We start from the raw sequence: 72,089 nt of genomic DNA, 5'->3' as shown, positions 1-72,089 counted from the left end.
TGTCTGTTCAAGGATATGGGTGAACAGGTTCAGCCAGGGGAACTCTATAGTTCCAGACCATCACCAAGGCCTTTACTGAAATCCCCAGGGCCAGGGAGCCACACACCAGTGCACAGTAAGCATGGCTCTGAGTTCCAGTCCTCTTAACAAGACAGACTCCCTTTGTCTTCCAGTGACCTCCCTCAAAACTGCAGAACTTCGGAAATGCAAAGAATCTCAGAGTTCCCATCGTAGCTCAGTGGTGGACAAATCCAACTAGGAACCATGAGGTTGCGGGTTCGATCCCTGGCCTTGCTCAGTGGGTTAAGGATCTGGCGTTGCCATGAGCTGTGGTGTAGGTTGCAGACGCAGCTCGGATCTCGCGTTGCTGTGGCTCTGGCGTAGGCCAGCGGCTACAGCTCTGATTGGACCCGTAGCCTGGGAACCTCCATGTGCTGCGGGAGTGGCCCAAGAAATGGCAAAAAGACAGAAAAAAAAAAGAAATGCAAAGAATCTCAAATGTCACTTGGCTTAACTCCTTTCCCTTTTCCTTAACACCCACACTTCCTCTAGTCTTGGACTTGACTTTACCAACAAAAAAATCCCAGGAAGGAGAAAACCAGAGAGAAGAAATGCCTTGCTTGAGGTTATGCAAATAATTGTTATAGAGCAGAAGATGAACTCCAGTTCACTATGGGCCAAGAAGTATATGCTATTTTATACATAAAATTCCATTTAAAGTTACAACCATTCACTGAAGCAGGCATAACTGTACCCCCTTTTTTGAGCTTTCTTGCATCTATACTTTTATTCTTTTTTTTAGCAATTTTTTACTAAAGTATAGTTGATTTACATTGCTGTTTCAATTTCTGCTGTACAGCAAACTGACCCAGTCATACACATATATACATTCTCTTTCTCCTATTATCTTCCATCTCAGTCTGTTCCAAGAGATTGGATATAGTTCCCTGTGCTGTACAGCAGGACCACATTGCTTACCCATTCTAAATGCAATAGTTTGCATCTACTAACCCCAAACTCCCCATCCATCCCACTCCCTCCCCACCCATTAGCAACCACAAGACTGTTCTCCCTGTTTATGGGTCTGTTTCTGTTCTGTAGATAGGTTCATCTGTGCCACAGTTTAGATTCCACACATAAGTGATAGCATATGGATTTGCCTTTCTCTTTCTGACTTACTTCACGTAGTTTGAGAGTCTCTAGTTGCATTCATGTTGCTGCAAATGGTATTATTTTCATTCTTTTATATGGGGTACCCACTTTATAAATGGAAAAATAATGCCCAAGGAGAAAATAACTCACCAAGGTAAAACTAACAAATGAAATGCTATTTGAACAAAAATCAGCCTGAGCCATAAATCCAAGGCCCTTTTCCAGACCTCTATTGGCTATTAGAGTTGAGCAAGAAGTTACCCTGCTCATAATACTGTGATGTATAAGTAGATATGTTTTTAGTTCCTGCACACTCTCCTTACCTCTGTCTATTCTGGCATCTTCGAGAAACGATTTATCTCTCCTGACCCTTGAGTATGTCTTCCACCCACTCTGGCATCTATCCAACCCAAGATGGTTCCTTCTTAAATCCTGATGTGGCTCTCTGTCCCACTGCACCCATGGACGAAATCTCAATTTGGTTTCCATCATCATGTGTGCTGTGCTTTTTCTGAACTGAGAGAGAGAGAAAGATAGACAGTTTTAAGCTAGCATAATCTTTATCTCCTCAAATCTTCTCCTCCTCCTTCCCCTCCTTCTTCTCCTCCTCCTTACTCTTCTTTCCATCTCTCTTTCATCCCATCCTCTAGGATTCAAATTATACATATGTAAGAATGTTTGATATAGTCCCAGAATTCCTGGATAGTCTGTTCTGTTTTCACTTTTTCTCCGTGCTTCCATCTGAGTACTTTCTATACACCTAGCTTTAAATTCACTAATTCTTTCCTCGGCTGTGTCAAATCTACTGACAAGCCTGACAAATGCATTTTTCATCTCTGTTACTGTGTTTTACATCTGTAGTATTTCCATTTGACTTTTTTATATTTTCCATCCATCTATTTGATCTTACATCCTGTCTGTCTTTTCTATTAGAGCCTTTTACTTTATTTTATTTATTTATTTATTTATTTATTTATTTATTTATTTTTGCCTCACCCACAGCATATGGAGGTTCCCAGGTTAGGGGTCCAATCGGAGCTACAGCTGCTGGCCTAAGCCACAGCCAAAGCAATGCCAGATCTGAGCCGCATCTGCAACCTAAACCACAGTTCACGACAATGCCAGATCCTTAACCTACTGAGCAAGACCAGGGGTCAAACCCACGACCTCATGGTTCCTTGTCAGACTCATTTCTGCTGTGCCATGATGGGAACTCCCTATTAGAGCCTTTTAAATATTATTCATACTTATTTAAAACTCTGCTGGGTAATTTCAACACCTATGTCATATTTGAGTCTGGATCTGATGATTGCTTCTTTTTCTGGAGGTATATTGTTTTTGTTGCCTTTTCATAAGCTTTCTAACTTTCCCTACATCCCTGAGCATAAGCCAGAAGTCTAACATAACTGATATCAAAATCTGAAAAGACCATCCAAGAAAAGAACATTATCAGCATTGCTAGACAAAATGTTGGAAAACAAAACTTAAAATGTGTTTAAAGTGATAATAAAGCATACGTTAACTGGGTTTAATTCCCCGATACAAGTGATTTAACATTAGAAAAATAAATTAAAATAATCTACCACATTGAGACTAAAGGAAAAAATAATGTAATTATCTCAATAGTTGCAAAAAAAAAGTGATAAAATTCAAAACCTTTTGATGATGTAAAGTAAAAACTCAACAAAACAGAGAGGAAAACTTTCTTAACTATTTTTTTAAGATAATAATTTAAAAAAACACACAAACATATATAAAATACCACACTTAAGAGAAAAATGTTAAGCTTACTCCCTTTGTGATTAAAAATAAACCAAATATATCCACCATCATTAATTTTATTCAATAATGTACTGGAGGACCAAGGCAGCACTGTAAAGAAATGAAAAACAGAAAGATTAGAAGAAAAGAAATAAAACTGTTGTTCAGAGACATAATTAGAAGTCAGTTTATCAAGGTTGTTTGAAACAAAATTAACATATAAAAACTTTCACATTTTCGCATACCAGCAATAATTACTTAGAAAATAAAGTTTTTAAAATACCATTTATAAAACATGTGATTACCTAGGAATAAATTTAACAAAAGGATAAAAGATCTCTCTGGAGAAGATTATTATTTTAAAGAGATTTTTAATATAAATATAAGAAGATAAAGTATATTTAAAGACTATAAGACTCAATGTTATAGAGATGTTCATTCTTCCCAAATTGATCTATAGATTCAGTAGAATAATTCTCAAAGGTTTGAGATTTATTCTGTTGAGTAAGTACGAGAACAAAATACAATAATGTGGGGGAGGATGAGAATGTGTGTGTGTGTGTGTGTGTGTGTATTTGAATGTGTTTTGAAACTTGAACACTGATTCTAACATTCATGTGAAAGTATCAAATGTTGACTATTCTTGATCAAGACCTTCATGAATAAGAAGAAAACTGGGGAAACGTGTCCTACTAATTACTACAATTTATCATAAAGCTACAAAGTTTAAAAAGCATGCCATAGGCTCAGAGATGAAAAGATTAATCAAACAAAATAGAGAACTCAGAAGGTGAACAATACTCACCCAGACAACTTATATAAAATTGAGTTAACATTGCAGATCCATGGTAACAGGAAGAAATTTCAAAAACTTGTGCTGGAATACCTAAGTATTCATCTGGAAAATAAAATAAGATTTACCTTTACCTATATGTACGTAAAAATCAAGTCAATTCTGCTCACCCAATATAAACAGCTCTTATGGTCATACTGATCCACCCTAGGACTTATATACAAGGTCATGATATGAATTATACTTCTGGTGAGGATTGTAATTAAAAATTTTTGGAAAACAAAAGAAATACATAAAAATCAATCAGTGTTTAAACCTAAATATCTATATATGAAAGCAAAGAAATAAGATTTTAGAAGGTAATATATTATTGGTGTACAGAAGGACTTAAAAAATTTAAACAAGACACAAACAGCAAATGCCGTAATGAAAAAGATGGATAAACTTGACTATATTAAAATTAAGAACTTCTATTCAACAAAACGTACCATAAAGAAGATAAGCCCCAACTGGGAGAAAATATTTACAATTCAGGTAACTAAAAGAGGACTGCAATACAGCCTATAGAATAATTTCTGCTGAAAAAAAAGCAAGGAAGGGAGGAAAGGAGGAAAGGAAGAAATGAAAAGAAAAATTCTTGAACTTCAAAAGTAGAAATCTGAATAGTCAGCAACTTAGGAAAATATGTTCAATTTCATTAGCCATTAAAGAAATACAGACTGAAAGCACAATGGGCCAACATATTTGCACCAAAAATTATAAAATGACAATACAAAGTATTTCTAAGGATATAAATGCAATGTCAAACTTCATACACTGCGGGTAGAAGTATATATTTGTACAACTATTTTAGAAAAAAAAACGGCAGTACTTAAAAAATTTTTAAATGTGAATTTATTATGACCAAGTAATTCTAGATAGATACACTGGAGAAACCCTTGCCTCAGATGATTTGTACCAATTGTACATAGAAGCACTGCCTAAAGCTGGACACCACCCAAATGTACATCAACAGGAGGATGGAAAACACAAATTGTGGTACATTCATACAGTGGCATGATATAGCACAATAAAACTGAGTAAGCATCAGTGTCCTTTGTCAATAAATTTCACAAACGTAACTGAGGAAAGAAGCAAATAACAAAAAATACACACAGCATGATTCCATTTTTCACTAAATTCAATAAGAAAAGAAATACAATGCAATTTTTTCATTTTTAAAAATTTCATTGAAGTAGAGTTGATTTGCAATATTGTGTTAATTTCTGCTATATAGCAACATGATTAAGTTAAACGTATACACTTGTCCATTCTTTTTCAGATTCTTTTCCCATATAAGTCCAAAGGCTATACTACCCAGGGAAATCTACAGAGTCAATGCAATGCAATTTTATGATGCATATATTAATGATAACACCATAAAATATGCAAAGGAAATAACTAACACAATAAACTAATAGTTATGCCTGAGAAAGGTAGAGAAGGGGTTATGTTAGAAAGGAGCACGAAGGAGATTTTTAGAAAACTATTGTTCTATTTCATAACCTAGGTGAAGAGTTCAAGGGTGTTTGCTTTAATATTATTATTATTAAATGTACATGTTTCACATATTTTCTGAATATATGAAATTTTTTAAAATCAAGGTAAGGTCTTTAGTAGTCCGTAACTACCTACAGAAGTCAGAGAGGTAAAAAGTCTAAAGGGAAGAAACTTAAACTATGATTCATCCATATAGACAGACTATATACCAGTTTAAAAGAATAAGGTAGATCTATCTGAACTCATATGATACATATCCAAGAGGTACACTAAGTTAAAATAACAAATTGTAACAATTCCTCTTATGAAGAAATTTTAAATTCCATAAAAACATACATTCCTGTAAATTTATAGAATAAGTTTAGAAAACACACACACACCAACCTGGTGAGAGTAGTTACCTCTACCAAATGGACTAACATAGCGTAGAGGTAATGTACGTTGGGGAAAAGATGGAGAATTCTAGAGGAAATTTGACCTAACCAATATTACTTACTTCTTTTATAAGAAATAAAAAATTCTGCCCCAAATTTGTTGTTGTTAAAAGTCTAGGACTTCATCTTTCACCAACAAAGCATAAACTGCCATGGGACATGTCTTCCCTCTGCAAATAACTGAAAATCAGACAACGTACATGAAACAATACTATTCAGACAATGGACAGCACATAGCATGGGACAGTGGCCTGTGAAAGAAAGGGAACAAAGGAGATGAACCCTAAAAGTATCCAAGATTACGGCATAAAAGAAAAAAATAAGGACTTCCCCTGTGGCCTACAGCATTGTCTTTGCAACCAACAACTTGGGTTCTGGCCCCAGAACTTGCACATGCCACGGGTACGGCCAAAAACTTTAAAAAAGAAAAAGAAAAAAATGATAAATTGGCTTTGGTGAAATTTAACACTTTTGATCTTCAAAACAGGCTATTAAGAAAAGGAAAACCACAAAATGGGAGGAAATATTTGCAAAATACGTATCTGATGAAGGATTAATATCCAAAACTTATTTTTTAAAAAACTCAGTAATAAGAAGACAAACAACTTGATCTTTTAAATGAGTAAAAGATGTACACAAATATTTCAGTGAAGAAAATACATGGGTGGCAAAAAAGCACATAAAAAGATTCTCCATATCTTTAGTCATTAGGAAAATGCAACTTAAAACCACAATGACACATCACTCTACTTTCCGTGAATGGCTAGAATTTAAAAGACTGACAACACCTAGTGCTGCTCAGACTGTGGAGTAACTGGAACACTCATGCTTTGCTGATGGGGATGCAAAATAGCACATTTTGGAAAACACTTGGCCTGCCTACCATCTAGTAGTTCTACAGCTAGGTATTTACCCAGAGAAATGAAAACATGTTTCTGCACAATGTTTGGTATTCAGAAAACATTCATAGCCACTCAACAACTGGAAAAAAAATCCAAATGTCCATGATTGGTGAATGGATAAGTATGTCATGGTATATCCACACAACAGAATACTACTCGGCAGTAAAAAGGAAAAAAATTAATGAAGCATGCAACAACATGCATGAATCTCTTTTTATTAAATAACAGCTTTATTGAGATAGCATTCACATGCCATACGACTCATCATTTAAAGTGTACAATTCAATTTACATTTAAAAATAGAACTACCATATGATTCAGAAATTCCATTTCTGGGTATCTATCCAGAGAAAATGAAAACACTAACTTGGAAAGATATGTGCACCCCCACCCTCACTGCAGCATTATTCACAATAGCCAAGACCTGGAAACAACCTAAGTGCCCATTGATGAATGAATGGAGAAAGGAGATGTGGTGCATACACACAAAATGGAATATTATTCAGCCATTAAAAATAGTGGAATCTTGCCATTTGTGACAACATGAATGAACCTCAATGGCATTAGCTAAGAGAAATCTTATAGATAGAGAAAGACAGATACCAGATGATATCATTTATTTGGGTAAGGTTAATAAATGAACCTCCCCCCAGCTCATAGATACAAAGAACAGATTGCTGGTTGCCTAAAGGGAGAGGGGGGAGTGGGTCCCCCCCAGTGTGCATGAATCTTAAAAGCAGTCCAGAAACAAACGATAACATAACTAGTCAGGCAGAGAAGGAATGACTTCTCCATTCCGCCACCTTTTGTTCTATTCAGGCCCTCAGCACACTGGATAATACCTACCCACCTTGGGGATGACCATCTGCTTTGCCAAATCCACTGATTCAAATGCTAATCTCACTTACAAACACACTCACATATGCACCCAGAAATGGTGGTTAGCCCACGGCCCAGTCAAGCTGACACATAAAACTATCACGCCTTCCCTAAACCCTCCAACCCTAATCTGGGTTAGAAATCTTCATTAGATCTTCCATTGTACCCTGAGAATCTCAGCATCATTACAACTAAAATCAAGTCAAGCTAGGCTGAGTTACCCCAATTTTCTGACATCCCTCCTCTCAATTTCTATACTCTAGAAGTCCTTGAAGTTTTCATTCTGTTCCAGTTCGGTTCCTTCAGCATCAACACATCCTAAGCCTCTCCAACCCTTGTGAGCTTCAGGGCCTGCCTGGTGTTATGGTCTCAGCTATTCCCTTCCTCCCCCTACTGCTGGGAGAAGGATGAGGGGAGCTTTGGCTCCTAGGAGATAGGAAGTAGGGAAGGGTGGTCCACCACTCAGGCTCATCTGGCTCTTCATTTTTTTTTGTTCTTCTCAAAAGAATTAAAAACAATCTCAGATATACAGATGGCCAACAAACACATGAAAAAATGTTCAACATCGCTGATTATAAGAGAAATGCAAATCAAAACTACCATGAGATATCACCTCACACCAGTCAGAATGGCCATCATTAATAAATCCACAAATAACAAGTGCTGGAGGGGCTGTGGAGAAAAGGGAACCCTCCTGCACTGTTCGTGGGAATGTAGACTGGTACAGCCACTATGGAGAACAGTTTGGAGATATCTTAGAAATCTATACATAGAACCTCCATATGACCCCACAATCCCACTCTTGGGCATCTATCCGGACAAAACTCTACTTAAAAGAGACACGTGCACCCACATGTTCATTGCAGCACTATTCACAATAGCCAAGACATGGAAACAACCCAAATGTCCATCGACAGAGGATTGGATTCAGAAGATGTGGTATATATACACAATGGAATACTACTCAGCCATAAAAAGAATGACATAATGCCATTTGCAGCAACATGGATGGAACTAGAGAATCTCATACTGAGTGAAATGAGCCAGAAAGACAAAGACAAATACCATATAATATCATTTATAACTGGAATCTAATATCCAGCACAAATGAACATCTCCTCAGAAAAGAAAATCATGGACTTGGAGAAGAGACTTGTGGCTGCCTGATGGGAGGGGGAGGGAGTGGGAGGGATCAGGAGCTTGGGCTTATCAGACACAACTTAGAATAGATTTACAAGGAGATCCTGCTGAATAGCATTGAGAACTTTGTCTAGATACTCATGTTGCAACAGAAGAAAGGGTGGGGGAAAAAATGTAATTGTAATGTATACATGTAAGGATAACCTGAACCCCTTGCTGTACAGTGGGAAAATAAAAATAATTATAAAAAAAATAATAAAAAAATAAATAAATAAAATAAAAGAGCAACCAAAAAAAAAAAAAAACCATCTCAGATGCATCTTCCACTCCAGTGGGGCCGATCTCCAGCCAATACTTGCTCATTAAGTCTGAACAAGGCATCCATGCCCAGCCTCACCCTTGGCGAGTGTCTGACATAATTTTATTCCACTATCCTAAAATAACTTTTGCACCTTCCCTACAAAACTCTCTCTCCTAACTTGACACTGCATCAAGCCCCATTATCCTCTCCCAGTTCCTGGAGTCCCCACCTAAACAAAGGGGCGGGAGAAAGAAAATTCTGCCATACACCTAATGCTTAGTACCATGACTTTCTACTTCCTTTAATGTCAGTCCCACACGGCATCTTGAGGGTAAGCACCAAGTCCTGTCCATTACTGTCTTCCCAGTGCCCAGAAGAGTATTTGCCATTCGCTGAATAAATGAAAAAAAAAATGGATGTCTCATAGTTTGCTTGAATTGGAAGAATACTAGAAGATTATATTTTATTCCACACCCGGATCTTTAAGCAAATCCATGAAAAGATGGCTGCAGAAAGGCTTCAGGCATTCACCACTCCCTTCAAATACTACTTGAGGTACCAAGAATACCCTCATGTTTGGGTGCAATGTTGAGTCTTTACTGACGATGGCAAAGGCTTCTGTTTTCACAGGGAGGACTAAATTTGTGGGTTTGACTGTTGAAAGGAGGAAGGTAAATGGGGCAGGAATGATAAATATCAGCTAAAAAGATGGCAGGAGAGAAGAATGGATGGGAGAGAGTCACTAAGGTGAGAAAAAAAAAACGAGTAACCTCCGTTCTTCATGCCCCCAACCCTCACCTCATACCTAGACTTGGAATTCACTTAAGAAGCCGGCTGCTTTCTGCAATTCCTGAGCTCACAGGCTCAGCCTCCTCGGCCCCTCTTTTCCCAGCGCTTCAGTCCTCTGGCAGGCAGACCAACGAAGTTCTACTGCGGTTCTATTTCTGTCGTTCCCTGCAAAGAATACCCTCCAGCCTTCTTCCACACCGCATGAATTAAAAGCACATCAGCGAGAAAATTACTGGAAGGAATAAAATTTCAAGGCCGTTTGGCAGCCGTGTGGTTTCAGTGGTACCCACAGAGATTCACCTCTGGCTCTGGGCTTCAGAGGAGGCCAAGGACGTCCCCACAAACCACCAGCACGAGTGGCCAGAGTGCCCTTCAGAGCAACAGCCTTCACAACACGAGACACTAAACGCGGGGGCGGAGGGGGGGTGGGGGCGTCACCCAAACGCCTGCCCCTCTCCTCCCCATCCCTCTAGCCCACGTCTTTCTTCGCAAAACCTCCAGCTCTCCGTGCACGCGCATCCCAGAGATCTTCTCTCTGGGAAGATGAGAGAAAGGCACCGCTCCCCCTCCTTCTCCATTTTTGAATTGACTCCAGGAGTGCCAGATGTACAGACTTTTCCAGAAGGGTCTTGGAGGGGAGGACAGCGCATTGAGAGCACCGAGACTCCCTGATTATGCAAGGAAGATGAGAGCCCCTCTATTCATCACCTCGAGGTAGACTATTAAATCTCCGGAAGCTTCCACACGGTTTAGTAACAGAGATCCATTACGCTCTCCCTCAGGTTCCATTGCACACCAGCAAACAAACATATGGTGAGTCAGTTCTAATGGAATTCCACGCCACATGCCGCTCTGCGCTGAGCGTCGTGCTGGAGCAAAGCTGGCCCCATGCAGCCTAGGGTGGAGGCTTCTCTGAGTGGTTTCTGCACCCGGCTTTTCCTGCTTTCACCACGTAAGGCGTAAGGATAGGGGGCTGAAGAAATGTGTTGTAATGAATTCGGCGGGGAGTGCAGACACCTTCCCCTGTCCTCATCCCTTAGAGGAGCTTATCAGGTGACCTTGGGCCCATCGCTTGACCCCGCCCCCCGCCAACAAACCTCGTGTTCTTGAAATCGTCGCAGACAACACCAGTTCTATTTCACAGGTGCTGCCGTAAGGAAGCACGTTTTGGAAAGCGTTGCGGATCTGTACAGTTACCATCCCAACGTCCCAATAACTGCTCCTGGATTTCCTGCCTCCAGCCCATGTCTCTAAGCTACATTTGCTGCAGGGGCCACCCACCTTCTCCTAAGGACGGTTAAAAGGAACACCAGGAGACAAGAGTATTAGTGGTAGTGCCATCGAGAATAAAGATTCCCTAAAACGCCTTACAGATTAGTTCTTGCATTACTTTCGCTTCAGAAGGTAGACCTTAAAAAACAAAAGTCCTGTCTTCCCCCTTTGTCCTTCCCTTCCACCTCCCCCTCCCCAAGGAAGAAGTGATTACAGAGAGCCACCCTGATGATTTTGACTGATCAACGGGAGAAATTTAGATAAATTTGGCTCTTCATGAACTGCAGCTGTTGTTTCTTTCAGTGCCTTAATGCAATTTATCATTTGAACATACTGGCTGAGGGAGCCGGGCTTGAGCTTTCTTTTGCCTTCAGTCGTTAATCCTAACAGTATGCATCCAATTTCTATAGTTAGCCTTGAAAAAAAAGTCCCTTTCTTCTCCTGGAAGGTTGTTCATATTGGAAAGTTATGCGTTTAGATTGGTTCCCCCCCCACACACACACACACACAGACGCGGACGTGTGCACGCCACTCTCAAGAAACTTGTATTCAAACCCAAATCCAGCTCCTGTGCCCTAAAATGACAAATGTAAGAAGTCCTCTCAAGGTAGCTCTCAGCTTCCCCACTCCCACCCCAGCCTTTCACAGCCGCCCCCTCCCTCCAACTCCCTTAGTTAGAATAATGTTGAATTTGGCCTCCAGATTCAAACCTTCACAAATGAGGTCTCCCAAACTCAATGAGCTTTCCAGCTCCAGGGCACAAAAAGAAAATTTTGTGGTTCCACCTGCCTTGCCTGTGAGGTGATAAATGCCCTCCAAACAATATTGGCTTATTGAAATTAAACTGTTCTTCATTTATACAGGAGGATGGCTCACAGTGATCTGGATGAAGAAAATGAGGTAGCCTCAGAACGTGTCTCTTGTTAGTGCTGCTAAGAGTAGTGTGATGCTGGGCCTTATGCGGTTTCTCCTTATTCTGAGAACTTTACTTACCGCCTTAATTATCATATTGTTTCTCTTGCAAGAGGAGGAGGAATAGACAGACTGTATTTTCTCTCTTCATACCATGATGGATTCAATGTCAAGAATAATTAAATGCCGCAGGGTGCTAGCCACCAATTGATGCTGACATCTTTCAGGAAAATCCACCCAGAAAAGAAGAAAATAGAAACATCTCAGCAGCTCTGTGCCTTTCCTGACTTCATTATGTAGGCGGGGATCCCAACATCTTAAACTAAAATGGAAAAAAGGATCAGCGCCTCCGCAAGCTAATAATTATCGGGTGCTTGGAATGAGCGTGTTCAGAAGAACAGAAACGAATGTTGTAACATTTTCCAAAGGATAAGAAGTGGGGGAGGGGGTTACTCTGGTGTATTTGGACAAAAGGCAGCCACAAAGAATGGGGATCACTCCAGAGAACTGAGCAACAAGATGGGACCATCCTCGAAGGTCCCCATTCTGGGTTTTTGAGGGAGTGGAGGTAGACAAGGAAGATGTTACTAGCTAGTTTTTAAAATTGATTAAAAGGTTCTACCTCTAGTTCACTCAGATTCACTAACACATACTTGAGGTAGATGGAACTGAGCTAGGCTCGTGGAAGCACTAAAATCTTTTCTGAAAATCGGGAAACCAAGGTCAATCATGGCTCGGACAGTGAAGTTCAAGTTCACTTATATGCTAAAGCGGGTCACCTTGAGGGCATTTTACTCACTCTGGCAGGAAAAACATCATCACAGCACACATCAGTGATTTTAGGCCAGCAGAAAAGTTGGCCCCTCCGGGAATAGCAAAATCTGTCAGACAAATGATAGCCTAGAAAGTGTATTTTCCTCCATAAGCTTCCCTACTCTCAGTGAAGTGCTTATTAATTTCCACGTGTTGAGCACAAGAGCCTCAGTTCTCTCGTGCACAACATGAGTGATAGTTATCACTAAGATCTCTGCAGCAGTGCAACCACACACGTCCCTTTTCTTCTTTCGTTTCTTTTTTTTTGGATTTTCTCTCCCTCCCCCTTCCCCAAGTCTTCTTTAATATTAAGGTTCCCTGGCAGCTCAGTGAGTTAAATATCCAGCACTGTCACTAATCAAGGTCCAACAGGCCCTTTTGGCCTCTGGGCATGTGCTTAAGTCACCAACAATGCTGAGCGCGCCACCAAAAAAAAAAAAAAGTTCGAGAAAAAAAATCTCAAACAGAACTGGACATTTTTTTTATTTTTTATTATTATTATTTTATTTTTTAGTAGTTATTTCCCCAATACAATTTTTTTTCTACTGTACAGCATGGTGACCCAGTTACACACACATGTACACATTCTATTTTCACACATTATCATGCTCCCTCATAAGTGACTAGACATAGTTCCCAGTGCTATTACTGATCTTTTTTTTTTAAACTGTCTCCATAGTTTTGCCTTTTCTGAAATGCCTAGTGGGAATCATACAGCAACTAGAGAAAGAAGAACAAACAAAACCCCATGTCAATAGAAGGAAAGAAATCACAAAGATCAGAGCAGAAATAAATGATTTAGAGACAACGAAAACAGTAGGAAAGATCAATGAAACTGAAAGCTGGCTCCTTGAAATGATCAACAAAATTGACCAACCTCTAGCCAGACTCACCAAGAAAAAAAGGGAGAGGATGCAAGTCTATAAAGCTAGAAATGAATAGAGAAATCACAATTGTCATTACAGGAATACAAAGGGTCATAATAACCACTACAAGCAACCAGATGCCAACACAATGGACAATCCCAAAGAAATGGACATATTTGTAGAAAGGTACAGACCTCCAAGACTGAACAAGGCATCATACAGAATGTAGCCTTTTCAGATTGACTTCTTTCATTTAGGATATGCCTTTCAGGTTCTTCCATGTGTTTTCATCATCGCTTGGTAGCTCATTTATTTTTATTGCTGAATAATGTTCTATTGCCTGGATGTGCCACAGTTTCACCTACTGAAATCTAAGTAGCTAGAGATAATTTCTTGTGCACAGGGAATGCAAAAAGTGTATTTTACTGCCTGATAGAGGCTTTTGCGTATGGGGCTTCAGTTTAAAAGCATTGCCTGTCTCAAGGTTCCAGGGTTCCAGTGACTCTGCACAGGGCGTTCTTTCTCCCACTTCACAAGTGAGGCAGGTGGTCCTCTGACTTGCCATAGGTGTGGCCGGAATGAGATCCTGGTCTTATGGCTCCTTCTATGGTTCCTAAGTCCCAGACTCCTTCTGAGTGATGGTACCTGCTCTACCTTGTCGCTGACAAAGGGCAGGAGTGTTGGGTTAGGATAGTGCCTGGGGGTAGATGGACTCCAGGAGGCAAATCTCTAAAGCCTGGGGATGTTCTACAAGGCATGGGAAGGCTGACCGTGGTGGTAGAAGAGGCTTGAGACCAGGTCCCCAGTTTCTTATGCTCAGGGGGTCCTGGCTGGCTTTACTTTTAAATTTCCTTTTTTTTACCTTTTTTTTTATTAATTAAGCATTTTTTTATTACTCAAATGAATTTATCACATCTGTAGTTGTATAATGATCATAACAATCTGATTTCACAGGATTTCCATCCCACAGCCCAAGCACATCCCCCCACCCCCAAACTGTCTCCTCTGGAGACCATAAGATTTTCAAAGTCTGTGAGTCAGCATCTGTTCTGCAAAGAAGTTCAGTCTGTCCTTTTTTCAGATTCCACATGTCAGTGAAAGCATTTGATGTTGGTGTCTCATTGTATGGCTGAGAACTGGACATTTTAAAAAGTGAACATACCAACGTAATTGGAATTCTGTTAGATTTCTTTGAATATATTGTAGAGCTTAGTATTATTTTTATTGATAGGGGACGTGGGATACTAAAACCTGTAGCACAGGTTCTATCCCTGGCCTAGGAACTTCTGCATGTTGCAGGCATGGCCAAAATAATAATAGCTATTATCATTATTAAGGAACTAGTTTTTGATTCTGTAGTCCTTTGTTCATCTTCCTTAAATACCACATGCTTTGGGGAGACAGTCACTCACCCACAGGTCACAGATGAAGTAAACAGACAAAGCAAAAGCCCTGCCAAGCAAGCAAGCAAGCAGGGCCAGACCAGATGCCATCAACTCTTTCAAGCGAAGCTGGGAGGCAGTGCCCTGAGCTACGAGGGAGCCTGATGGGAACAGAGAGTACAGCCCAGCCCAGTCATCCTGGCTGCAAAATAAATGTCAGATTTCTAAAGAGCAGCCCCACATCTTCTTTCTCTTTTCCACTGAGAAGCCACCAGTGAAACACAAGATGTGTTCTGAAAACCCAGAGCTCTACAGTAACCCAGAAACCTAGCACTTCTCCAGGATGTGTCTCCTGTTGAAAAAAAAAGTTCCTAATGGCTCAGGGTGGAGGGCCAGCAGCATGGTTCTCCTTTAGGTGTTAGAATCTCTCTTCCTCACTCCCAAATGAGTCCAGATTACACTGGAAACTCCAGCCCACAAAACCAAATGTGGCAGCACAGAAGCTGGATCCCAAGAAGGGTCTATTCTGCATCCTCTATCCCAAGCCTCCCTTTTCCACCCCTTCTCTGTACCCTCCTCATCTCTGAATGAGGGTGAGGGGTCAGAACAGAACAGACAGGACCCCCAAATCAGCTCTCATTATCTTATACCATAATCACACTGAAAGAACATTGCTACCACTCCACATCTGAATAAAGAAAAAAAAAATGTCAACAGTTTGGGTATCTCTAACCACTCGAGAAAATACTGTCACCATGGCAATCACCCCAGTGCCTTGCCGGGGAATACCTACTCCATATTAGAGTTCATGGGTCCATGGGTCCGCAGTAAATAAATCAGTAAATATATGTTTGAAAATCTACTACCGTGGGTTAAAATGCTTTAAAGTACAAGTTCAGATTCAGTGCCATAGTTCAAATTCCTGATCTCCAAACAAAATTTGCAAAGGCACCAGCCTCCCTCTCAAACCACTTTCCTTGGACACTCTAGCTAGTCCAGGGCTAGAGAATTGTCAGAGGGAAAGGAGATCTCCTGCTGGTCTCACTGATAGCAAGTGGCCTTGTGCTATTGCTAGAAGGTCCAACAGACCTATTTGGCCTCTGGGCATGTGCTTAAGTCATCAACAATGCTGAGGACTCCAAAAAAAAAAAAAACTTTGAGAAAAAAATTTTAAACAGAATTGACATTTTAAAGAGTGAACAAAGCAATGTAATAAGAATTCTGTTAGAATTCTTTGAATATATTGTAGAGCTTAGTATTATTTTTTTAATAAGGGAAGTGAGACAATAAAAATCTCTCAGTGCTTCGGGCCTCTAAAATTCTTAATCTGACCTGGCGAGGGCGCTTAGAAGGTTCTTCTCTCATTCCCCTCTTATGCCCCTAAAGAAGGCACACATTTGGCCTTGCTGCCTTTAGCGAGAGAATTATTACCCCCATTTTACATGACTAACTACCATACACAATAGAGTAAAATGTCTGAGCCAGGGTCATAAAGAAAAGGCCCGTAGGACACCAGAAATTGCCCCCTCTAGCACTGTTCTCTGCCTCCCTCCCCAGGGTGAGGATAAGTGCTAGCCAGGGTATGAAAATTGGGAGTGCTGCCACCAAGATAGTGAGTGGGACAACCAGGCCTCTGTCCTCCAGCAAAAATCAACAATTAAGCAATTATCCATGATCAAAAAAGCTCCCAGAGAACTCGAGTTCATTTAAGAAAATTCAGAAACATGAGCACAAAAAAGCACCTGTTCTAAGGGGAAGGTTTATAGCAATGAATGGCCATATTTTTTAAAAAAAAATCTCAAATGACCTAACTTATACCTAAAGGAACTTGAAAAGCAAGAAAAGACAAAGCCCATAGTTAGCAGAAGGGAGGAGAAAGCAGAAGTCAGAGCAGAAATAAATGAACAGAATAGAGAAATGATAGAAAACTCAACAAATTTAGGAGTTGTTTTTTAAAAAATAAAATAAAATCGGCAAACCTTTAGAAAAAAAAGACTTCAACATTGGTCTTGACAACGATATTTTGGATGTGACACCAAAAATACAAACAACAAAAGCAAAAATAAAAAGCAGGGGCTACATCAAAATGAAAAGATTCTGCACAAAAAAAAAGAAAGAAAGAAACAATCAACATAATGGAAAGGCAACCTACAGAACAGGAGAAAATATTTGCAAACCATATATCTCATAAGGGATTAATATCCAAAATATAACAGAAACTCACACAATGCAATGATGAAAAAACAATTTGATTTTAAAATGGGCAGAAGACTTGAATAGACATTTCTATGAAGAAGACATACAAATGGTCAACAAGTACATTAAAATGTGCTCAGTATCACTAATTATCAGGAAAATGAATCAAAACCACATTAAGATATCACCTCACAAATGTTAGAAGGGCTATTAGCAAAAAGACAAGAGATATTAAATGTGAGAATGTGGAGAAAGGAAGGGAATCCTGGTGTTCTATTGATGAGAATGTGAATGGGTACAACCACTAAGGAAATTTTCCTCAAAAAATTTAAAATAGAGCTACTGTTTGATCCAGCAATCCCACTTCTCGGGATATATATATATATATATATATATATATATATATATATATCTCCAAAGGAAATGAAATCACTATCTTGAAGAGATATCTGCACACCTATGTTCACTGCAGCATTATTCATAATAGCCAAGACACAGAAATCACCTAAGAGGCCGTCATTGGATGAATGGATAAAGAAATATGAAGGATACATTAGCTAACCTTGTTGTGATAAACATTCCACAATGTACTGAATCATCACATCGTACACCTTAAACTTATAACGCTGTGTGTCAATTACATTTCGGTGAAACTAGGAAGAAAAAAAAATGGGTATGAAAACTAGAATTTTCTCTCTGAAAACCTAGAAGAAAGCACTATCGAAACGTAACATATCCTTTTTCATATTTATCATGGAATTCTCAAGTGAAGAATCAGGCACATTCACCCACCCAATCCCTGGGCCAACACTGAGGGCAGGAGATGGGAGCCTCTAGGGTCGCCTTCCTACATAGCTGTGGTGTGTTCCTCTCTCAAGCATTCATCACAGGGAATCCTAAGGCTGCTTGGGTTTGGTCCCTGCACATGACTTCCTCAGTCTTAGCGATAGCCTCTTTGATTGCCCTGAATAGTTTTCTCAACACCTCTACCAAAAGGTATGTTCAGAGCCATAGCACTTGTGTGAGAACAGAACATTCTAAGATTGTGGTTGACCCAGGCCTTTGATGGGTATACTTTTCCAGTCTATCTTCATTACAATAATTGTTCAACTTGTGGGCACAAGGTAAGCTAGCAACCTCATTGTGTGCACCAGCCCCACTTACTTCTTTGTCTACACAAGAGAGACTTCAAAAATATAAATCTCAGAGATCTCTTGTGGAGCAGTGGGTTAAGGATCTGACATTGTCACTATGTTACTGCTGTGGCATTGGTTCAACCCTTGGCCCAGGAACTTGCACAAGCCACGGGTGTGGTCAAAAAAAAAAAAAAAACTGGGGAATTCCTGTCATGGTTCAGCAGTAATGAACCTGACTAATATCCATGAGGATGAGGGTTCAATCCCTAGCCTTGCTCAATGGGTTAAGTATCTGGTGTTGCCCTGAGCTGTGGTGTAGGTAGAAGGCGTGGCTCAGATCTTACATTGCTGTGGCTGTGGCATAGGCCAGCTGCTGCAGCTCTGATTTGATCCCTAGCCTGGGAACTTAAATGTGCTGCAGGTTCAGACCTAAAAAAAAAAAAGACAGAAGAAAAAGAAAAAAAATTTTGAACTTTGATATAGCGTTCTATATACGTCCACTGTTTCAAAGTTATTTATTGTGATTTTTTATCTTTTCTTCTCTTTTTTCCAATTGAACATACAAGTAATAAGAAGAGATATGTTAAAATCCCTCAATATGTCACTGGCTTAATCTGTTTATCCTTGTAATTCTGTCAAGTTTTGTCCTCATGTTTTGTGGCTATTTAATCTAGTATATTCAAGTTTGTAATTTTTGCTTTACTCTGGTAGATTAAAATTTTTATCATGGAGTTCCCTTTGTGGCACAGTGGAAACGAATCCAACTAGGAACCATGAGGTTGCAGGTTTGATCCCTGGCTTTGCTCAGTGGATTAAGGACCCGGCTTGCCTTGAGCTGTGGTGTAGGTCACAGATATGGCTCGGATCTTCCATTGCTGTGGCTGTGGTATAGGCCAGCAGCTACAGCTCTGATTCGCCCCCTAGCCTGGGAACCTCCATATGCCACAGGTGCAGCCCTAAAAGGCAAAAAAAAAAAAAAAAAGATTTATCATGAGGGAGTTTTCCCTTTATATCTATGTCTACATAGCTAGATAGACATAGATATATCAGAGTTCCCTGGTTGTTCAGTGGATTAAGGACCTGGCATTGTCACTGCCATGGCTCTGGCTATGTATGGCTATGTATACATACATACATATATATACATGCACACATGCATGGAAAAGTAGCCCCAATAACAGACTCTTCCCATCTGCTTATATGTGCCCATTTATCTCTTAGACCAAGAGTTCTCACCTTTGACTATGCCTCAGAAACACCTGAAGAGTTTTCAGATGCACTATGCCTGGGTTCCACCTCTACCAATTCTGATTCCTTTGCTCTGGAGTGAAGCCCAGCATCAGTGCTTCTTAAATGCTCCCCAAGAGATTCAAGGTTGAAATCACTGCTCTTCCTAGATCACCCCCCAACACACACATTTCCCTTTTATTCTTCCAAAAGCCTGAAGATTTACATTCCAAGTAAACTCTTTGGATCTCAGAGTGAGAGAAACTTTAAAGCATATCAGGTCTGTAGGTGTCTCAATTCTGAGATAATTTACAGATGGTTAACATAAGGTGTGACTCCCCTTCTCTTCTGCTTTATTCTCACTAACCCAAGCCTCTTAAGAAGATTTATTTGTGGGAGAAGCTCTGGCTTATGAATCAGGCTTAAACTCAGAGATGAAGTTTTTTTTTCCTTGGGGTTTCTCGTCAGAAGGAAAATGGGAGTGATTTGGGGACCCAGGGACACTTGAAAAGGATCCATAGTCTTAACAGGGGTTAAGATGGCAGAAAAACCAGGCTAACCTGCAGCATCATCTCAACTTTCACCTAAGCCTTCAGAGACAAAAATAAAATAAAGGTTCTTTACTTACAAAAGCCAATGTATGTCAAATATAACATCAGGAATGGGTCTTTGCTATTTGTCTATGGACAGGGACTCTGACCCACCCTTCATTATCTTGAATAAAATTACCTAATGTGGGATATTAGATTCAAGACATGTCCCAAGAAGGAAGTATGAATGTTATTGACACATTTTACATTTACACAAAATAGAAAGAAATGTTAGAGAATGAAATAGTATCAAGATATGAAGAAATGATCCTGTTCTGTATTACTCTGGTTTGAGAACTAAATATTAATAATATCATGTAAAATGTGGGCATGTATAGCATCAATATGAATAACCAAGGATCACAGATTTGCCAAAAGCATAGCATCTGACCCAAGGAGGGGATCAAGCAATATTTGTAGATTGAAAAAGTCTAGATGGATATATAGATAAATAGATGGATTTATGGATGGATGGATGGATGGATGGATGGAGTCTCAGGTGAACAACTTTTAAGTCAGCAGTCGTGAGACTGTTGATAAACACGAGAAGTTCCCTCTGTGGCACCTTATAGATCCCTATGATCACCTTCTATCCATCACTGAAGTTGAACCAGAAGTGTATGCCTCAGCCCAAAGAGATCTTCTCCAGGAGAGTATTTTAATTAAGATTTCTCAGCTTCATGTGACAAATCCCCATGTGCAATGGCTCAAACCACAAACAGCAATTTGTTGAAAAGATACTAGACTATCTCTGGGAATACAATGATTGATATAATTTAGTCTCAGAAATGATTTAGAACAACGACAAGAATCATGTAGAGAACCAGCTTTTTTCCTCTCTGTGCATCAGTTTCTTTTTTTTTTTTTTTTCAGTGTATTTTCTTCATTTTCCTCCGTCATGTTATAGCATTGTTCTTCCCATTTGCCAAAGCATGTAGCAGAAAATTGCCAACGAACCCTGTGTTTCACATAATAGAGATCCTGGTACCAAGAAATAGTCAAATTGACTCAGGCTGAATTCCAAATTCCTGGGAAAGAAACACATCAGTCAGGTTTGAGCCAGCCATCCACTATTGGACCAATCAACTATGGCGAGGGACTGGAGTCATGGCAGGGAATGTACATGCTCTCTCAGCAGCCATGAGGAAGAAAGGGAGAAAAACACCCTAGAAAATAAGAGGTAAGCAGACTATCCAAATTCCTACAAATAGATTGACAACACTGACATTTGCAAGCAACCCAGGACAAACTGTGACATCTGACTCTTCTTTATCCTCTGCACTCTATGTACAGCCTTTTGCCTCACAAACCTCTGTCTTCACCTGTCCAAGGCTTTCAAGCAAACCTAAGCAGCAATCCAAGGTGGCCACTATAAGACCCTACCCAGGTGTACATCCCCACCCAAACTCCAGATTTTTCTTTTCAACATGGAATCTTCAAAATTTAGTAGGAATCTTAATTACCTGATTGCCTTCCCACCCCAGGAAACTTGAAAAAAATCTCAGCAGTCAGGAATAACGGGATGAACAGGAAGTAGAGTCCAGCATGCCAGGAACCAAAAGGTACCTCAGTATTCAAGATCCAGACTACCAGCTCACGCTCTTAGAAGACCATATTCATAGAGTTCTTTTCTCATATTGTCATTAAAATGAGTTAGGCTCTCTCCATGTGTCTCTGTATTCCTTGAGATTTTTCTACCTCTAGTCCTGAAACCACTGCCCATCTCTCCTGCTTAAATCTTAGATTGGTTCACCATGCCCTTTTGATCAGAGATCAACTCACATGCTGACTGGCTTGGAGTTGAGTCCAATTAGCTCTGTGCAGAGGAGCAGGCCACATGCTACAGACTTTTGTTACCCTGGATGTACTCTGGGGACCAGCAGCATCAATGTCCTAGGGAGCCGACTAGAAATTCAGATCCTCAGGTCCCATAGAGAGCTACTGAAATGAAATGTACATTTAACAGGATCCCTATCCCACCCCCACCCCAGTGATTCATAAGCTTATTAACGTTTTTGAAGAGCTGGTATAGAATAGACCCCTTCAAGTTGGGAACTGCCCTGAGTGGCATCACAAACCAGCAGCTGTAGACAGCACTGATAACTCAGTCCCTTATCAAGCTACTAATCCCACTGATAACAGCATTATCCATTCTCTTTTTAGGAATACTTATTTTTATAATAGAAGCTAGAAAATCACAAAATCTGCAAAAGGAAAAGGAAGGCTCTCTTGGTAACATTTCAGCCACCATAATTTTTTTATTAAAGTATAGCTGATTTACAATGTTTGCCACTTTCTGCTACACAAAAAAGTGACCCAGTTGTACCTATATATACATTCTTTTCCTCTATTATCTCCCATCATGTTCTGTCACAAGAGATTGAATATAGTTCCTTGTGCTATATAGCAGGACCTCATTGTGTATCCATTCTAAATGTAATAGTTTGCATCTCCCCAAATTCCCAATCTCTCCCACTCCTTCCCTCTTCCCCTTGGCAATGACAAGTCTGCGAGTCTGTTTCTGTTCTGCAGATAGGTTCATCTGAGCCATGTTTTAGATTCCACATACAAGTAATATGGTATTTGTCTTTCTCTTTCTAACTTAGTTCATTTAGTATGAGAATCTCTGGTTACATCCATGTTGCTGCAAGTGGCATTATTTCATTCTTTTTTATAGCTGAGTAGCATTCCATTGTGTATGTGTACCACATCTTCTTAATCCATTCATCTTTCAATGGACATCTAGGATGTTTCCGTGTCTTTGCTATTGTGAATACAGCCACCATAATGGGTAGCCAGAGAAGAGAGATTATTTATTGGGGGAGAGATTTTAATTAGAAGGAGGTGTTATGTTTTACATTGTCTTTTAACAGAGTCCTTCATCATCTACTAAATCTTGCCTCCACAGAGGCTACTTCTATCTCCATGTAAAAAATAACCCTGCCAAACAAGTGTCTTTACCTCCTGCTGTAATCAAGTCCTTACCCTGAAACATGACTGCTTTGTGATGATTGTTGTACCACTATAAATGTAATAAAATTCATGGAGTAATTTAAAAAAACAAAAAAATTATTAAAAATGCAAATGCAAAAAAAAAATAACTTTTATGTGTTAAAGGACACCATCAAGAAAGCTAAAAGATAATCCATGGAATCGCAGAAGATCCTTCCAAATCATATATGTGATAAAGGAATATATGTAGAATATATGAAGAATTCTTACAACACAACAATAAAAAGATAAATGACCCAAGTAAAAAATGTGCAAAAGACTTGAATAGATATTTCTTCTGAGATTATATTCAAATGACCAATAAGCATGTGAAAAGATGCTCAACTCTCTTAGTCATTATAGGATGCACATCAAAACTAATGTGAAATATCTCTTCACATTCACTAGGAGAACTAAAATAAAAAGGTTAGACAATAACAAGTGTTGGGGAGAATGTACAGAAACTGGATCCACATACATTGATGACAAGACTGTAGAACAGTACGATCACTTTGGGAAACAGTTTGGCAGGTCCTCAAAAATATAGCACAGAGTTACCTAATAATTTAGGAATTCTTCTCTTCGGCATATATCTGAAACAATTGAAAGGATGTGCTATTCAAAAAATTGCACACAGATGCTCATCGCAGCGTAATTCATAATAGTGAAAAGGGGGCTGGATTAGCAATGAATCCTGCTGTTGTAGCACTGGGAACTATGTCTGGCCACCTATGATGGAGCATGATAATGTGAGAAAAAAGAATGTATACTTGTATGTGTAACTGGGTCACTATGCTGTACAGTAGAAAATGGACAGAACACTGTAAACCAGCTATAATGGAAAAAAAATAAAAATCATTATATAAAATTAATTAATTAATTAGTTAATTAAATATATTCATGGATTTTAAAAAAAAAGAAGTGGTAACAACTCAATTGTCCACGAACTAAAGAACAGTTAAAATAAAATGGAATGATATTTGCCACAAATAGAATAAAATAGGCCTCTCACTTTCTGAGATGGTCTGCATTCCGCCTATTGAATGTGTATTTCTCTACATAAACATACTCATAGAAGCTATAACACTAAATCTAGAACATTAAGATAAGTGAAAGAAGCTAGAAACAAAGGGACATGATATGTATAATTCCATATACTTGAAATGTCAGTTTAGGCACATCCATAGAGAAAAAAGAGAGATTAGTGATTTCTAGGGACTGTGGAGAGGAGAGAATGGAAATTAATACTAACGGGTGGGAGGCTTTTTTGGGGGATGATGAAATATTGCTACATTACATAGAGGTGATCATCAAACAACTCTATGAATATACTAAACTCCACTGAATTGCACATTTTAATTGGATGTTGGATGTATATTAAGGTACACGAATCATATCTCAGTAAAAGCTGTTATGAAAATTAATATCAAACAAGGACATTTTCAAAAAAAGAAAGAAAGAAAGAAACATCGCTGCTAACTTTCTACAGAAAGAAGATTCTGAGGTCCTCCATCCAACCTCCTCACTTTATAGATGTGGGAACTAAGGCCAAAGAGAGAAGTTCAGAGCTGAGTAAAGCTTCAGCTGATGCCAGGACCCTGACTTCTCTGTGAGGGTTCTCTTCACTAAGCAGAGCTGCCACTGGACAAAGGCTCCCACATGTGGGTTATTGGGGTGGGAGGTTGGAAGGATACAGCGAGGGTGCTTCTGAGAGAACACATTGTCCGTGAAATTTTAGACAAGGGCCTAGAAGCTAAGGGTCTGCCTCAGACTCAGTCACTCAGAATATGGATATTCCAGAACCTTCCAGAACTTTCTGAAAGGGCTTTTAAAGAAAACGGCAAGTACAAAACATGAAAACAACTGCCCCCAGCTGCTCCTGGGGTCGCTGTATTCTGACTGCAGCTGTGGAGAATTGTTGTTGAATTCCATTCTCAATGTTGCTCTAAAAGCATTTCAAAGAGGTTCAGAGAAAGCCGGGTGCACTTTGGTAAATTGAAAACTATTTGTGACTAACCATCCATCACCATCTCTCAACATTCACCACCAGAAAGAGGTGGGGGGCAAGGGAGCAGAAGGCCAGGGCCAAGTCAGAGGGGAGCTGCTCACATTCCCAGTCGCCCTATCTTTCTGGGAGACCCTAGAATAATATGTGTCCCTTTTCATCCTTACCGAGGGTATATCAGAAGAGAAAGAAAGATGAAGCAGCAGACTCTTCTGTTTGCCATATACCTGCTTCTCAAGAATTGTAAGCATCTGTGAAGTTAAAATAGAAAGTCCTTCCAATAAACATTCTTCCATAAATACTAATTATGGCGATGATGCATTTTCTTTAATACCCACCCACTGAATTGCCTCCAAGCTGGAGACATGTGTTAGGAGTCATTGTTATTCAACTACTTTTTCTCACTATTCGGTCTTATAATGAAGAAATGGTATTGCAATCCTTCCTAAGATTTATAGATAGTGTTTCTTGGGTGAGGGGAGTTGAAAAAGAAAAAAGGAAGATGATAACATTTAGCAAAACAAAGCCAGATTTTATTATTCCATTAATATAAATTTCCAAAGCAGGCAAGACCAAACTGTAGTGGCTAGGGATGCCTGTTAAGGTGAAAAGCCAGGAAGTGATTATCATAAAGCTTAGGATTGTGGTTAATTTGGGGGTGGTGATGGGTAAAAGCACAAGAGAGGGGAGAAAACTCGAAAGTACAGCTCACACTTTTTCTTTTTTTTTTGTCTTTTTGTCTTTTTTGTTGTTGTTGTTGTTGTTGCTATTTCTTGGGCCGCTCCCTCGGCATATGGAGGTTCCCAGGCTAGGGGTTGAATCGGAGCTGTAGCCACCGGACTACGCCAGAGCCACAGCAACTCGGGATCCGAGCCGCGTCTGCAACCTACACCACAGCTCACGGCAACGCCGGATCGTTAACCCACTGAGCAAGAACAGGGATGGAACCTGCAACCTCATGGTTCCTAGTCGGATTGGTTAACCACTGCGCCACGACGGGAACTCCTCACTTTATCTCTTGAACTGAGTGGTGGTTACATGCGGGCTTCCTTGGCTTACTTTCTGATCCATTTTTGAACAATGCAATTTTATTTTATTTGCACACCTTTTCATTTGTGTTTGCTTCATAATTTAAAAAAGTAACAGAAAAAAAAAGGCCAAGATGAAGGGTCTTGGCCCGTAGGCCCTTTACCTGTATGACACCCTCTTTGATTGTGTTTCCCCTCAAGTTCCCTGAGTGACAGGAACAGACAATTCCAAGGGCAAGCTGTGGACAAGATAAGAAGCAGGCAAAGCTTTCCTTGACCCTCTCTTGTCCTCTAGGTTATTAGAGGGTAACTAACTGGTTCATTCTGACACTCATTCACACATATTTTTAGTCTCAAAAAGTGCTTCTCAAATATTTTTCCACACCAAGACCCCTCAAAGGGACACTTACAGGGAGGTAACAGTATAGAAAATTCACAAGTGGTGCTGCATGGTATAACTGAATTACCCATCGGGTCTGGGACCATCCATTCTGCTTCCTTGTTGGGCTCTACAGTGGCCCCAAAGGTACTTTCTTGCGGGGGGCCTCCTGGGCTCTTTCAAACACAGTTTAAAACTCCAGATCTAACGACTAGCCATTGGTTAGCCACAAATAACCTAGAGGCCAAGACAGTGGTCAGGGGTCCTGGGACCTGGGTCAGATAAGTCTTAGAATGAAGGTCAAGTGCAGTTAAGTGTCAGCTGATGAGGGATTCGCAGGGGGGACTGAGGGCAGCTGGAGAGCATCAGGCGCCGGGCACTGGGTGGCATGCTGAACAGGGACTCCGTCATGGGACTGAGTTGTGCAAATGAGCGTGAGAACACATCCAGTCCAGTTGGTTAAAATGAACACAGCTCCCAAAGGTCCCCAAGGAGTCTTGCTAATGGTGGGAGTGGCGGGGACTCCCGAAGGCCCAGAGGGAAAAACTTCAGGTCACGCAGACCTTTTTGTAGCTTTCATATAACAAGTAAGCAATGCCTGCCCCACGTTCCAATGAAATTAAAGAAACAAAATAGCTGTGATTTTTCAGTAGGGCACGTCACCCAGGAGAGGATCAGCTGCTATGGGGCCAAGGCTCCCCTTCCCCCTTCTCCCTCTTCTTAAAACGGAGCAGAGAGACAGAGAAAATTCACCCGTGGTCCTCTACTTCTCCCCCAGTGGAAGAGAAGAGAGTCTTTAAACTGTTTGACTGTGGTCTTTAAACTGCAAGGCTGAAAATCCTTGCTTCAAGCGGGGCTCACTTTGGCTTTTTTTTTTTAAATCAAATAAGACCAAGCAGAAAAAGATAAGCACATCTGCCCCGCTGTCGAGGTCTCTTCGGAGTATGTTCCCATTCTGTCCCCACCCCACCCACCCACCTACCTCGTCTCTAATCAGCCATGAGGGCAGAGTGCTTTTCCCTGGCCCCCTAGTGACCTCTGGTGTCTAGTGTGGGGTGGGCCCTGGGTAGGGTTTGGCAAACACTATGCACTCAACAAATGCTAAGTCAGAGTAGTAATAGTACTACTAGTACTAATAGCAGTAGTATTTGGAAACAGCCACTAAACTGCTCAATTTCCCAGTCTGCTCCTATTAACACTGAGCATGTGGATAGGCATAGCTGACATCCCCAAGAAAACAGTATTGAGAGCAGAAGATTTACTAAATCTATGACTAAATCATTTGGTATTTAAGGAGCCATAAAGCATCCCAGCTGCTACTATAGCTGATGTTACGGACTCTAGTGGCCTGTGTTTGATGTGAAGCCAGTTGAAAGGACAGCGCTCCCCCACTGAAGACAGGATGCCCTGGTTCCCCCCAGGCTCACTACCAGCACCAGGAATGAAAGTCACGTGCCAGGCACCCAACTGTGCATCCTGAGAAGAGAAACTCAGGACAGCAAGTATTGATTGGGGGCACTCCTAGGTCACCCTCCTCTGGACCAGGTACCAGGAATCTCTGGAAAAGTCCTTCGGCTTCCCTAGAACCCAGTTCCTTATTCCTGACAGCTTACTGAGGTTCCTCTTCAGAGCCCTGTCACTGTCTTTAGAGTACGGCTCAACTTCTCACCCCACCCCACCACCTCTTCACCCCTCCACCCCTCCAACCCAGTCCCCACCTCCTCCCACCCCCAACCAATGGCACTTGCACAAACAGCGATGATGGGTCATCCAGAGGTTCCCCGCCCCTCAGTCCTGGTACCATTGTCTCTCTTGACAACAACCGACATCCCCAAACAACTTCTATTTCCATGGTTATATGTATCACCTTTGCCATATCAGAAATTTAAAATAACTATTTTTATATTTATTGTTATTTATTTAAATGTAACAAGAACCTGTTACTTTTTTTTATTAAAGTATAGTTGATTTACAGTGTTGTGTCAATTTCTGCTGTACAGCAAAGTGATCCACCCATGCATATATATATATATACACACACACACACATTCTTTTTCTCATATTATCTCCCATTATGATTTATCACAAGAGAATGGATTAAAATAACTATTTTAAATACTTACTAAGTGGTTTGAAAATAACAATAAACCCATTACATGTAAGCATAAATAACATTTTCATAAAAATAACTATATTTACCAAAACAAATTACTGAGAAGAGTGGTTTGTTTAGAATTTTTTTAATCTTTTTGTCTCGCTTTATAGGATGCAGTTGGAGTCCCCCATCTGCTTCTGCATTCAGTCTGTTGAGATCTGTTGTTTTGCTTGAAGTAGATGAAAAAAATCTGGTCTCACATAGAAATGTGTGATGAGAGAGAAAGGACTTGTATTATAAGAGTCTTTTCAGATAATTAGAGACACTCTTTGACATTACATCAAAACTCAACAGCACTGATTTCATATTACGCTAAAACTCAACAAGCACTAATGAGGAATCAGAAACCATATTAATAAGCTTTTCAGAGTCTGTTGTCTCGAAGTCCATTGGTGTGCCTTGTCCTTTGAATGGAACTTTTCTCTGTGCATAATTTTATAACATCATGCCTTGGTCATTTGGAAAATACTGGTTTATTGAGTTATGCAGATCTTACAATGTACAGTGGAAAACTCCACTACACATTCATGAGAAACCAAGAGCAGAAAAGGGAGATAATATCTCAAAATTATTATGAAAGAATAATTTTGATCATGGGAACCTCCAAGAGTCCCTGGACCACACTCTGAGAATTGCTGTGTTAACCCACCACATAAAGTAATGAGTGTGTTTTTAAATTGTCACCTCTCCCAGGTGAATTACTTAACCCATTTAAGTTAAGTAGTAGTAATGACTTACCTTCCAAACCTATCAAAACAAGAATGGATAGTGAGTGTGGGTTAGAAGGGAGGCCTGGAGCCAATCAAATTCTATATGAACCATTCATCTCTGCCCCTACTAGCATCTTGGAAATTTTTCTTTTTTTTATTTTTATTTTTATTTATTTATTTATTTATTTTGGTCTCCATGGCATATGGAGGTTCCCAGGCTAGGGGTCTAATTGGAGCTGTAGCCTCCAGCCTATGCCACGGCCACAGCAGCACCAGATCAAAGCCACATCTGTGACCTATAGCACGTGGCAATGCCGGATCCTTAACCCATTGAGCAAGGCCAGGGATGGAACCTGCAACCTAATGGTTCCTAATCAGATTCATTTCTGCTGCGTCATGACAGGAACTCCTAGGAAAAAAAATCCAGTCTCACCCTCTTTACAATATTAGACTTAGGCTCAGGTCCAGTATCTAGTCGACTAGACCAGGCCCAGGTGTGGACGAGGCTTCTCAGGTATCATCGTCAGGTACAGTTTCTGTTGCTTTGAAGACTTGTGAGCTAAAGAGAGAAATCAAGTTTTCTGTCTCTAACATTCCCAACATAGTGTGTACCCTACATGCAGTAAAGAAACCTGCCCAGGATAAGAAAATAGACACTCCTGTTCAAAAAGCATGAGAATTCCAGACACATGGCAATCACTGGTCCACAGCGGTTCTGAAATCCGGGCTAGCGCAAGTCAGTAGTTCCTTGATTAGGATGCTCCCTGGGGAATAATTCTTCACAGACCTTGGTTCCACCCATGGACTCTTGATTCTATGTTCCAGGTCACCTTTTTTTTTTCTATAAGAAAAACCTTGCATTTGAACCTGAGTAGTATTCTTAGCCTGCTTCTTGCCAAAACTTGAGTTCCAAAGTCTCTTCTCATTGTGTGCCGTCTCTTTCTGTTTGGGTCCAAAAAAGGAACAGAGACACCAAAATCAGGTTAAAGTGAGTGGTGTGGAACAGCACAATAAGAGAAAAAACCTGGGAGGTCAGACAGAGGCTTGAGAAACAGCTGAGGATAAGAGGAAAGGCTCTGCCTTAGGAAAAATCTGTGGACTGCTGATGGGGTCTAAGATTCTATGCAGAAAGGGGCTGTTTCTCTATTCCTAGAGGGGCCTGGGAGCTTGGCCTGCATTACCTGAAACCCAAGCCTTGCCCTAGTTTCACTATTTATCTTTTAGTCTGAAAAGATATATAAAGACATGTATCTTCTTACTTGGTCATTTTTCTAGTTAAATAATAAATAGTCATAAATTTCAAACTGTCCAAAAATAAGTATTCTTCCCATTACAATATCTTAGATTAACCCCCAAGGCAATACTATTAGCAACCTCTGAGTACATCCTGCCTAAAATAGTTGGTGAGTAAGCACATAGATAGGTAGATAGATAGATAGACAGATAGATAGACAGACAGACAGACAGATTTGTATAGGGATTTTTTGCATCAGTGGGGGCAGGCAGTTCATACTGGTCTGCCCTGTTGCTTTTTACCCATCATCATCTATCTTGCAGATTATTCCATAAGAACATGTGTAAACCTACCTAATATTCTTTCCCCTCTTAGTTTATTTTGGACCCATCTCCCTGCATGGAACTTCACTTGCTTCTTTCTATAATACACTTGCACAGCACCTGATCTTCTCCCTTTAGAGCTCATCATACTCAATCAACAGTTATAGACTGCTGACACTTAATCATGTCCGTCATCATTCTAATACTTTGTAAGTGTTAATTCCATTGACTTTCTTGCAAGGCCCCAAGGGATCAGAAGTAGTAGAGTGTGAGGCCCTCCAAGGGCCGCACAGCTAGAAGTAACAGAGCTGGATTCAAATCCAGGACTTTGGCCCCAGAGTCCACGGCCTTTGTCAATTTTCTCCCCTGCCCCCACCTCAAGCACTGCCTTGACACCACAAGGGCGAAATGTCTGTCTTTCTCACCAGACCTGAGGGTAAGGATCTCGTTGACATTGCTTGCCGTCAAATCCCCTAATCGGTGCTCAGTAAATATTTGTGAATTGAATGTCAGCAATGATACCACGTCCTGGAAACTCTTTTCTATGCTCGCTGGGCTAAGCACATCACACGTGTGAGCTCATGATACAGCAACTCTAGGAAATTGCTACCAGGATTATCCCATAGTAGAGGAAATCAGAGAACCAAGTTTGAACCCAAGTCTCTCTGACTCTAAAGCATTTAGCCTCCAGACCAGCTATTCCCTCCGACCCACTAACCTCCCCCTCTCTGAGAAGCCACCCAGAACCCTGAGCACCCAGAACCAGCTAGGGAGCAAGGCTCCTGCAGCCAACTCACTACAGGTCCTACGGCTCTAGAAAAGATTTAGAAGGTGCCTGGGTTATTGTTATTATTAAAGAAGTGTCTCTCCACACGCAGAGCTGCCTTAGCACCCGGGGCAGTTAAATTTCCATGCGTCGTAAACCACTAAATATCCTCTCAATCGTCATCACGGGGATTTACACGCGACGCTCACACCCCTGAAGAGAAGAGAGGACAGGTTTGCCACTCAGCCAGGCGCGCTACTTGATGTCTTGAATTGGGGAAGAGGGGAAAATCTTAGAAAGACTTTCTTTGGGGTGAAGCTAACTAGCACACATTGACTGTAAATCCAATAGACTAGTTTCCCCATCTAACGTAATTTATCTTGAAACACTACAGGTGGCCTCTATTAGGAGCCGCGCTGGCCCGGGCCCCTCAGCTCCCGCGCTGCGGTCTCACACTGCCCTCTGCAGGCTGACTCCAGTCTTCACATGGCTCCCCTGACCAGCCCCAAGGATGACAGCTTGGGACATCCTGCCTAACACCACCCAGTCCTTCAGGTAGAATCACCATGGACCTTCGGTCTGGAGACCAAAAAGTAGAGTATTATTGACCTTGGTACCCGAACTGGTACCTTGACATCTATGACTCATCTCTCCCGAGCCAGCCGGTTTGGAATGCACCTCGGGGTGGGGCTCCGTGCCTAACATCTTTCTCCAGTAACAGGACTAAACGAGGCAGACAATCTTTCACCCAGATTGGTGTGATTTGTTCACTCCAAACTCCCCCCAGCCCAGCTCTGTTTCACAATACAGCACGCAACCCCTGAAGAGGAAAAGGCAAATGCTCTTTAGGTCAAAAATATATTGTGGAGAGAGAAACAATCTCAGGGAAAGAGAGTATACACACACGCACATATTTATAAGATGAAGAACCTATCCTAAAACCCAAAATAAATACATTCATGAAGATCATAAAAAAACTAGAGCTTTCTTTCTTGGATATATTGTATTTATGTGTAGATTTCTATGTGACTATATTCATGCTCTCCTAGAAAATTCTTCCTAAATTGGTTGGAAAAGAGCTGTCATGTGTTTCAACCTCCTGGGCTCCAAGAAAGACAGCGTACATTCCCTTGGCAAACTTACCACCAGCCTGCCAGATATTCTTAGAAATCTGCTTCCACTTCCACACACACACACACACACACACACACACACACACACACACACACACAAACATACACTGCACATGCACGCACTTAACAAGGCCCTCTCTGTGAAGGAGCTTTTCTGGGAACCCAGCTTGAGTCCACAGACAAACAACTAGTTCCACACCCCTCTATGCCAAGCTCCAGGGCCCTTCCTTAACTGGGCTTTTAACCCCAAGCTCAAGCTTATTGTTTCTGGAGTACTCATTTGGGAGTCCGATGAAGAGAGCTCTTCAGTTGAAGAAAGACAAGAGAGAAGATAATACCCAAGTTTAAATCCTCTAGGGAAGGGGTCTAAGGAGACCTATGAACTAGTCAAAAGTTGGCATCGCTGCCTTGAGGTTCAACTTCTGGCTCCTCAGTGTACTCAAGGCTCTTCAATCTCTGTCCAAGGTCAACTCCTTGAGTCTGCAGCCTCCCGCTATCCAGCCCAGGTCTCCTCAGTGCAGTACACTGCATCTCTGCAATCCCCTCCCCTCTATACCTACGTGCCCCTTCTTCCAGCCCTGCCTGCCTTTCAAGACATAGCCAAGCCCCTTTTCAGTGATGATCTGGACCCACACTTCAGCCAGGTGTGTTCTGCCTGTGGGCGGTCCCTGATCACCTTCTGCCACTCTCACAGAGGTCATACAGCTTAGGGAGCAAAGGCCCATTGTCCCTAGTCTCACTAAGTCCACTGCACATTGAGGCTGGGAACTGCGTACTTTTCTGCTGACCGACTGGCGCCCTGGCTCCCACTGGCTGGGCGAACTGCTTTACGACCACATCAGAGTGGAGGGTCCCCAGAGCAGCAGCAGATCTGCTCTAAGCAGCCATCATCATGGCCAGCGCAATTCCAGGCATTTTCTGGGCACTCAGCACGCTTTAATTAAATGAATGAACTGGCAGAGGGAAAAAAAAAGAGAGAGAGTGACTGCCCGAGGTCACATATGTTAGAAAATATGTCAATCCACTGATAAAACACCATCCAGTCAGCAAACAGAAAAGTACTGAGAAGCCAATTTCAAATGATTTGATAGCTTTGCCCATCGCTCCTTATTGTACAATCATAGTCATAAAAGGCTAGTCAATTGTTTGCCATTTAAACACACACACAGTCACTCCATTGACAGAGACAGATCTGTCTGGAGTTTTAGAAATGTCAGTGCCTCCCCAGGTTACCAAAATTTGGGAAGGTCTAAAGGAAGAGACATTTCAGACTAGGAAAAGATGTTTTTTCAGGGTCAGTTAGATTATTTAGTACAACAGTATCACACGACAGGTTGTGAGAGGGCATGATTTACAACTTATACCAATTAGTGGGGCTTGGTGTCCTTTATTTCTCAGTATGAAAGGCTTCCTCTCATTCCCCAAGGGTCCCCTTTTCATCCCATGATTTATAAATAGATAAGTACGTAAGCACATAAGTAGATAATAGATAGATAGACAGACAGACAGATAGACAGATAAAAGCAAGAAAGGAAAATATGGAGTTCTCGTCGTGGCTCAGTGGTTAACGAATCCAACTAGGAACCATGAGGTTGCAGGTTCGATCTCCGCCCTTGCTCAGTGGGTCAAGGTTCTGGCGTTGCTGTGAGCTGTGGTGGCTGTGGTGTAGGTCACAGATGATGCTCGGATCCCGCGTTGCTGTGGCTCTGGCGTAGGCCGGTGGCTACGGCTCCGATTAGACCCCTAGCCTGGGAATTTCCATATGCCACGGGAAGCGGCCCTTGAAAAAAGGCAAAAAGACAAAAAGACCAAAAAAAAAAAAAAAGAAAGAAAGGAAATGTAAGATCAGCAATAGCCCAGGATATCCATTCGAGTTTTCTAAATACCCTTTGGAGAGTGTCAGTTTCAGTCATAATGTTCTAATCAGTATCATCTCTTCAGCGTTCATCCTCTGTCTTTGGTGGGAAAAACCGCAAGACACAGGTGAGAAGTAAGAGGACTTTGAAGTTTCCTTAGGTTTTTTGTTGTTGTTGTTGTTTTAATTATATCCAAAAGGACCAAACTGCCTAATTTCCCTGAAAAGTTTACTCTCCGTCTCCAGGGGTAGCCCTATTTATTCAGCTAGTGTTGTCAGAGGAACTGTTGTATATCATTGTATCAATCAGTATGTATGGTCACCCAAAGCCTTGAATAATATTCATTGTGTAAGATCACCCAAACTGTGCAGTATTTTGTCTCTGATAAGCTAGTTTTTATCATGTCAATAATTTAAAGGAGAAAAAAAAAGTTTTCCTCAAAGATTCCATTGCTCTAGAATCATAAATGGAATTATGCTACTTTTCAACCCAACCGGTCCACATGTCAGTTAGAAGAGAACAGCTAAAACTTTTGCTGATGCCCAGATTCATTATTCTATTATTAAGCTACATGGATCTGTACATCATCAAGGGAGATTTTTATTTCCAGTTATATTTTAGCAACCAGGTTAGCATGTACAAAAATAAAAATAAGAGGAGGAGGGAGAGGAAAAGGAGAGAAAGAAAGGGGGGAGAGAAATTTATTATGAAAATTCTTACTTGGGGTATCTTTCCAAATGCAAATCCAAGAATATATTGCCAGAGAAAAGACTAAAACTAAAAACTATAAAATCATGAGGAAACCAGGAAACAATTTTTGTCCATCTCCCAACTCTGATTTTTTTCTATGGGTCTGCTGCTGTGTCCCTCTGTCTCTCTGTCTCTGTCTCTATCTCTCTCCTCTACCCCTGACCCTTACTCACTTCTCTGCCCCAAGGTAGCACATGGCTCAGTCTTTTCCGAACATCCATTCGTGGTCCCATCAGACATGGGGTCAGCATGATGGGAGCAGAAGTCACGTGGTCCTCCAGCATAGCGTGTATGTTACAGGCTGAAACATTCTACTCTCTAATGATGAAAATAAGTTGCATCTGATGCATTCATCTAAGGGGCTCTAAGAGGCAGCATCCTAGAAAGAGCATCTTATAAGATGGAATAGATATTTATGTGGGGGGATTTAAGGGGGGCCGTGATGGTGGAGGGATTGTCCTGGGAAAATAATAGGGGCAAGAGAGGTACAAAAGTTAAGAAGCATATGCTATGAAAAGGAGCGAGCTGTCACAGCCTGAGAAATAACTGCCTTATTTGAAAGTCCTTCTGGGAAACAATATGATATTATGTGTTAAAAAAGCCTTAAGTATTCATAGCCTGAAGATTTATCCCAATTAATATTTCTCCTAAAAAAGAAAGAATTTATGGTGTGAAGTTATCCATTGCAGTATTATTTATAACAGTGAAAAATCATGAGCATTCTACATCCCCAAGAATAAGGAAAGAGATATATCGATTGTGATATATCCACATAGAAGATGGTACATCTACAGAAAAAGGTGATTATAAAGCTTAGGTGGTGACTGGAAGAAAAGGCACATGAAAGGATGCTAACCTCCAAAAAGCAAATTACCAAAATGTATGAATGTTATGACTAAACCCATATTAAGATATATTTCTGTGGAATGAAACATAACTGAAAATACTGATACAGGTAAGCCTCTATTTTAGAGACTTTGTGTGTTGTTCTCATAGTATGTATAAAATATATATTAAAAATTTATTTAAGTATAGTTTATTAATTATAGATTTACCATGTTGTGGTCATTTCTACCTTTACAGCAAAGGGATGGTTACACATATACATACATTCTTTTTTATACTTTTTTCCATTATGGTTTATCATAGGATATTGAGTACAGTTCCTTGTGCTGGCGAGTAGTAGGACCTTGTTGTTTATCCTTCCCATATATAATGGTTTGCATCTGCTAATCCCAAACTCCATACTTCCCTCCCCCACCCCCTCTCCCCCTTGACAACCACAAGTCTCTTCTCTATGCCTGTAAGTCCGTTTCTGTTTCATAAATAAGTTCATTTATCTCATACAAAATATATTTAAAAGTTACATGCAGCAAGTCCTACTGGCTTCTCATGTTCAGCCTGGAGTCCTCACCTAGAACGTGTATTTTGCTCAGACATGGAACGTCCAGTAACAAGCTGGAATTCTTGCTCCCCAGGGAAATCCACTGACACCCCAACTCTCTGTCAGCACCACCTCCCCCCCTGCAACCGCCTGCCTTTCTTCTGCTGTGCCTGAGGAGGACTTGGAAGGGTCAGACACCAAAATGGATTTCTGGAAGCTCCAAACCAACCAAGAAAAAAGCCAGACACCCCCAGGGGCAGATGGTTTAGTCTTACAGTTTTTATTTATTTTCTCTGCACACCAGGAGAGGTTAGCTGATCTTCTGGTGGTGGGGGGTAGGGGGGGAGTACCCAACACTAAACTAAACTCTAAAGTCTCTGGTTTAAAGAATCTGTTTGGCAGTGTGGCATTCTCACGGGGTGAAATGTCATATCTTTTGTCCCAGCTTTCCAGGGGATGCTCTATCAGGAGGGTTTTTATCAGCGCAATTAACACAAAGCCCCCCTTCTGTCTTAAAAAATACAGTCCTCGGATACATGGTAAGATGAACTAGCCATTGTTTCTGCACAGCACAAAAATGCCTTTCCCCTGCCCAGCCCCCAACCCATTTATGGGGTTTCGTTAAGGCCCACGGGTGCCTCTGACTTATTTATTTAGGAAACACTGTTATTGTCTTAATGTAAACAGAACTCAAGATCAGTTGACAGTTGGAATGGAGCAGCAGAAAGGTTTTCAAAGGCGCCTCCTTGGAAAGGGGTCCCTGCATTCAGCCCCAGTTCCTGTATCATACCGCCAGCCCTGTTCACAAAATAAACAAATGTTTGTTTTACAACATGGCAGAGGGGGCTCCCATTCAACGCTGGCCAGATATGAAAACAAACTTTCACATATAAGGGCTTTTGATACACATGACTTACTTGGATGACAAGGGGCTCGGCTGGGGAGTGCTTAAAGCTTATTAATATTGCACAAAAGACTTTTGTTTATCATTTCGCCGGACTGCCTGGGAATCACAAGACTCAAGCCGCCACCCGGCTGGTGTCCTAGCATTTCAGCAGCCGTAACGTGTGGAGATTGCGAAAGCACTGCTGGTTTGGAGCCAAAAACAAACTCTCCGCAGACCCAGGTGAAAGAACTCGGAGCTGCTGGCGTCTGAGAACCAGATTTGGAAGTTTTATCAGGAGTGAAGTGACAAGAGCTCCCCCTACAGGTAGAAAAAAATGGATGCCTTGAACCTTCCTCTTTGGAAGGGGGTCAACTTCTTTCCAGAAAACATGGAACCCCTGGCCTGCCTCATCTAGGGATATTTCCCCTTCTGTTCAAAACATCTGGTCCTCCAGCAGTTCTATGGGGACATCCTCTTTTAAGTTGACCAGCTCTACTCCAGGAATGTCCTATGAGATGTTAGCCCTCTGAGCAGCCGTAGGAATGTGTGAGGGTGAAAAGCTCACCCTCAAAAAATCAGTTCTACAGGCACTCATTCGTTTAACTGGAAAGAGATCTGTGTAAATCCGACACAGCCCCTCTTCCCTAGACTCGTGTCTGTCCAATACATGGCCACCAGCCACTTGCGGCTACTGCCCACTTAAAATCTGGCCAGCCCACGAGTACATATGGAATGTGAGTAAACAGACCTACCACGTAACACACAGAAATCTGCACAATACTCTGTAGAGACCTATATGGGAAAATAATATGAAAAGGAGTGTGTGTATATGTAAACTGATTCATTTTGCTGTACATCTGAAACACAATATTGTAAATCAATGACCCTCTAATAAAACAAACAAAAATTAACTAAACTAAAAAAAAAGTGGCCAGCCCAAATCGAGATAGGTTGTAAAAAATGTAAAATATCTTGAAATTTTCTTATACTGACCACATGCTGAAATGATAATACTTGGGATAGATGGAGTTACATACGATCGATTAATTTCACCTGTTTCTTTTCACGTTCTTTAAGGTGGCTGCTAGAAAATTTTAAATTACATATGCATCCTACCCATCACATTCCATTTCCATTGGACTGCGGTATATTATAGAATTACTTTGGGATAAAATACTAATAATAATAAATGTTGGCTTTATAGTAGTGATTTGTGCTAGGTGGGATGTTTTTTTTTTTTTTCCTGAGAGTACAAAGATCCTGAATCTCCAGAAAGGAAGGTGAAGGTGGAAAATGCTGCTGTCGGCTGCCCTGCATGCCCTGCAATTTTCAGTCTGTTATATTTAAAGTCTCAGCAAAATGAAAGTAAAGTCTTCAGTTTGGGTTAAGTTCACGTATGTTGAGAAAAAGTTTTCAAAAGTAAGGACATGTTTTCTCCCTACAAACTCCTTCCTTCTCTTGGCCATACCTTATGTGTATTTAACTCTAGCTTACTCCAAGAGAAAGAAATTCCTTCTTCCACAACAGTTCTACAAAAATGATTTCAAATGACTAGACAGCAATTAGTTGTTTAATCTTCCCCCTAAATGGCAACCTCACCCACTGTATCAATCCTCCATGTAAGCAATATTTGGAATATGTGAGGGAGATGGGGTTATGTGAGAACTATGTGACTCTAAATAGAGTTGGACCAGCAAACACATCAACATTTACACAAACTAATCAAAAGTCACTTATACAGCAGAAATTAACAGAACATGTGGATCAACTATAATAAAAAATAAAACATTTTTTTAAAAAGAAAAAAAAAGTCACTTAGGGTGGGCAAGTCTGTCACCCTCATTTTTGAATTAGATTTCAATGGCACCAGCAGCTGCTTGGTAAACATGCTCAGACCTGGCCCATGGTCACCAAACCCACCCATTCAAGGCAGCACAGCAGAGAAGATTCAGCTTTCCCAGGTCTGCTGCCTTTGATTTGCCTGGGTTTTTTTAGTCTCAGGAATGTGCCAAGATGTCACTGAAAGATTAACCATCTCTGTGATGAGACAGCAGTTTAGAGACTAGGGAACTCCTTCTGAGATCTTGCCCTGAATTTTTGCCTTAAAACTATGTCAAAGGTGAGTACAGCACTGCCAGGCCCATGGAAAATGGTCAAGAGGATGCGCCTATAAAACGGAGACAGAGTGAGCAGAGGAAGTGTCCCCAGGTCCTCTGAGCCCTTCCAGTGCAGTAATACTCAGCCAGAGGTGGATCAGATTAGCAAATTGCCCCTACCATCTTTGAGATTACAGATGAAATTGCCAGGGAAAAGAAACTCAGACAAACAAGTGGCTCAGTTACAAGTCAGAATGAATATGGGCTCCTACTGAATAGCCACACAGAGAAAACTTGGAGTGGTACCGAAGACCCTCACCATCCTCCCACAGACAGAACTGATGGCTCTGGGGAAGGGAGGCAGCAATCCTACCACATGGACTGTGGATCTGGGCTATGGTATTTGGAGCGTGCTGGAGTGGGAGAGGATATTCACTGAAAATATTTCCTGGTATGATTTTCCATCTAACCTTATTATTCTGGCATAGCTGCCAAGCACCTTATAATCCCAGCATTGTGTTCCCAAGCAATTCCTCCGCTCATTAGCAGAAGCTGAGTCCAACTTTGGTCTTGTAGGGGCTTGTGAATCAGCATGGACCAACAGACAGTGTTTCCAGGAGCTGGCTGCAGAGAAACAAGGGCGCTACTTATTGGAGGGAAAGCCTCGTTATCACTGAGGAATGACACTGACTGCTAGTATCAGAGTCTGGAAATAACGGCGATTGAATACATTCCCTTCCGCCTCGTGTAAAGAAGTCCAGAACAAAACCAGACAAGGATTTTATGGCAGGACTAAGGTGTAAGCCTCCCTCTGTGTTTCTCCTCCATCACCTCCTTTGGACGTGGTTTCCATCTTCCATGGTCTAAGATGACTGTTGTAGAGGCTTCAGTGGTCCCATCCACATTCAGGCATGGAGTGGGAAAGATGAGAAGAAGGAATCCAGTTTATATGACAGGAATAGCTTCCTTCTCAAGGAACTTTCCCAGAAGTCCCACCTAACACCATCTTAATCTAACCACTCACTTCTAGCTACAAGGGAGGCTGAGCGCACATCACTCAAATAAAATCCATCTTCTTCTCCCTTCCTTCCTTCCTTTCTTTCTTTCTAATTTTTTTTTTTGAATGATTTTTTTTTTTCTTTTCAGGGCTGCACCTGCTGCTAGGAGTGGAATCAGAGCTGTACCTGCAGGCCTATGCCACAGCCATGTCAACACCAGATCCGAGCCACATCTGGAACCCATGCAGCAGCTTGCGGCAATGCCAGATCCTTAACCCAATGAGCCAGGCCAGGGGTAGAACGCACATCCTCATGGACACTATGTTTGGTTCTTAACCCGTTGAACCACAATAGGAACTCCAAAATCCATTTTCGGCTACCAAAGAACAGGAAGAATAAAATGAGTATCAGGTAGGAGACTACTTGATCCCCAAGTCACTTCAGAAGCAAAAGAGAGCTAGGTGTAGCTTGAAATGTGTATTTCAGCCTGGGGACCCAAATTAACAATATGCATTTCTAACCTCTGGGCCACCGTGTACTCTCATGATTCTGCCTTCTGTTGGTTCCTGGAATTAATTTTCTTGAAATTATTTTCATCTAGTGCCAGTTCTCCCAAAAATTCCTTAATATGAAGGACATTGTTTCAGGGCCCCCATCGCTGTTAACATCTACAGCAGTCAGCATTGCATCTGTGGACTCGATAGAGAAAAAATTAAGCCCTATCCTTAGGTGAAGATTCTCCCAACTTACTCATTGAACAGAGTGTGGATAAAGAGAAAAAAAAAAAAAAAACCATACTGCTCCACAAGTTGCTAGGTACACATATCAAAAGCGATGTGGACAGTTGCACTAACCAAAGAGATGATGTAAACCCTGATTAGTCACAATGACGGAACATGTTGAGTGAAAGTGGCCCTTGGTGTGTGGGGTCCTGGAGAACATGGAGATGCTCAATGCAAAGAAATAGCTAATGAAAATGCCTGGGTGAGGAGTTCCCGTCGTGGCGCAGTGGTTAACGAATCCGACTAGGAACCATGAGGTTGCGGGTTCCGTCCCTGCCCTTGCTCAGTGGGTTAAGGATCCGGCGTTGCCGTGAGCTGTGGTGTAGGTTGCAGACTCGGCTCGGATCGCGCGTTGCTGTGGCTCTGGCGTAGTCCGGTGGCTACAGCTCCGATTCAACCCCTAGCCTGGGAACCTCCATATGCCGAGGGAGTGGCCCAAGAAATAGCAACAACAACAACAACAACAACAAAGACAAAAGACAAAAACAAAACCTTGTGGAAGTTCCTTAAAAAAAAAATTAAAAAAAAAAAGAAAATGCCTGGGTGATAAGAATGAAGGCAATTATTACCGTGATGACAATACATAGAATGATTAATTTCTTTAAACTCTTCACTCTGAGAGTAGAGCCCCATGGAATGGAATCGCTTCCATTTCTATCAATCCCTTTAATTTCTGCTGCACTTAGTTTAGACACAAATCTGCAACCTCATCTGTGCCTCAAAATGCAGACGTAGGAGGGACAGGTATGCCGATCAGTGGTTTCAAATTGGTGGGAGAGAAGCCCAAAAATAGCAAGTGACTTACTCAAGTTGTCACAGTAAAGAGGCAGAAAGCCAGCACTGGAAACCCCCCCCCCCCGGCAATGACACTTCTCTAGCAGAGTATTTATAAACTTTAGACTGCTTATTTCACGATCCCCTGAGGTCATTGCTTGAAGATTTTAGGTCTTTAAAGGCAAGAGCCAGGTCTTACTTATCATGAACTTTGCACACGCTCGGCTAGACACTCAATTAATGTTGATTAAAGATAATGATGTTCTAGCCAGCGTGCAGTGAGTTCAGCAACATCTACTGTGAGCATGAGAAAGGGCTGAAAGTGGGGTGATCCTGATTTTTCTACCAAAAATACAAGGATCTGGCTCTTTTTGGTTTCTGAGTCTTTGTTGGGGTAGAGGAGAGGCGAAGCATGATCAAAATCTGACATCATTTTGTTGGAGTTGCTTTATCTGTAACAGAAGGGGATGGGAACTGGAAAAAGCCTCTGTGGTACCTCTTGTACCACAACTGCATGATTCTAATTGCCACTAGAACACTTCTGAGAAAAGAACCAGGGAAATGCTCAAGAGGTGAGGTACTACAGGTCAGATCTCCTTTGTCCTTTTTATTTGTTTTTTTTTTTTTTCCTTTTTACAACTGCACCTGTGGCACATGGAACTTCCCCGGCTAGGGGTTGAATTAGAACTGCAGCTGAGGCCTACACCACAGCCACAGCAACACCATGTCTGAGCTGCATCTATGACCTACACCACAGCTTGCAGCAACATGGGATCGTTAACCCACTGAGCAAGGCCAAGGACTGAACCCACCTCCTCATGGAGACTACAATGGGTCCTTAACCCATGAGCCACAATGGGAACCCCTCCCTTGTTTCTTTTTAAAGAGCTATAAGCCTCATTTAGAACATCTGTTCTTCCTCCTCTCAGTAAGTTGCACCCCAGTCAATCCCTATTCTCTCAATGTCAGCACAATCCCTAAAAATGGAGACAACAATGCCCCAGTAAGAAGCACTACAAAGATGCTCCAGAGGTTCCCTCTCAGACCCCTACTTCCACTTAAATCTTTCGTTCCTGAGCTCTGCCATGGCTAAAACTGCAGCAAAAATTTCCAAAGTTAGGATCTTCTACATCCAACTCCTATAAATCCTCCCCCCAAATTGGAGCAAACTAGTTCAACAAAACCTCAGATTCAAATCCTCATGCTTAGTCCACGCCATTGAATCATCCACCATTTACCATACGATAAAATCTTGACTTCAATCTTTCCTGCCTCAATAATAGTCAACCCAACCCAACAAAAACCTCACAAAGCATTCCATGCTTTGAGTCATGTTTTGGCTGGTGGCTTACGGTAATCTCCTTTGGGGGGAAAAAAAAAAGAGAGAGTGGGAGCAGTCATCCTGGCGAGTGCGCCACCCTTCATACACCCTCTAAATAAACTACCAAGGAGTTCCTGTCGTGGCTCAGTGGTTAACGAATCCGACTAGGAACCATGAGGTTGCAGGTTCAATCCCTGGCCTTGCTCAGTGGGTGAAGGATCCGGCATTGCCATGAGCTGTGGTGTAAGTTGAAGATGCGGTTCAGATCCTGCGTTGCTGTGGCTGTGGTGTAGGCCGGTGGCTATAGCTCCAATTCGACCCCTAGCCTGGGAACCTCCATTTGCCGCAGGAGTGGCCCAAGAAATGGCAAAAGACAAAAAAATCAATCAATCAATCAATCAATCACCAATATCCAGAATTCCCTTTTACTCCCAAGTTTATATAGCTGTGGATGATCGCTGGAGATGATGGCGATGAAGAGGATGATGTTGATGACAATGGCAATGACGTCAGCTGTAACAGTAAACATATTGTCTGTGCCGTCCTGAGGGCTATGGGTGGCTTTTCTCATTTAATCTTCACAACTGCTGCTATTAGCCCTATGAACCCTATTAGGGTCCCCATTCCACAGATGAGGAAACTGAGATTGAGAGAGGTTGACTAACTTGTCCATCACTCCACAGCTGAAACAGAGTTCAAACCCAGGTCTATATGCATCTGGGTCCTATGCACATGGATCACCCTGCTTTTTGGAGACTGGACACAACAGTGAATCTGAGAGTCTCGTCCAGAGCCAGAGAAAAGGTCGAAGATCTTTGGCAGAAAGAGGGTCATATCAGAAACTACCCCCAAAAGACGATAAACAGGGCAATGCAATTTATACCAGATTCTATTCTTAAACCATATTAAACTCTGAAAAAAATCTGTTAAAGGCATTACTCTCTAAATGGTTTATAACCAAATTTAAGAATGCCATAATTGAGGGAATTTCCATAGCTTGGCTACACTAAAATAGTAACAATAACAACCAAGAGCATCAATTTCCTTTCTTTTACCACCTGTGGACCTCATGGGGTAAGGGGCAGATGGTCAATTGGGGTTGGGGGAGCTGGTCTATTTTGGATGCTTATTTACAAGGCTACATTCATGCCATCCACCAAACACCATCTGCTGGGCTATTTCTTCCATGAAACTAGAGCATTTTGTTCCATAGCAAATAAAAGTGCGACCAGAATTCTATCAGCATGCTGTGTTTGGGAGAGCACCAACACTTTTCAAAACCAGCTTTCATCCTCCTCCAAGTCCCATGCAAAGAAGGCTCCCCTAAGAACAGTAACCCAGTCAACACATTCATTCATTCATTCGCAAACTCACTTTGAAAGAAAGCTGGCCCCGTGTGGGCCAGCCAAATGTGGAAAGTTAATTTTACAATGTGAACTGTTTTCACCCCCGGCCAAGAGACAAGTAGAGGCAGCCTATGACCTGGCCGTGATTTAGGAGTACCTCGGGACTCCGGAACATGGGGGTATTTCAGCAAGGAGCCCCCACCTTTTCTCCCTGCCCCTCCTCCTCATCCACTAAAGCTCCCAAAGAATGTCTTTCATGTTTGCTCCATTCACTCCTGCTGCCCGTCCTTGAATTCTCGGCTCATTGCCCCCGAATCAAGGGAAGTCAAGTTGAATCTTTCAAAATGGGAGCCAGCAGCGAGGAAGACCATCAGCAACAAGGCAGAGAAATCCACCCCCACCTACTTTATGAAACTCCAGGTCCCGTTTGTTATTCTTCAGTGATGGAAGGTCCTGTCATTTCCAGAGCAATGCCTTGGCTTAGGCATCAGATCTCAATTTTCTTGCCAGGGCTGTCACTGGCAGGCAGTGTGGATCTGGACAAATCATTTAATCTCTTAACACCCCCAATTTGCTCATCGATTAAATAAGGTGGTCCCACAATAAATACCTCATAACAGCACTAGAGCCTATATTTGCTATAAATTGAGAAGCAAAACCTCCATAAGGTGAGTGAAGGCAAGGAGGGGTAGCCCAGGAACCAGGACACCCCCAAAGACATTCTGCAGCGAGTATCATTGGTAACCACAGAGGCAGCCCCAGGAAGCCAGCATGGGCCTCAGAGAAGCCTGAGTTGAGTTTTGCGGTACTCTGATCATGTGGGGAGCAAGTTTAGGAAAGTAGTGCCATGCAATCCATGGTCAAGAACATGGTGTTAGCAGGCATTCCAGACCTGGATTCCATTCTTTACTCTCAATGTGACCTTCACCTGTTACTTACTTCTTTAGCTTCACCCTCCGCACCCGCAAAATAGGCTGATACCCATCTCTGGTGGTACGTGTGCTCATGCCGACTTGTAAAAGCCAATTTTTTGTTGTCGTTGTTGTCTTTTTAGGGCTGCACTCGTGGCATATGGAGGTTCCCAGGCTAGGGGTCAAGTTGGAGCTATAGCTGTGGGCCTACACCACAACCACAGCCACAGCTACATGGGATCAGAGCTGCATCTGCGACCTGCACGACAGCTCACGGCAACGCCAGATCCTCAGCCCACGGAGCGAGGCCAGGGATTGAGCCTGCGTCCCCATGGATGCTAGTCAGATGCATTTCCACTGAGCCACGATGGGAACTCCAAAAAGCCAATTTTTAAATCTTCTGAAATTTCACCTGCTGGCTGGTATCACTTTAGTAGTTTGAAATAGGCCACGAAGGGAGTATTTACCCCAGAAAGTAGCAAATGCTACAGATCTGGGCCTCTTCTTGCCAGGCCCCCAAAGCTGGTTGTGAAACACTCATCAACACACCACTGTCTACCTTACATCATTGTAGCAAAGACTAAGGGGAGGTGATATGTACAGTACTTAGCACGATGTTTGCTGCATGACAAGAAATGAGAGTTGGTACGGTTATTAGTGACTCAGGTCACTGTCTCTCTCATCCTCATCTCCCTTACCCCCAGATCTCATACTTTTTTCTGGAGACCCAGTCAGCGATGCCCTTTCCTAAAAGCATTTCTCCCTCCTTCTTCCTACTTGTTTGTGGCCTCTCATTCATGAATTGAACACCTACTGGGGGACCAATCTGGTATCCGGCACTGCAGAGATTAAACACGATTGAGCAAAACCTGTCTCTGACCTTGAGATATTCAAAGGCCCTGTGGTGGACAGAATGCAACTGAGTCTGTGAGGGGCACCTTCTCCCAACAACATGGGAATGAGAGGAAGGCTAAGCCATGCCCACCACTGCAAACTCTGCTGCCACCTGCGATCCCAAGGCCTTTGAAGCCTTCGTGGTAACTTCAGCTACAAATTGCCACCACCTCCTCTAAGATGACACAATTATTAGGACCACAGGGTACCCCATTAGCTTTCCTGCTCCCCCTGCCCTAATGGCATTACCCTCCGATTGGCAACATCCTTCCCCACTGGCTATGATTGTTGCTTCTGTGCCGCCTGGAAACCAGAAATGTGTAACATCAAGCCTGGCCCCTCGCCAGATTTCTACAGGGCATTAGGAACAAACTGGTGAAGCTCATTAAAAAAAAGAGAGAGAGAAACCTATAACCATTAAAAGTCCATTAAGCAGCCTGTCATTTTGTAGAGCTAAATAGCCCACAGTAATCAAAAGCATATGAACCCCAGCTGGGATACCCAGTGAATTGTTTCGATTTAGGGGAGAATTCATCAAGAAAGATTGTTCTTGGGATTGGGTTGATTTTTCTCCTTCAGTTCCTGGCCCCACGTTCCATTATAATTAAAGTGATTGATGCACCTCCCAGACAGAGGTGAGCAGTGACCACCAGAGCCAAAACATCTGCTCCCTCCAAGCAAACAGCTAATACGGAACTTCGGTTGAAAGACACGTAACTCGAGGTTACCCCTCCACTGTCAATTAAGTATGGCACAGTCAACTCCTCGCTGTCCGGCTGGGTCACCTCTCAGCTATGGGTGAGAGTTGTCTTTCCAACTTTTGAAGGACTTTTATCCACATCCAGATTATGGTCAAGAAAGAACTGAGACTGAATCCAAGAAGGAACACTCCCTAAAGTAGAAGATGGAAGATCCACCCGTCAGTTGATGAAATGTCCTCCTGGCAATGGATGGACACTTGCTAATTTTGGAAATGTGGGTTTGTTCCTTCAAATTTACCACACTCCCTCCCCTTCCCATTGCTGTTTCCCGTCCCCTGCATGGTGTGCCCCTGCCATGCCACTGCTGTTTGCGCCTCTGTGGCTGAGTGACAACATGCCAAGGACAGAGGTGAAACTCCGAACGACAGTTTATGATGGCACACTAGCGGTTCTGGCTCTGGCATCATAATACTGAGAAAAGAGAAAAAAATGTATGATTCATCATGGGTTTAGGAGGTAATTGTAGGAGTGACTTCTGCATGCTTATCTACCCCACCATGACACTAGGTGACAGCAAAACATGGAGATAAAATGAAAGAATGAAGATATTCAGATTCAATATAAGGGGTCCTGAGAGCCGTCATGCGTTCCCTTCATTTACCTTTATTATCATTCTTTCTTTTAAAACTTGTCCCCCAAAATGTTGTTTGACTTTAAAATATGTATATGGGATTGAAGTTCTCTGGTGGTGCAGCAGGTTAAGGATCCGGCATTGTCACTGCAGCAGTTCAGGTCACTGCTCTTTCAATCCCTGGCCTGGGAACTTCCACATACCTCAGGTGTGGCCATAAAAAAATCCGAGATTAACAGATATACACTACTGTATATAAAATAGACAAATAACAAGACCTCCTATATCACACAAGGAACTTTATGTGATATCTTATAATAACCTATAATGTAAAAGAATGTGAGCAAGAATACATAACTGAGTCACTTTGCTATACCCCTAAAATTAACACAGTGTAAATCAACTGTGTGTCAATAAAAGTAAATATTTTTAAAAGTCATGCTCAATATAATCAACACTCTTCCGTCCTCCCCCCACTGATATCTACTCAAACTCCTCTAGTAATTTCGGAGCACTGCTTACTTACATTAATCCTTCGAGAGCTTCGCACCGTTAGAGGTGTCCATCCCCCCTCATTGATGGTATCATTCTCAAGGGCAAAGACGACATCTTCTTTTACCCTGTATCACCATAGCATCTCCTTAGTAGAATCCTTGCAACTCAGAGTCCCTCACTAAATATTGATGGAGTGATCTTTCAGGGTTGCCGGGCTCAGCATTCCAATCTCTTAGAAACTGCCTTCCAACTCACCGAGCACGTAATGAGCCCCCAGGCTGCCCACACAAGTTCATTTGCTTTGGGAATAAAGACAGATCAATGTCCCCTTTATGCACTGAGTCCGCCTAAACACATTACAGATTTACATACATTCAGTGTGCGTGAAGGTAATTGCCCCCCCCCCCCAGCCTCTCTTCACCTTCCGCATCCAATTTCTGCCCAACTTTCAAGGCTTGGCTGTTCCTCCCATTTCCACTAGGAAACCACAGCACAGCTGTGTCCAGCCCAATACTCTCCCTCTGAACCCTTAAACTTTTAGTAACGAATGATCCACTGATACCTGTCAAAACTGCCTTGAATAGATTTAGTTAAAGCAATTATTTAATTCCTTGGGTTATAAAAAAAATCCCCCCAGATAAACTATTTAAGGGCCACCGTTGTAATTTATCCTACTTCATATTATCACAAGTCAAGCAGAAGACCTGACGTGGGGAAGGGCATGAAAAGGTGAGCAAGAGAGTCCATGAAGGACAGCATGCCTGGCTGGAAGGGTAGGGCCAAGTTGAATGGGGTGAGAAAGGGGAGGAGGCAACTGTTGGTGCAGATGAGTGAAAGCATGTCCTGCTCCCATCACTCTGGGATCCAGGGGAAATGTGACCTATCGCTGGACAGAGGGAGTTTCTGACCCTTCTGTTCTTTCTTCCTTGGATGTCTAATAGTGAAGGGAAAATAAACACATAAAAGGCCATAAATCCTCCTGCAAAAATAAAGGTACCTTTTTAATGCCCAATAGCTCATGACCTAAGTTAAATTCCAGACCCTTCCAAAAAAAGTGTCAGACCCCTTTCCACCTCTTTGCTACCTTGACCTCCACTCCTTCCAGAGTCAGGAAACCCACTAGGCGGCTCTTTGGTGATGAATATGCCTTAAGTGGTGCCTGTGACCAAATGAAGAGCTTTAAAACAATCACATACTTTCAAACCAACTTGGAAACCATTCTGGGAACCAGAAACTCAGTTCCTCCTCCTCAGAGTATTTTCTCCCAAATCCATAGTTTGTCAGCATGGAAAGATGCGTTTCCCTGTAACAACATGTTGGGTTGAGGCCGTCACGTCGAGTGTGTCCGTGACATTCAGAACGACCTGATGTAGGGAGATGAAGACCCCACCTTCTTATTCTGTCGCTGGCACACAGCTCTCTGGGAAGAATGGTGATCAGCAGCAGCCCATCCACTGTCCAAAGCCCTCACTCGAGTGTGGCTTTATCTCTGCAGTGACCTGGCTGCTTAGGGCAGTGATGAAAGCACAGGAGCCATGGGGATAGCTGCTCCTGGTCTCCTTCCTACCCCTACACTTCACCCCCACCCTCCACCCCTACCCCTCACCCCCATCCCCCAACCCTGCTCCCTGCTGCATGACTCCAGCTCCCTGAAGCTTTTTATAATCTTCAAGATGAAGGAGCCCCATGACATCATCTCTAAGTCCTTCCCAGCCCGGCTTCTCCCATCCTACTACTCATCTTGTTATCTGCTGGTGCTGCCTCCTTTGCAATGCCCACCCCCTCCCTGATGTTATGGAAAGTTCCCCTCCTGCCTCCTCCCAGGTCACTTCTTCCTTTGCCTCCCATCTCACTCACTCTAGCAGTTTCAGTCTCTCCCTCTCATTAATCTCACCCCCACGACGATCCATGTGCTCTGACTTCTAGTCTTCAAGTTTGCAGCAGGCAGACTTATATGACCATGTGACCCTGTGCCTCTCTGGAACTTTTCACCATCAAACTTCTCCATTGAGTAGTCAATCCTGGGATCTCCAGCCAACTTCTTATCCAGTCACTCCTCAACCCTTTCCAATCTGGCATCTCCTTCTCAGCGCTCCACCCACTTGTGACTTACTAGGGCTTGTTCCATCCTCAGCATGGTTCTCCCAAGACCACACTGTCATGAAGCCCATTCCCTGGAAGTAGACTTTGTGATGAGGATTCACAGGCAAGTGATGGATTAAGGTGATGCTCCAGAGAAAAACAGATAAGGGAGTGGGGGCGGGGGGAAGCAGGGTGACATAGGGGAAGAAGCCAAGCAAAGTCTCACAGGGGAGCTCCAGAGTATAAACTGTTCCTCGGGGGAGTCCTCTTTTTTTTTTCCCTTCTTTTTTTGGACTGCACCCCTGGCATGTGGAAGATCCCGGGTCAGGGATCAAATCCACACCACTGCAGTGACCCAAGCTGCTGCAGTGACAATGCCGGATCCTTAATCCGCTGAGCCACCAGGGAACTTGGGTTGTTGTCTTGACTTAAGAGAGCTGGGCTTTCATACTCTTCAGCGGGCAGTCAGTCACAGGTGGGAGATAGGGGGAGGTAAATTCCAGGCACTAGCTCCAGTCTGAGCTTGCCAGCAAAGTCACTCCAGTAGCCTGAAGGCAGTCTTCACAAGAATCCTAGATGCAAGCAGTTAGAGTCAAAAGCACATCAAGGCTGAGCAAGGGACACCCAGAGAGACTGGAGGAGATCCACGGGAAATGGGCAGTGCGTTAGCAGTGGAAGCAGAAGCACACCCTTCATCCTGGCACATATTTTGACCGCATCGAATGTGCTCCTTTTTTTTTTTTTTTGTCTTTTTGCCTTTTCTAGGGCCGCTTCTGCAGCATATGGAGTTTCCCAGGCTAGGGGTCTGATCAGAGCTGTAGCTGCCAAGCCTATGCCAGAGCCACAGCAACGCGGGATCCGAGCCACGTCTGCAACCTACACCACAGCTCACAGCAACACCAGATCCTTAACCCACAGAGCAATGCCAGGGATTAAACCCGCAACCTCATGGTTCCTAGTCGGATTCGTTAACCACTGAGCCATGAGGGGAACTCCCGTGCTCCCTTTTGGAACATGCTGGCCTTGGTTTTGTACAAGGAGAACATCCCCATCTTGTTCTCTTTCTGTCCATTCCTTGTCCTCCTGCCTCATCCCCATCCCCATCCCTCTCCCAGCTGCTCTATCTCTTCTTGATTTTTGTCACTTAAGGACCTCACTTTCCCTACATCAATGACCACATCTAAAGTCCCTCAGTCCCAATTTCTAACTCTGTCAGGAGCCTCTGCTCTGTCAGGAGCCCAGCTCTCCAAAATCAATATGGCCCCAACACTGAATTGGATGTCTTCTTCTACGACGGATCCTCCCTGAGTTCCCTGAGCCCCTTCCTGAGCCATCATCCAAGGAATCACCTTTCACTCCAGTCTTTACTTTGTGCTCATGTTCAGTGGGACCTGAATTCCCTTCCATCTTTCTTTGCCTCCCCGTGTCCTTTGCCACCACCTTAGTTCAGTCCTTTATTGACTCAAGTACAGTCGTGTAGTAACTTCCTGACTGGTCTTCCAGCCTCTCCCTCCTCCAGTTCATCCTCCCGATCAGTCTTCCAAAGGTAACAGTATGAGCATGTTGCCTCTCTTCCACTCTCCTCATCCTAGACCGTCCCTGGCTTCCTTATGCCGACAGACAATATGACGGAGACTTTCAGGGCTTACCTGTTTCCATTCTCCTCTCCAGCTCTCTTGCAGCTACACAAAACCATGCAATGAGTTCTGGCCATTGGACTGTGAGTGGAAGAGAGGGTATCACTTCTAGACCAAGGCACTGAGAAGTAAATCGGAGGGTTCTAAGCTCTATTTTGACCCAGGAAGCCAAGTGTTGAAATGACAGAACCACAGACTGGAAGCAGCTGGGTCACGGAATCACTGTATGGAAGATGACTGGACACCACCCAGGAGAAGAGCCTCAACCACATCAAGTTCTGTGTGTTTCAGAAGTAAGCCATTGTATGAAAACACTCCGGGAATCATTTCTGTTTTGTTTTGTTTTGTGTTTTCACCACCTCACAGACTGGCCTCTCCTGATCAAGGCAGTCATTCCCCCCACCCCGCCGCCCCCATTCCCCTCAAGTTAAAGTTCAGATTATGCAACCTAACAGCCAAATTTCTTTCGAACTGAGATGCTTCTATTTTCAGGTTGTTCTTTACGTTCTCTCCCTAAAAATACCTTTTGCTCTGTCATACTTGGCCATGTGCCCTTCCTAATTACTCCTCATTCATATCTGCCTCCGCCACCCATGCATCACCCCCGCCAACACACAGTTTTAATCCCGCCTTCAACCTGTCCATTTCCTAACCTCCCTTCAAGGCCAACAATTACAGCCAATAGGCGAAATCTGGCCCACCACCTGTTTCAGTAAATAAAAATTTTATTGGAACACAGCCACATCACAACCACACAGTTGACTAGCTGCAAACAAGACCATCTGGTACGGGTGGCCTGAGATCTTAACTCTCTGGCCCTTTATAGAAAAAGTTGCTGACCTCTGCCTAGAATACGCATCCCTTCCCTCCCCTACCCTCCCCAAGCCTCCTCCTCACTGCAGGCCACTGCCCAGAAGTGATCATCCCCTGGTCCCTTGTTGGCCTCCTCACAGTACCCCGCTGAGCCCCTGGGGGATGTCAGACTATTTTCTTGCCCCACCCCCACCTTTCCTGCTCCCCTGGAAACACCAGAAATGGCAGGGCACATTGCTCATTTCCCCTGGGATTCTCAGTATCCAACCCCTCACCCCACCACGGTAAGTGTTCCATAAATGTTAGCTGAGAAGATAAATTAAATTCTTGAGGCCTCCTATACACTAATGAGAAGGAAACAGGAAAGGAGATAAAGGAAGCTCAGAGTTACATTGCTCGAATTAGAATCCAGGGACTTTTTATTTCCAATTTAACAAAGCCTCTGATATCAATTAAAGTTGATATTCATACGCTTAATGCTGGCCGTTCAGTGGTACCAAGTCTTCATAAAATATATGTGCACTTTTAACTTTAATAGTTTTGCTTTTTAATATTTTTGAACAATACAAAAATGGCCTTTAGGGAGTTCCCATCGTGGCGCAGTGGTTAACGAATCCGACTAGGAACCATGAGGTTGCGGGTTCGATCCCTGCCCTTGCTCAGTGGGTTAATGATCCGGCGTTGCCGTGAGCTGTGGTGTAGGTTGCAGACGCGGCTCGGATCCCCCGTTGCTGTGGCTCTGGCATAGGCTGGCAGCTACAGCTCCGATTCGACCCCTAGCCAGGGAACCTCCATATGCCGCAGGAGCGGCCCAAAGAAATAGCAAACAGACAAAAAAAAAAAAAAAATGGCCTTTAAAAGAAATATAGGCATTCCCATTGTGGCTCAGGGGGTTAAGAACCCAGCATAGTATCCATGAGGATGCAGGTTCAACCCCTGGCCTCACTCAGTGGGTTAAGGATTCAGTGTTGCCACAGCTGTGGTGTAGGTCGTGGAAGCAGCTCAGATCCATTGTTGCTATGGCTGGGGTGAAAGCCTGTAGCTGCAGTTCTGATTTGAACCCTAGCCTGGAAATTTGCATATGCTGTGGGTGTGGCTGTAAAAAGGAAAAATAGAAGAAAAAAAGAAAAAAGAAATTAAAAAAAATATTACCGTGTTGAACCTCACTCACAATTTTAAACAGTACATTTTTATTTCAGATCCTGTGGCAAATGGAAAATAACCATAAACAAGGAGGAAAATGGTACCTTGTAGCTTAACACAAGTAGACCCCCAGCATCTGAGAAGAACACTTCAGTGTGCCTTTAAATGCCATTTTACAGAGTCTTCCTGTCATCCCTACAAGCTTCATTATTAAGTTTTAAAATTCTAACATGTATAAAGTGTGCAGAATCTTATAAAGGCCCCATTTTATAAACCACTTCCTTGCATGAAAGGACCCAGGCAAATTTTACCTTTCTGCCCCCAACACCAACTCTGTCTGTCTCTGCTCCTGGGCTTGGACCAATCAGGATGAGTGCTCTGGCCACTCTGGTCTGAAGAACGCCCAGGATGGAAAATGACTTTGATAACTAAGCTGCTTCATTCGTGTCAATCAAATATCAGAGAAGGTCGTGCTAAAAATATCAGGAGCTGAGATGAAGGTCCCTTGCTTAGAAACGTATCCAGTCCTTTATTGCCCAAGGAAAAGACATTAAAGCCATCCTAAGGAAAGAAGCGCTGCAGCGAGTGGCGGGCTCACAGCTTCCTCTACCAACCCTCCTGGCAGGAAGAAGGAAAGACTCAGGAGACCAGCGCAGCCCCAAGTGCAGTCCATAGGCTGATACTGGTTGCCCACTCCCTGTCACCACGATGGGATAGAGAGAGAAAGTCAGAGAAAACATTCAGAAGCATGAATCACGAGTTTCTGCTGTGGCAAATGGGATTGGGGATCTCTCTATAGTGCCAGGACGAAGGTTTGATCCCCAGCTTGGCACAATGGGGGAAAGGATCCAGTATTGCCTTCGCTGCAGCATAGGCTGCAACTGCAGCTTGGATCTGATCCCTAGCGGATCTGACCTCTGGCCCAGGAACTTCATGTGCTGCTGGGCATCGAAGAAAGAGAGAAAGAGAGAAAGGAAGGAAGGAAGGAAGGAAGGAAGGAAGGAAGGAAGGAAGGAAGGAAGGAAGGAAGGAAGGAAGGAAGGAAGGATGGGGCGAGAGGGAGAGGGAGGAAGAAGGAAGCGTGAATCGCCATTTGACATTGTCAGGACAGCCAAGCACATGATCTTATATTTTACGAATCAACAGTCTATAATCGATTGGACTTTTTTTTTAATGGCCCTATGCCACAAATCATTTGAGAAGTGCTGCCTGAGAGAGAACAGTATATAATCCGATGCAGCCTCCACACCAGATGGTAGAAATCGTTCCCACTGGGCAGAACTTGGACTTGTGTTCTGATTCCCCTTCCGTCTCTAGGAAGCTAATGCAGTGAATTGGAGCTAATAGGACCAAAGGCCCAAACCCTCTCTTCCAACCCCATTCCTTCACGGGTACTTCATGAAAGAAAGTATGTCCTTTTCACTGGCTCTGGTTTGTTTTTTGGGGAAGGAGTTTTTTGTTTTGTTTTGTTTTGCTTTGCTTTTTTGGCTGTCCCGGGGCCAGGGATCAGATCCAGGCTGTAGCTTCTTTCTTTCTTTTTTTTTTTTTTGGTTTTTTTGTTTGTTTGTTTTTTGCCTTTTCTAGGGCCACACCTGTGGCATATGGAGGTTCCCAGGCTAGGGGTCTAATTGGAGCTGTAGCCACCGGCCTACGCCACAGCCACAGCAACGCCAGATCCGAGCCTCCGAGCCACATCTGCAACCTACACCACAGCTCACAGCAAGGCTGGACATTTAATCCACTGAGCAAGGCCAGGGATCGAACCTGCAGCCCCATGGTTCCTAGTTGGATTTGTTAACCACTCTGCCACGACAGGACCTCCCAGGCTGTAGTTTCTATCTAAGCCACAGTTGCAGCAGCATCAGATCTTTAACTCACTGTGCTGGGCTGGGATCAAACCTGGGATCCCTTTGTGCCACAGTGGAAACTTAAGCGGGCTCTTAATCTGGCAAAAACAAGGAAACCAAAACAAGGGAGAATGAGAAGGGGGTTTTTCAGAAGAACCGGGCCCCATCACAGGCACATATTGGGCTAAGAGTGGGTCAGTCACACACTCTTCAAATAGAAATGTCAGTTCATTTCTAGCGCAAAAACAGTAACCTCTGTCACATCGCCTCTGTGGACATAATGCTGTCTCAAACCGTGATATTCTTAACCAATTTACATGCCTTCTTCAGAGTAGGAGCTTTTATGTATCACGAGTGGATTTTTCTCCAGGACTTTTCACCTAACTTATTCTGGGACCAAACCATGCCAGGATACATTCATCCTTCAGGAATAAAAATGGATTTAAAAAAAGATATCTCCATCCATGGACTACAGAAGACACAATGCTGGAGAAGAGGCGCCCTGAGCAGAGAGGTATCGAACTGTTTAACTGAGAGGTCACAGATCACGGGAAAAAGGAAAAAACAGCCAGGAATTTGCAGAAGCACCCCCAACACAAACAGGAGCGTGATGAGAATGGATTGTTTAAACCAGAAAGCAGAAGTTAGCACCTGTTAATGACCAGTTTGTTGGCTCACAAGCTGTTAACACTCAGACAAACTGGTCGTTAAATGTGGTCATGACTTATTTCAATGCAAAATTTATTAGCGCCCCCATTGGAAGATTTAATGGAAGGGCAACGAGCACCTGGTATACGCCCTAGGAGGCTGGGGCCAGAGACTAGAGGCTGCGTCTGGATTTAAAAAAAAAAAGAAGAAGAAGAAGAAGAAGTAATAATAATAATAATGGCCATCCTGTCACATCCATTACTGATTTCCTTCAGCAATCAGAATGTTGGATGAGTTCTGATGCACAGCTTGATACCTAATAAGGACCACTTGAGCCTTCATTACTTCGTAGCACCATTATGGTTAAGTGCACATGATCTGCCTTCTTTACAAGCCCACTGCAGGACTCATTACTACTAGATAGACTTTCGATTAAGCTCAGAGCATTTTTTTCATCTTTTCAGTCTTTTGCAGATCATAAAAAACGAAAAAAAGGGGGGGGGAGAAGAAGAAGAAGGGCTGAGGATTCACAGTGACACAAACTTAACAGAAACAGGGGCTGGTGCCGAGTCCTGGGAGAGGAGATGTGAGTTGCATTATTTTGCCTCAAGGTGTCCCCAAGAGGGTGACAAAAGGGTGGACACCTGCAACCTCGAGGACCGAAAATTCTCAAAGAAAAATCTTTTCTACCCAACACCTAAATCTACATTCATTTGTAGATTATGCAAAATAATGTCTGTGGTAGGAGAAATTAAATCTCAGGAGCCTCGGCCAACTCCAGTTTATGATGCGTTTTTTATGGTGAAGAAAGTTGGCCAGAAGAGAGTGCATCTCAGAGAGTGAGAGAAAGTGCGTGAAAATGTTGGCCTCCCTTCCTCACGTGCCTCTCACATTATGCCACTGCGTTTGCCAGATTTAGCAAATAAAAAATCCAGGACCTCGCTAAATTTGTGTGTCAGATAAAGAATGGATAATTTTTGGAGTTTCCATCGTGGCTCAGTGGTTAACGAATCCGACTAGGAACCGTGAGGTTGCGGGTTCAATCCCTGGCCTTGCTCAGTGGGTTAAGGATCCAGCATTTCCATAAGCTGTGGTGTAGGTGGCAGACGCGGCTCGGATCCCGCGTTGCTGTGGCTCTGGCGTAGGCCGGTGGCTGCAGCTCCGATTAGACCCCTAGCCAGGGAACCTACATATGCCTCAGGAGCGGCCCAAGAAATGGCCAAAAAAAAAAGAAAGAAAAAAGAAGAAAAAGGAATGGATAATTTTTTTAGCATAAGTATAATCCGTGTACTATTCGAGGTATACTTATATTAAAATAGTATTTCTTGTTTCATGGAAATTCAAATTTCACCCAGCACCTCATATTTTACCTGGCTACCCCGTACAGGACGCTTGGGTTTGGAGAAAATGAAACCCTCTGGAGTTCAAACTGGTGGACCACATAAATCACCTGAGAGGGAGTAAAGATTATCAGGTTCGACTTCCAGTGGACCTTGAGCCTCATTATACACTCACTGCAATACATTAACATCTAAATGACACACTCGCAGGTGCCATGATAGTTCTGAGGCCAACCACAGAAGGCCAAAAAGTAGGTGGTGGCCCAATTCCTGGAAATCCCCACCCCTTCCCTAAAATAGTTGGAATAATCCTCCCACTCATTAGCCTGTGAAATTACTCAGCCCATAAAAACTAACCATCCCATATTCCTTTCAGGACCTCTTGCCGTCTAAGATGGCCCACGCTCTAATCTCTCTCAATAAATCCACTTCTTACTTATCAAAAAAAAAAAATTATCAGGTTCTATCCCCTAAAGATTGTGGTGATGATGATGATGATGATGATGGGCCAGGTGGGGCGGACTGGCAGGGGGTGGGCAATGTCCTATGATACATCTACAGGACTCTTAAAATTAAGGAGAGAGTGGAGAGTTAATGGATGAGCTAAGAGCTGACAACAGTTAGTCCCACAAGGCCCCGCAAAGCCCTCTTCATTAATCAAAGTTGCTGAGTTCCTACCAGAAGCAAAGATAGCTCCCTGGGGAACTAAAATCCAATAGCAGGAAGAGGCTAGGATTTAGAAGACAGACATTTATGGAGGGTCTACGACATGCCAGGTACCACACTGATGCTTCTATATCCATTATTCCATTTAATCCTCACAGCAGCCTTTTTATGTAGGTACCACCAGCTTACTTCTGCAGATGAGGATGCTTAACTGGCCCAAGGTGATGACATTAGCAAGTTCATGCCCAGGTTGGTCTGGGCTCCAAGCATTTGTATTTGTACTACAAGCTTATATCCAATAAGCACCAAGTGGAACAAATTAAATACAAGAGACAAGCATCTTGATACGGGGTTCAAGTGTCACTCTGGTGCTTTCTAGCCCCATAGCCTTGGGCAAATCTCTTCTCTGCCTCTGCTTTACAGCCACCACCACCACCACACAGAAATCATAGAACGAAGAAAATCTTTAAGCTGGGATGTAAAAATATGTTCACATCATTAAAATACATAAGAACTCAAAACTATAAGAGACCAATAGGAGAGAACCTTCTTCTAAAACCTGGCCTCAAGTTGCCAGGATCCCTTCCACTTTTGAGCTCATCTGCTATGTGACTGAGTAGCAGAGTCCCCACCTAATCCTTCATTGCAGATGTCCCCACAGGGAGGGCTGTATGTGTCCAGACATCCATTGGTGGCCCCCCAAACCTCCCCTATATCTTAGCAGTGGAAGAAGAGTGAAAATGTATAAGAATTCTACACATAAGCACTTGGGGTTTTGTGAGGCTGAGCTTATCAGATTTAAGGCTTATGGGCTTTAGATAAGCACTTCCTAAGGTCAAAATAGCCCTTATGTTCAATATTTCTAGCCTAGTAATCATTTTCCTCATCTGTAAAATGGTATTTCAGGAATTTCTCTGAGTTTTAAGTGAGATAATGTATTTTAAATGCTTACTGTTATGCCTGACATATAGGTAGAGCTCAATAAATGTTAGCTGCTATTATTATCATAAATTCTCAGAGTTCCCATCATGGCTCCATGGTTAGCAAACCTGACTAGCAACCATGAGGACGTAGGTTCAATCCCTGGCCTTGCTCAGTGGATTAAGGCCATGAGCTGTGGTGTAGGTCGCAGATGCGGCTCAGATCTGACATTGCTGTCGCTGCGGTGTAGGCTAGCAGCTACAGCTCCAACTGGACCCGTAGCCTGGGAACCTCCAGATATCAGGGGTGCAGCCCTAAAAAGACAAAAGACAAAAATAAATAAATAAATTAAAATGAAATGTTAAAAAATAAATAAATTCTCTCCTACCAAACTGTGAGCTCCTTAAGGGCAGAAAATTGTACTGTTCTTTGCATGGCCAATATTTGCACAGTACCTTACAAAGAGTAAGCACCAGGTAGATGGGTGTGTGAGTAGATGGAAGGAAGGAAAGACATATGGAGAGATGCATGGATGCATGGATGCATGGATGGATGGATAAAGGGATGGGTAAATTCAAGAATGGATCTTCTGGAAGGATAACTGGGAAAATCTTTGTGAAGACGACGAGAATCAAGTTAACCTATTAAAGTCCCATATGCCAATTTCATGGCCTCATACTTGCATATTTTCATTCTTCATTTTCTTTTTTCTATACATTAATTATAGAATACCACCCTTTTCCAAAAAATACCAATCCAAAAGTGTAGCTGATCAACATAACGCTAGTAGATGCTCAAAAGATAGACTAAGTCACTCAAAAATATCAATAACTTACTTTTTCTCATTGGAGGAAAAAAACTTAAGGTGACTGTTTAAATCCATGATATTCTGTAAGATAAAATTACATCAAAGCAAGTGGCCAAGAAGGATAAGGAGAGCTGGTGTTTTGATTCTACCCTCCACTTGCCTGGGTTTCAGAGATCAGGGTGATTGCCCCCCTGGCTTCATTTAAAATAGCATAATTGGGCCAGTAAGATCTGATAAGTGGATCTGCATTTGCTCCTGTCAGCCAGCTCCAAGAAGAGAGTGTGAGGGAGAGAGAACATGATAGGGATGGAAAAGAAGGACAGGAGAGGAGAAAGGCCAGACTGTGACTCAGGGGCCAGCAGGCAGAAGACGTGAAAAAGAGCCCGATGGAATTAAAAGAATCAGGATCTAAGAGGTAAAACCACGAGTTCGGAAAAAGTGAAGAGGATTCCATTTCGAATCATTTCAGAAGGCAGTAGAAGGTCTAGACCACCTTTGCAAAGGAGTGAAAACAGAGTGAACAGCTGCACATTTCTCTCCACCCGCAGCACAGCTCCACGCTCTTGACCTTGCCGTGGACAGGGCTCCCAAAGGCACTAGTGCAGGGCTGACTGGCCCCTAGAGGAGGGAACTGAGCCCCAGGAGCTCCAAAGACAGACGAGCCCACCTGGGTCTGGGACGTCACCAACAGGCTGGGGCCACTTTGCATGCAGAAATAGGTGACAGCCTCCACCGTGGGACTTTGAGGGTCTAGGCCCTGCACCCCCAAGAAAGAATTTCTTAATCGGCTGCCTGACACCAGCAATTCCACGATTACAGGTTTCAATTTCACCCCGTTTCTTATTCTCCATTAAAAGGAAAATAGATGCTCTGGGTAAACAGATAGGAAATCTTACCAGCTATCCATTCTCACTGCGAATGAGTTCAGTGAAATGTTTTCTTAGGGTACCTTGTTAAGAAGACAGGTAAAGAGATGCTGAATTGCAGGATGCCTGGACAAGGGTCCAAAAGTCAAGGACAGGGCTGGAAGCAGCCAAATCTGCCTGCGTTCTTTGCCACTCGGCCTGGCCACAATCTGCGGCTGACATCGGGTGCTTAAGGAGGGCCCACCCCAGCAGGTCTGGCTGCCTGCTCCTGTAATCGTGCCCACTTGTGCTCCCTAAAAAAGAAAAATAGGAGTTCCCATCGTGGCGCAGTGGTTGACGAGTCCGACTAGGAACCATGAGGTTGCAGGTTTTGTCCCTGCCCTTGCTCAGTGGGTTGACAATCCAGCGTTGCCGTGAGCTGTGGTGTGGGTTGCAGACGAGGCTCGGATCTGGCGTTGCTGTGGCTGTGGCGTAGGCCGGTGGCTATGGCTCCAATTCGACCCCTACCCTGGGAACCTCCATGTGCAGCGGGAGCGGCCCAAGAGATAGCAAGAAGACTAAAAAAAAAAAAAAGAAAAATAGTCCCCACATAGCTCTCTGCTGGCTCTTTGGGGGTTGTTTTGATTTAAAAGTGCAAATGAGATGGAGAGGTGGACACAAGCTCTTCTTCAGGACACACACTAATTAAAATTCCCCTGAACTCATCTTTCTAAAATGAGTAGGCATCAAGCATGACAAACTATTGATCATTGTTAGTCCTGGGTAATAAGTCATGGGCACCTCGGACATCACAATATTCTTTCCACTTTTGAATATATATGTTTAAATCTCCACAGTAGAAAGTGGACTAATAGTCATTTACTAAAGACTATGTTTCCACTGAATTAAGTCCACTGAATTAAAATGAGAGATCAAAGAGTAAACAATTCAATCTCTCAGATGTTTTAGCCGCCCCAATACAAAATGCAGAAATGATTGGAAATACTCCGTGGCTTCCACTTATGGGGGAATTTGGCTTTTCATCTTGACATCCTGATGGCAAGTAGGCACTGCCTGGACTTTTGTCCCCACTCAACTGGGGCTCTCACCTTTTCTCCAGCTCATTTGTAGACTTTACCATTGCCACACTCAGAATTTCACTTTTAGACTCTTATTACTCACTCCAGCCCATGGTGTTCTCGTCCCAGCTTTTGCCACCAGCTACTCTCTTCAGATGTTAGAAATCTTTCGAAGATTCCCTGACTCTTGGCTCTTCAAGTCTCCTGCTTAAGGATATGCTTGTTTTTTTTTTTTTCCCTCTTCAAGGGCTGGTCTGTTCATCCCGTGTGATACATTAATGCTCTCTGCTGGCTCAATCTTATCATGTGATCACTGGTGTTAATTAATCCTGGAAGTCTTTGCCTAGTGAGATGCAAAAGGAGAAGGGATGCAGCTCTGATGCCTCCTGTTAAGAGACAGAGCATGTGAGAGAAAGTTGAGGCTAATTTCTAAAAGGTAGGAAAAGATAGGTATCTAAAAGATACCGAAAAGAATTCCTAAATTATCACTCGTGACTCCTTGGGTCGTAGAGGGCAAACACAGTCTCAAAATGCACGCTCTAGAACAACAACAAAACCCCTTTTATAAGGACACTGTTATTTCTGTATTTCATTTAGAGTCTTCCACAAAGACAGACTTATTCGAACTAAATGTGAAAGTCAAAATAAAGCAAAATAAAGGGCAAGCACCACATCTCCATGCAGATCCAGACCAGCCCTCAGGGAGCAGGGGGCGATCACAAAGGCCTTGAAGAACCAGGGTTCAGCCTGACCTACCTAGAATTTCTGTGACATCAATGTTTGTGTCCACCCTAGTGGCTGGATAGCAAGAGGTGCTACAAATGAAATAAAAAGAAGCCAATTCTACACTCTATTAGGAAAAACACACACACACACACACATACTTCCAAGGCAACAGTTGGGAGAATAAACCTGCTCTGGCTATTGTATAGAGGAGGATCAGAACCTCAAATGTCTCTTACAGGGAAAAGATAAAAATCAATCCTCTTCAATTTTCACTATCTCTATGAATTCTTTTTTTCAATTTTTTCATTCAATATTATGTCTGTGAGATTAATCCATCTTGTTGTGGGTACAGGGGTTCATTTTCTAATGGCCACCTACTATTATAATTATGTACAATTAAATACGGTACCATTTATTATCTGTTGGGCTACTGACATACATGTGGTCATTGTGAATAAAACTGTCCTGAAGATTCTCGTGGGTGTATGGGTACGTGCCTGTACAGACCCACTCCTATGGACCAGACACCGAGACCAGGGTCCAAGGTCATATGAATATGCCATGTGTTCCACTGGGGCAGAAACTGCTTTTAACCAACTAACAACTGATCGGACCTTTTAACAATTATCCTACATTATTTTTCCTCTCCTAGTTTTGAATGCCTTCACTATTCCTTAGGCATTCCTCTTCCTCCCAAGATTCTTTCTTTGATTTCCCCCTTCCCTCTCTACTCTGTGTCCTTTAGTGACCTCACTTATTCTTACGCATGTAACTGGCCTTCTATTTCTTTAGCCACCTGCGGACTTCAGGTCAAAGCATCAGACATGGTCTTGCATCTTCCAGCTCAATATTTACCTATGGATGTCCTTCCAGTGATTGAAACATGTCCAATCAAACTGTCTTCCTCTCCTTCCCGCTCTCATCACTTCTCCTTCAGGCCTTCCTGGTGAGACTGGCCTTCTCCTGGCCAGCTGGGCTGGTAATCTTGGCAGCCCAACCTTTAGGAAGAATTTAAATCCAACCAGTGGCATTGCTACAATAAACCTCAAATGGGAATGGAGTTCTCCTACAAAACAGTGCCAACCGTTGGTTTATTTAAAATGGCTATCAAACTGAGAAATAGCAGACAATTATTTTTAATGTTTCCTATCTCCCAAGTCACAAGGACATACCCTTTAATGGCTGGGGACCCAACCTACTGTCTTCAAATGGCACTTTGAAAAGGAACATCTCTCTTTAATAAGCGATGTCTGGAAAAGGGGAAAGGCAATTTATATAACCTTTAAGAGGGAGTTCCCGTTGTAGCTCAGTGGGTTAAAAACCCAACATAGTATCCATGAGGATGTGGGTTTGACCCCTGGCCTCGCTCAGTGGTTAAGGATTTCCAAAGTGCAGCATAGGTCACAGATGCAGCTCGGATCCAGCTGTAGCTCCAATTCGACCCCTAGCCTGGGAACTTCCATATGCCATGGGTGTGGCCCTAAAAAAAAAAAAAAAAATTTAAGAGCATGGCTTTGGATCAAATAAACACAGGGTTTGATCCTGGCTTCTGCCACCTAACTGTGTGACTTTGGGTAACTTACTTCCCTCTCTGAGCTTTGGTGTCCTCATCCATAAAATAAGCATAATTAGTGCCATCTTGCCCATTTGCTGGGAAAATTAAAAGAGATTTAGTACAGCACCTAACATGTCTATACTCATTAAGTGTGGTCAGTGTGGCTGTGTTACCAATTCTCTAAGTGGGAAAACCAGATAAATTGCAACCCGTTCAGTGTCCCCGAGAGGTTGCCACTGGACAAGCAGCAATTTCAAAGTTCTAATTTTTTTTACTTTGCTCTCTGAATAGCTCAGAAGGGATGGATAGGCTGTGAAAAATGTTCTCGGGCTGGTCAATTTGAGGTATTTCATTTCACGAATCTGTCTGGAAACTGCCAGCTCATTTCATTGATCAATGGCCATCCCGGTGTTGGAGTTTAAGTTATTACCATCCTAAACTAAAGCTGAATGAGATCCTTAGGAGCCAGAAACTCTGAAAAGCTCCATCAGGGACACAACTATGCTCCGCAATCAGGCTTCAATCCATCGGAGGAGCAATTTGCATCTGTGCTCAGTCTCCCTTCTCACGTGATGGAACTTTCTCCACCAGCTCACGGATGGTCTTTGCAGCTGCCTCAGATGGTACTTTCTGCAGAGCTATCAATGCATGCATTTGCAGCTGTCTGTCCTATCTCACCCTCAAAATACTGTGTCTTTTAAAGTATAAGCAGATCCAAACAGACACGGTGTCAACCAATCAATCAATGACATATATATATCAAGTCCCTGCTAAGTCCAGTGTCAGGAACCTCACCGCTGGAAAACACAAAGATTTTCTAATTGCAAAGCTTTGGTGGCTAACAACACAGATAAGCATGTGACAATGGGGCATGCTCAGATAGTTAGGTGTCAAGATATTAACAGGAAGAAGAAGTCACCTCCAGGTTCATGGATTTCAGAAACAATGGTCAGCGACCCCCACTCCACCCCCATCCCTCTGGCACAATCAAGAACAGAACTTTACACAATGAGGGTGACTACCAAATGCAGACAAATAAATGCTAAGACATGTGTCCTTAACATGTTCCTGAGTAGTTATTCTTTCTTCCAGAAAAATCTTTCTTGCAAGCAGAAGTTTAGATGTGGATTCCTTACAAACTAAGGTGATTTATCATATGACAGAGTAAAAATACCATAAGCTGGGGGGAATCATAGGACGGGGTTTGACCTACTGGCCCCAAATCCTAAGAAAATTATTTAACCTTCTGAGCTGCAGTGCCTTCATCTGAAAAAGGAAAGACATCTATTTTGCAAGATTGTTGTTGGGGTTAGAAATAATGTCAGGAAAGCACACAATGTTATGGAAAAGTGCTAAATAAATTATATCCATTACAATCCCTCTGTTGAACAGCCCAATTCCCTCCCCTCAAGCTCCCTTCCAGAGTGGATGAAGGTCCCAGCTAAACCATGCAGGAGTCTGAGCTCAAAAGACACCTACAGTAATTAACAAAGAATTCAATGAAATATACATCAAGTCCCTGCTAAGTGCAGGGCCAGGAATCTCACCACTGACACACACAAAGATGCTCTGCAAAGCTTAGGGAGTTCCCATTGTGACTCAGCAGTAACAAACCCGACTAGTACCCATGAGGACACAGGTTCAATCCCGGGCCTTGCTCAGTGGGTTAAGGATCTGGCGTTGCCGTGAGCTGTGGTATAGGTCGCAGACTCGGCTCAGATCTGGTGTGGCTGTGGTGTAGGCTGGCAGCTACAGCTCCAATTCAACCCATAGCCTGGTAACTTCCACATGCTGCAGGTGTGGCCCTGAAAGACCAAAAATAAATAAATAAATAAAAGCTTAGGTAACTAACAAAGCAGCATGTGACAATGGGACAGGCTCAAATAGTTAATTGTCAAGATGTTTGGGGAAGGTTCCCTGGTGGCCTAGTGGTTAAGGATCTAGCAGTTGTCACTGCTATGGCATGGATTCATTCCATGCAGAACTCTGAGCTCAGAAGACACCTACGATAATTAACAAAGCTCAGAATTCTCCTGGCTCTATCTCATTTGGCCTTCCTAAGAGGAAAAAGATAAAACTCAGTTAAGAAACTGGGAGAGGAGTTCCCATCGTGGAGCAGTGGAAACGAATCCAAGAACCATGAAGTTGCAGTTCGATCCCTAGCCTCGCTCAATGGGTTAAGGATCCAGTGCTGCCATGAGCTGTGGTGTAGGTTGCAGACGCAGCTCAGATCTAGCATTGCTGTGGCTGTGGCGTAGGCCGGCAGCCACAGCTCCGACTGACCCCTAGCCTGGGAACCTCCATATGCCACGGATGCAGCCCTAAAAAGGACAAAAGACAAACAAAAAAAAAGAAAGAAACTGGAAGAAACTGAACAAACTGAAATACCCTCAGATGCTCCTTAAATCCCAGCTCTCTTAGAAGCTTCCCTGACCAAGTCTGCATTCACACTCGGCCTTGAGTTACACGCACGCATCTCTGGCTTAGAACTATTCCATACAGCCTCTTTGTAAATGGCTCTAGGAACAACAGAAATTATATTGAAGAACATTGTTGTTTTCCCACTGATAATGGTTCATGCACTGAAAGCCAATGGAACCCATCAGGAGGATGGGAGGAATCAAATCTCATCCATTCCCTTACATCAAGTCACCCTCACACCAAGATTTCTCATCTCTCCAATTTTCACCATGCCAACCGATCTCACGAGGGTTGAAGTGAAAAGATAAAAAAAGTAAGTATGGAGTTCCCAATTTGGCTCAGTGGGTTAAGAACCTGACTAATACCCTTGACGATGTGGGTTTGATCCCTGGCCTCACTCAGTAGGTTAAGGATCCAGCATTGCTGTGAGCTGTGGTGTAGGTTGCAGACACAGTTTGGATCTGGCGTTACTGTGGCTGTGGCAGAGGCCGGCCGCTGCAGCTCTGATTATACCTCTAGCCTGGGAACTTCCAAATGCTGCAAATGCAACCCTAAAAAGACAAAATCAAAAACAAAGACGAAAAAAGAAAGAAAGGAAAGTAAGCGTGTTCCACCACAAGTCACACGGATGCTATTGGCAGGGGCAGATGTGGTGACACACGTAAAACATGACTTTTCTTCCCACGCATGCATTTAACCAGCTCTCTGAGCTGCTGCTTCTGGGCCAGGCATATACCAGATCCACTCAGTGATGGAGAGTCCCACTGTCTGGAAATGAACTTGGACAAAGCTTTTCAAAGCAAGGTCAGTGCAGCGTGGTCAAGGGTCTGATGAGCCATAAAGGAGAGCAAAGGGTACTTTGCTCCTCGGATTCAAAAACCAAATGCAAAAACCATTCACTCTCTGTCCTTCTAACAATTCATGGTCTGAAAACATGGGGCATCCTGCCTCACCAACCACAGTGTCAGTCCCCACCCCGTCTGGGGACAAGATGACACAGGAATCAGACCCAAAGTGAACTCAAGGGGGGTGGCCTCTACCCTAACCATTGACAAATGATGAAAGGAATCAACGTAAGTGCTCTCTCTTGTGTCAGCACCATAAAACCGTCGGACAACCCATGAAAGATGGAGCTGGAGGTTCAAGCTGCCGTGAGGATCCGTGCCTGACTCATTCCCACAGTATTATGAAAATGGCTTTCCTGCAGTGGATGACTTTTTCCCCCCCTCTGCAAAAATTACTGCTTATGAGCATCACAGAAATCAAGCTAAAAACTGCCCACCTTTTTTTCTTTCTAACCCAGTCCCTCCCTCTGGCCAGAAACCGAATAGCATGGAACAATTCATTATTCCGGTATGCATACCTCTTTTGAAGTGAAATTGTCACCTCCAGCGAGTGCCCTGAAGCGGCTGGGGTTGGGTTAATTTGATCGTTCCTTGCGTTGGTGTAGACACCAGCTGAACGTTCAAGGAAGCCACACGGCATCCAGGCCTCTTGCTGGAGTGGATTTGGGACTTGCAATGGGAAGGAAATCATTCAAAAGCAGTACTTTCTGATTCCTTCAAAGTACAGTTTGGACACAGCTCTTTCATGAGCTATTAATGGCCTGTCAGATGCTGTAAGACGGAAAAACAAAACCAGGTGCGGTGAGAAGTCATATGTTCACAAGGAGCTTGGCCCAGGGAGGCCTCTTTTTCTCTCAAGGCCCAGGCACGATTCCTGTCTGTGGGTTGAGCAATAGGAACAACCAGATTGAAATGATCACCTCCCACACCAGTGGTTTCCAGGATCGGGGCGGGTGGGGGGGCAGAATTTCCACTGTCTTCAGACAGCTGAGCTTCAGTGGATTAACACACCCAACTGGAATCCTCAGTTAATACCTTTATGCAGTGTGGGAAATCTTGGGAGATATGCGGACTCTTAGGCTCCGTCCCAGATTTACTGAACCAGGATCCACATTTTCACCAGATCTCTAGGTCATTGGTAAGCATAACAAAGTTTGAGAAGCACTAGTTTATGCCACAGAGGCAGTATTTATGGACCTACTCTAGCTGCCCAGGTTTTTTCAGCTAGTATCCAATTAGGATTCTTTAGCAAAATCACTGTAGTACACACTGCTGTGGTCGCAACAACCAGGAAGGCATGGCCCCTGCCTTCCTTAGGAGAGTTCAACATCTGGGAGGACCACATACAGGAGTGGTCCGTGTTCACAGGTATTGGGCAGCCTCGGAAAGCACCCTCACAAATCTATGGACTCAAAGTCATGAGCATCAGACCTGCCATCTCACCCGCCTCCCTGTGTGATACAGCCCCCCTTGAGGGAACCAGACCCCCTGCCCGCAGCCTCTTGAGCTCTCCCTCAATCCTCTCCACCCAAACTCAACTTTATGAGCAAGTGCAGAGCTGACTCCAGCTCCTCTGCCTTTCAGAGGGCCTTGACTATTGCTCCTCCTGCAGTCTAGCCCTCCTAAACTTTTCCAAAACACTCGCACCATACAAATACAGGTAGTTAGCAAAATGAGACCCTCCAAACATAGCATTCATCCCAATTATGCTTTGTAGAAAAGACATTTAGCTCTCCCAGTGTCCCCCACATTTCCCAGCTCAGATCCATTTAGGAGACCATTGTAACTATTATGGCCAACAAGGTGCACACAGAGGTCACTTCTGGGATGAAGCACTTACGAGCCAACATGCCAAGCCCCTCCCAAGTAAACAAAATAGAATATGTGTTCCAGATGACAACAGATGCAGACAAGCTGGATCTCTTGGAAAGGAGCTTCCTGATGAGCTCGAAGTTGACCCACTAAGTGGAATTTTCATGAGGAAGAAATATGTTAAGCCACTGATATCTGGGTATTGTTTGTTACCACAGCATAACTTCACCTATCCTGACTTATACTTCTTTGAGTCATCCTTTTTTTCCCCATATGAGTTTCTCATTAAGTATTCAGCTTTATTGTTGCCTAACATGTGGCAAGAAGTGATTGAAGAGAGCAAGGGCTTTGCCTCAAGTTTTCACAGGTAGATGCCTTCATTCAGTTTTTTGTAAAATAAAGGCTAGAAAATAGAATGAGATTTGTCTTCTTTATATGATGTTTTTATTATTGTCAATTTCCCATTGGATTACCTCCCTGCCCATCCTCAAAGCTGAGAAGGCTGTTGGTTCTTGGATGTGATAAACAAATGCAGTCCCCACTAGATTCAATGATTAGATCTAAAGTAGCAAATGAAAGCAGTCACTCAAACAGGTCAATAATCACATCTTGGGGACTGTGGTTTTCTCATCCCAGTTATAGGCTGCCTGCCCCAGTGGAGAAAATACCCTGGTTATTCATTTTCTCATCAACTGCATTACACTGCAGTGGCAAGCGTCTCTTTTCTTGCCGCCTTCTCTTTTCTAGGCATACCAACTCACCCTAGGTTTTCTCTTTTCCCAAATACATTGATCTAATTTTGATAGGAATTGCTAGTTGAAAAGCTATTTAATGTTGTAGGAATATCCACAAGCCCATATTGTGACTTTAAATAACATGTAAATGACACTGAAACCGTCTGCTTCGGAATCAGACTGCCTCCCTGCCAAAAATCGTTTCTTGGAGGAATGAGCTTTTCATTTTTTCCTTTTAACTAGCATTTAAAATGAAAAAAAAAAAAATTCACACCCACAAGAGATACTCTAATAAAATCACCAGGTATTAGCAGTCTGGCTTAAAGTGCCAAGAATCCAGGGTAATTCTGATTTAGGACTGAAATTCTGCCCTGCATTTAGCCTGTTGTGAATGGTTGTGGGAAAAGCTCATATTGCTTAGCAGGTCAGAACGCCCACTGTGAGGAAGATCTTTCCGATAATGGACCATTTGAGTTATACTACCTGGCAAGGTTTTATAGCCTGAGTAGAGGGATGTCTACTTAACCCCTTGGTGGCTGTTCAAGAGTTGGGTTTTAAAGAGATGTTTTCACTGTTTTCTGCTTTGAAAATCTGTAATCAGATTCTTTTCATGATAAGTCCTTAGAAAGGCAGGGCAGAAAGAAAACAGTTCATTGTAGAAACCATGAGTGAAGACATCTTATGGAAACAGAAGCAGAAGAGAAGAGTCAGAGGAAGGAGAAAACAGGAAAAAGGGAAAAGACGGAAAAGTTTAAGGAAAGAAATATACAGAAAGAGACTGAAGGGTAAGCAATGAGATAGGCCCCCCAAATAGGCTGCCCTGTGCACAGGAATGGTGTTTTCTATTTGTGCATTGCTCACACCTCTAAAACCTAGCACAGTGCTGAGGACCCAGCTGCCCTGGACTGACAGACAACATAAACTGAGAGAATGGTCTTCCTTCTCTGTTTGGTTCACAGGACCATAAACCAGTCTCACTGAGGGGAGGAAATTTTGGATAGAATCATAAGTTTCTAAACCAATACTGAACAAAGAATCCCACAGAAGAATCATGGAGCGAAATGAAACCCATCTGCCAGGTATACAGAGCTTAGCATTCCCTAGAGTCCCCGTTACCACAGAAAGGACCTGCATGATGCCAAAAGGAAGAAAAAAAAGAAGAAAGGAGAAGTCCTTCCACGGTCTTCCTGGCAGCTGGATATAAGTCTACCAACAGAAATGTACAAAACCAAATATAAGCAGGAAATAAGATCATTGCAAGACTCTGACCAGTAACAGAGTCAGGGCTTGGCTTCTCAGCTCTTACTCCAATGCAACTTAGAATGATGACTGATATGACACCACGCAGACTTATAAAAGATGCTTATACTAGGCAAGGACTAGCATCACACATCTTGAGAAAGTCCATATGGGTGCCCAGAGCTAACTGTCTCAAGGTCACCCTGGTTAAGCTCCTTTTCAGTCTGTGTCAGCTCAGATGTGGGGCTCAGTGCCTTTCCCTGGAAGGACACACAGGCATACGACAGACTCAGCC

Source organism: Phacochoerus africanus, chromosome 5, assembly GCF_016906955.1.
Source record: "Phacochoerus africanus isolate WHEZ1 chromosome 5, ROS_Pafr_v1, whole genome shotgun sequence".
In the NCBI taxonomy this organism is placed as follows: domain Eukaryota; kingdom Metazoa; phylum Chordata; class Mammalia; order Artiodactyla; family Suidae; genus Phacochoerus; species Phacochoerus africanus.
This window is presented reverse-complemented; position numbering follows the sequence as displayed.